Source organism: Dendropsophus ebraccatus, chromosome 4 (assembly GCF_027789765.1).
Source record: "Dendropsophus ebraccatus isolate aDenEbr1 chromosome 4, aDenEbr1.pat, whole genome shotgun sequence".
Taxonomy (NCBI): Eukaryota; Metazoa; Chordata; class Amphibia; order Anura; family Hylidae; genus Dendropsophus; species Dendropsophus ebraccatus.
The window spans coordinates 89,885,593-89,957,681 of record NC_091457.1 but is presented as its reverse complement, the minus strand read 5'-3'; positions in this window follow the sequence as shown (position 1 = coordinate 89,957,681).

The following is a 72,089-nucleotide window of genomic DNA, read 5'->3' as shown; positions in this document are numbered from 1 at the left end:
CAAGTACACACATACAAGCATATACTACACACCATAGAGAGGGGTCTGATTAGAGACAACTAATTTGTTATGCACTACAGCAAATCAGCCGTGATTCATACGACAAATAAGTAAAAAAAAAAATTAACAGCTGTCATGATGTGATGTGTTAATTTCCTGACAGTCTCTGTGCTGAACCCAATTACTGATTTAAGGGCAGAGAGAGCCCTGCTCATGCTTTTAATTAGGCTTCTTACAGACTAAAAGGATAAAAAGGAGAAACTCAGAAAGACTGAGAGAGAGAGAGGATGGAGCAGGTAGACAGTGCTTTAGAAAGCATGTAAGCTTTTAACGCCCCAGTTAAATAGCTGAGAGCACCAGTGTGTCTGAACATTTAATCCATTTCATCAGTGACCCGATCTTGTAGTATTTTGTGTGGTAATTGGGACAAAGCAATTCCTGAGGTTTTAAAAGCTGGCCCACAGTCGATATCCAGACCTCCAGACCATCTGTAATCATCTTCTTGGAACTGTATGAGAATGTAAAGGTTTTTGTTTTTTTTAACCTTACAACAGAGACTACAAATGAAGGAATAGAGCATACTAATTGTACCCAAGCAATATCATAAGCTAAACTCAATATTAAAATATAGACCAGGTATAGATTGGAATAAACCTTAATTTATTTCAAATTCTTTTAAAATAAACAAATTAATAAAAACCTATAAATAGCTTAAATTCATTTGACTGTAGAATAAAAAAAATAATATACAAACATCAACAGTTTAGCTTTTCCAGCTCAGACCATACATTCAACCATGTCATGAACAAATAAATATATATATATATATATATATATATATATATATATATATATATATATATATATGAGAGCCCTTTTCTTAATTACAAAGGCTTTACCACACCAGGGGTGGGTCCGCCAGCTACTCTGCCTTCAAGATCAACGTGACAAAAGGCAAATCCGCCAATAGATGGCATAAACTTTGCCAATGCTCTGTTCAGCCATTTCTGAACTTTTCAAAGAAACGCAAATCAGTAGATTGAAGCCACAAAAGGAGAGGGATAATTTCCGAAAACGTGCCTTCGGGAACATTCCCTGAATGACTACCAAAGTGCGTTTCATTAAGAACAAAAGATCTATGGGGCCCAGCTTACCCACATCATTGCCGCCTAGATGTATCACGATTACATCAGAATCAGGAGCCTTTACAGACATGAGGAGTAGATGATTGAGCAATCCATCCCACCGTTGTCCTCCAACTTCCATCCAGTAAACCGAAGCCTCTGGCGATAGGTTCCTTGTATAACAATGACTGGCGGCTCTGCATTCGGCCCAATAGATGAACGAATGGCCAACGATCCAAGCCACCAGACCTGCAAAAAACAGAAGGTCATATCAGACATATCTCTCATAACAAGAGTCCCATCTCCCTAATTTCTTAACTGATGCAGCTGGAAGGCCTACAGAAAAAGCCGCTGTCGCTGCCTCAGTTCTGAATGAGTGTGATTAAAATGGGCGGCCCCCAAACCCAATTCTTGTAAACATTTTCTAAGCACAGCCCGAACCTGAAATTAGGTCAAAGGCCGTAAATCCTTATGCACCAAAAATGTCAAACCACCAGAAGGACGAACTGCCAAATACCTCTGACGAAAAGAAACTGGACAAAGCCTTGCCCGGCAAAGCACCAACCCACAGCCAAACTCCTTTTCCAGCCTGATCCACTTTTGATTGGGCCACAAACACTAAAAGACAATTCAAACGCACAACTAAGTGATTTAAGCGTAAACCTCCGCTTGCAGCCCTGCCTGGGGAAAGTAGGTCCCCTACAAGCAAGGCAGCAAAGAACAAATGCACACAAAAACAGTGACACTTCCTAAGGAGAAAAACAACATTTATGAGAAACTATTCACAACTTCATCAGAAGTTCAGGAGAGATCGGACAGCGCCCATCCAGATGCTTGTTTGCTTCCCCATAACCCTTCAAAAGCTGCTTAACGCAACGGACACTCACCTGGCAGCTTTAAGAAAAAAGATACACCAGCAACAATCTTACACAAGGAGCCATGAGACACTTCAAACTCCATGAGATGAAACAAGAAAATCAAGGCAGCCTGTTCAGAAAACCAAAAAGAAGATAGACCTACTGCAGACACAACCCCATCCCAAGTTCTCCAGGCCCCCACATAACTACACCACGTACCTGGAGCCATATATCGCTGCACTAGAGCCCACATCAAGACCAGATTAGATCCCACAGGAACGCCGGGCAGTTCTCCACTTCCTGCTCTGCCCCTGATGGAAACTTCTGGAATCTGCGGAACTGGAAGCAAGACAAGACATCAGCGATATTGTTACAGCAACTGGGAATGGATTTTACCTTTATCCAGAGATTCAAACGCAAACACAACAGTAATAAATAAGGTACCAAACGAACTACCAAAGGACAGGAGGATGACAAACAATTTACTGCATACATCACTCCTTTATTATCAGAGTTAAAAAAGATCCTCTTATTCACAAAGTGATTACCCCATAAACAGAGGGCAAACACAACGGGAAATAACTCTAGTACCACAATTTTGTTAGTTACAGCTCTATGCAGGATTGTGGCCTTTTAGCCGCGCACCAACGTCCTGCAAAATAAACTCCAAAGCCGACAGAGTCGGTGGCATCACTAAACAAATCAAGCTGAACTGCAGATAAGAAACCAGACTGCCAAAACGACCGCCCATTATAGCTCTGTAGGAAACCCAACCAAATAGAGAAATCCTCCTTCATTTCCTGATCCACTGGTATGTGCAAAACAGGATTACGTAGACAAGCAATCTGCTGGGCTGCTTTTCTACAAAAGATGTGCCCCATGGGCATTACTCTAGAGGCAAAGGCCAATAAACCGAGAAGTGACTGCAATTCTTTTACTGAAGCAGAGTTCCTTGCTAACATTCTATGTAGCCATTCGCAAATCTTTTCCACCTTCGCAATGTGCAACCGACATTCTGCTCTAGCAGTATCTATGGTAATTCCCAGATAATCTAAACAAGTAGTAGTCAACACAGTTCTATCCTGCGCTAACGGTACACCGAATTCCAAACACGTTTAGTATTGAAAACACTGTAACACTTCCTAACAGGCAGAACTGTCACCAGGGCTCATAAATAAAAAATCATCCAACCCACATCCAGCCACAACCCACTCTAAAAGCTAGAAAAACACTCAAAATAAAAACATCCCATGGGCAAGCATTTATCCACAAAAAAAAAAAATCCATCAAATTGAAAACCCAACAAGCTAAAACTACCTGGATAAGTAGGTAAAAGCCGAAATCGATTCAATATCGGCCTTTGATAAGAAACAACCTAAGCCAAACCCCTTAACCAGGTCAAAGGCCTGATCAAAGGTGGCATATGACACCGAACACAAATCCCTTGATATACAATCATTTAAAGAATTCCCTGAAGGAAAAGACAGATAATGTACCATCCTATATGACCCTGTTTCCTTTTTGAGATATGTTTCCTCAATAGCACAATCTGTCAGAAAAAGATATTGATGATTGTAGACCTCCCAATTGTCCCAAATCCAGCAGGACAGTCCTCAATTTCAGATATTTCCCTGCTATTTCAGGAGGTCTGTCTTATGTCCCCCCATGGGGCCTGTGGGTTGGTGGTGAAAGGCCCTACCCCCATCTCTGCACATCACTTGCGACTAGGAAGAACACTTTCAATTGTATCTGTGTCCTTTTGATGCAAATTTAGCTGAAAACTGTGGCAGAGCAGAGAGCCATCTGCTTTCTGTCCCTACACTTGTTGTTGTAAGCTGTGGACTGCTTTACGGCAACAGCTAAGGACGTAGCTTCTGCATACAGGCAGCACATCACTGCTTCCTGCCATGTATGTTTGGTTGCATTTTCCAGGAAGGAGAAAAAGCTATGAACCAGTGTAGGAATGGTGGAAGGAAATAATTTTTTTATTTGTGAGCCCACAAATGGGGCACAGAACATGCATGGGGGCACATGCGGTCTTACTCTAGTGTATATGACTGTAAAAGTAAAAGGCAAATTTTATCTCTGAAAAAAATCTAAAGGAACAGAACTCATTGATACTTTTAAATCCGATTCATTTCAAGAATAACAGAATTGTTAGAAATAACTGACAAAGAAAGTCACATTTACAATCAAGTGCATGTTCACTTTAAACCAAGTTGGAGTTTCAGCCAAGAAATATCTATTCTCCCTGGCTCCTTCTCTGCGGCTGCTTTCTAAATTGGAAGTTATTTCTGAAGAAGTTAAAATAATAAGCAACAATTTTACAGGTGATCAGTTTCCTAAACTAAATTCTGCTCCTGCGATGGTAATTGGTGTAATGATTGGAAGGAATTACTTTGCATATTAAAATGTGCAGGTGTCATAAGTGTTTATTTTATCTTTGGAGCAGAGTAAATATAAAACAATGTAAAATAAACATATGGCCCGATAGAAAACAAAGGCAGCGATGACAAGTGCATCCGATTTACCAGATTAAACCATGTGTTACTGGATCATTGAAAGACCAGCAAGAAGAAAGAAAAAAATAGTATTGAAACTCACAATTGAGGCTTCCAAACAAGATCTGCAGAATCTTTTGCATTAGATCCAGTGTCGGACTGGCCCACCATAGGACCAGAGGATCCTTCGATGGGCCCCCAGCTTTAGAGCCTACACAAACACTGACTGACATGTTGTTTCTAATTGGTTCTTCATTGGAGGGCTCCCAGGATCGCTGGTTCTTCATTGGTGGGCCCCCAGGATCGAATATTAACCGAGTCAATTTTACTGGTGGAAGGCCTCGGTACTCCATTTCAACACTTGACTTAAAGAAAACTGACAGCATGGATATGCATATATCTTTGCTGCCAGTTTCCTGTTATGGATCACACGAGCATGTGCATACATACCATCAGCCCTGATTTGTGATGCGGCATGTTGATGAAAAACATTCTTTATTCCAGGCTGATAGTACCAAAAAAGGCAGGTCTGTGACATGTCAGCCTTCTCCTCGTTCTCTGGCCGCTGCTGTGTCTTCAGGCGACCACCACATCCTCTGGCTACCAATCATTTTGGAGGGCGTGGGGGCAGTCTGAGAGCGGGGTGGGAGCTTACAGTGTGACAGACCCGCCTTTGTGATACTGTCAAGAACATTTTAAGGCAACACACCAGATCAGACAGCAGTGGTGAAGGTATGCACTCATCGTTTGATCAGCAACAGGTAACTGGCAGCACAGATATATGCATATCTGTGCTGTCAGTTTCTCTTAAATGTAATAATGTCAACCCCCCCTTTCCATATAAAGAGTTCTCAGCACCATTCATATACTGTATTACTGTATATAGTATTTCTTGATGGTCTCCCAGCTCAAAAATGCATTGTTGGTGGACAGCGCCATCTGGCCAGGGCTTTATGACCGTTATGCCATAGATCCCTGCTTACATTGGTGCCCTAGCCCCCCCTCCATGACATCTTCAAAATGGACCAACCTGGAAGCCTAGGCCCTGCCCTCTCTGTGATGTAATCGGAACTGGCCGGATCAGAAGGGGCTGAAGGAGATTTCACTGCATGTGGGCTAAACACCACACATGTGCTTAATTCGTTCAAGACCATCTTCTTAATGTGAAGAAGAATAACATTTGTGGTATTTTTCATGTGTAGGCCTCCTCAGGATAGGCCATACAGTTAACCCCTTAATGCAACCATGTGTATAGTTTCTATTGCACATGGCCCATGCAGTTGGAATGTATATATATGCGCCTCTGCACTGACGGGGCTTTTAATGTGTGCGGGGCCTCTCCAATGTGTGCGGTCCCACACACATCAGTGTCGCAGGCTCTGGAAGTAATGACAGGCAGCCAAAGTCACCCTTAAAGAGTCATTGTCGTTAATTTTTTTATTTATTTTTTTTAAATCAATAGTCCAGGCGATCTTAAGAAACTTACTAATTGGGTTTATTAGGCAAATATGCCATTATCTGCATTTAAAAAGGCTTTTCCCAGGTCCCCCCTCCTCTTCTTTCTTTCATCCACTGCTCAGAATCAGGAAATCTCGACTGTTTTACATCAGACGGTCCTGTCTGTGCTATGAAGAGGGGAGGGGGGAGAAGGGAGATTAGTTGCAGCAGAGAGCAGAGAACAAAGAATTACACAGCAGGGAGCTGCTGAAAACCCTATTCAGAGGTTAGAGAGGTCAGTGCTGATGTCAGAAGAGAGAGCCTGATGATGTTGCTGTAAATTAACTCTTTGTTTTCCTTTTTTAGTGCCTCATCTCTCCCCTCTCCATAGAGAACAATGAAGACAGGGGAGATAGCTTCAAACTGCTTTTTCATGATAAAAATGCATTTTTTAGCTAATAAATCCAATTACAAAGTTTCTTAAAATCACCTGTACTATTGATTTCTGAATTTTTTTTTAATGACAGTGACACTTCAAACTCTGCAATCTATAGCGATCACTGCATTTAAGGTAGTTACTGACAGGATAAATACCTGTCACTGAATGATCGCTGACACTGACAGGCGGATGAGATCTCCTTACCTCCATCCTGTCGGATCGGCCATTTTTGATAGGGTGTGCCCTCAGGCAGGCTCTATGAGAAGGTCGCTGATAGTGCTGATCAATGCTATGCAATGGCATACCATTAATCAGTATATGTAATCTGATGATTGCATGTTTAACAGTAAAAAAAGTGTTAAAAAACACCAGGATTGCTGATTTTTTTTTAAATTATATATCAGAAGTAAATTAATAAAAGGTGATAATTTTTTTTTTTTTTAAGTGGAAAAAATAAAAGTGTTATTGCTCTTAGAACGCAAAGGAAGAGAGCGCTGCTTCATTGTGACCTGGACATCTGTGCATCAATGACCTTTGGTCATGAAGGGGTTAATGCCCAGAAAACTCTAGGATATTATCTCTCCCAATTGTTTAAAAAAAGGAAGAATTACACTAAAAACATGATATTAAAATAATTAAAAAAAACAACTATTTGCCCTTTGACAGTGTTGATGTTCCGAGACACTCTTTGCATAGGCTACATATTATAAATGGTTATTGAAGCAGTGCAGCATGGTTAAAGCTTCTATACAAAATGCACAAATGCATCATAAGGAATAATTAAAAGCGTTGTCCAGCATAAACCTTTTTCTTTCAAATAAATCAAGTCAGAAAGTTATATAGATTTGTAATTTACTTATATTTAGAAATCTCTAGTCTTCCCATACTTATAAGCTAATATATATCCTGCAGGAAGTGTTGTTTTATTTACATTCAGAAACAGTGCTCTCTGCTGCCGCCACTGTCCATGTCAGGAACTGTCCAGAGCAGCAGCGAATTCCCATAGAAAACCTGCTCAGGTCAGTTCCTGTCTCGGCCAGAGATGTCAGCAGAGAGCACTGTTTCTGAATGTAAATAACACCTTCTGCAGGATATATAGTAGCTTATAAGTATGTATATATATCCTCATTGATTATAATAATTGCTCTTGGTCACTGCTGCTAATGTTGTCACCATGATCTTGGGGACCACAGTTGCAAGGGCTCATTGCTTACATACTGTGTATCTAAATGACCCCCCAACACTGCTCCCATAAACACGCAGGGACTTAATTTTGAGAATGAGTATAATAAAAATGCTACAGCATATGAAGAGCTCAATTATAAAGGGCTACTAGTATATTCTTAATAAGCTGTACATAAAAAGTTACTGTTTGATATACTAAAGACACATTTCAGCTTATTTCCTGACTTCTTATAATACGGGTCTATGAGGAGCGGCTTGTCAGAAGACAATTATAGGTTTAGTCTGAAGGGTGTGATTTGGCTCTGTACAATCTACCATATCTGTAAATACATTTAGCCAGTCTGGGAAATATGCATTTCTTCTAACAAGCAAGACTATGCGGCTCATGTGCGGTCAAATTAGTTTAATGTTTCTTTCAACCTCTGTTCATAAAACTTGTCAAGGTTCTTTTGTGTGGAGGAACCAGCTATTTCTGAGTGGAGCATTAATGAGATGATGACAGGAAATAAGACGTTTGCTCCTTCCTCTAAGCAATCACTTTAGAGATGCCAATCCCACAGTGTCAATATCATGCCGGGTCTCGTCTCTTCACTACAGTGTTTGTTGAAAGAAAAATCAACAATTTCCATTCTACCTGGCTAATGGTTGACTAGATGAGTCCAAATAGCCAAGAAAATCCTACTGAGCCAAGATGAAAATCTATGAGCATTAAAGTGCATTAGTCTAAAGGAGCTCTGATAAGAAAAACATATTTTGTCTACGGCTTTTAGTGTGAAGGTCCACCTAGGAGCTATTTACAGTTGGTTACATGTGCACAAAGACCTATTATTGAGTGCCACAACTATTCTCACTACAATGACCACAGATATTCAAGTTACAGGTTGATATATACATCACTTATACATTTATTGGTAGGCAATCCCTAAACTCCCATCAATCTGATGTCAGTGGGGTTCACCACTCTAGAGAAGATATTGCAGTCCATTCTGTATTGTAAAGAAAATCTATATTCTTTTGTATGCTGAGAGTAGCATTTATTGTTAGGGACGTTCACACTCTCAATTCTTTGAGTGGAGGCGAACAAGAAATCCCATTGATACAATGGGACAGGCAGGGACAGGCTCCGCTTGAGATTTCACCTGCTTTTGAGTGAATGGCCCCTTAGGGTGCCTTCACAAATAACGGATCCGCAGCGGATTTCACGCTGCAAATTTACTGCGAATATGTAAGTTAACCCCCCGCCGGCCGGAGCATACAATACCTGCTCCGCGCTCCTCCTTGCTTCGGGGGCTCTCGGTGTCTGCACGCCCACTCAGCCAATCAGTGGCTGCGGCGGGGCAGCGCACTGATTGGCTGAGTGGGAAGTCCAGCTGTGAACCCTCAAAGCAAACCGGAGTGTGGAGCAAGTACAGTATGCTCCGGCCGGCGGGGGGGTTAACTTAGGGTGGTATTACACGGGCCGAGCAGGGCCCGATAATACCTGTAAACAAGCAGCGATCTGCTAGATCGTTGCTCGTTTACTGAGCCTATTACACGGCCCGATAGTCATTTGACGATTACCTGTCGTCCGCTTCTCCCGGGATCCCGCGCGCGCTCTAGCTTCACAGAGGCCTGTCAGCTGGTAGGCCGCTCAGCCAATCACAGGCCGGGACCGCCGCGGCCTGTGATTGGCTGAGCGGCCTATCAGCTGACAGGCCTCTGTGAAGCTAGAGCGCGCGCGGAACCCTGGGAGAAGCGGACGGCAGGAGCAGCCCTGGAACGTGGATGGGTAATGTATATTGTTAGTCGCGGCCACGCACCACTATTACACGCAGCGGTGCGCGGTCGGCGCCCGTCGAAAATAGGGTCTAACCTATATCAACGATCAGCCGATGATCGTTGTCATCGGCTGATTGTTGCATTTATTACACGGAGCGATAATCGGCCGAATCGGGCCAATTCGGCCGATTATCGTTCCGTGTAATAGTAACCTTACATACTCGCAGTGAGAGGAATCCTGCTTCGAGTATGTATTCTCAAAAAAAATACAAGGCAATGGATCCACAGCGGATTTCGCTACGAATTCGCAGCGTGATATCTTCTGCGGATGCATTATGTGTGAAGGCACCCTTAAGTAGTAAATAGGTTGTGGGCAAGGACCTTTAACCCCTTACTGCTGCAGCTAGTTTGGGCTTTCATGACCAAGCTAAATTTTCTAAATCTGACCTGTCTCCCTTTATGCAGTTATAGTGCAGTAATGCATTAATGTATGCTAGCGATTCTGAGATTGTTTTTTCGTGACATATTGCACTTTATATTAGCGGCAAAATTTGGTCACTACCTTGTGTGTTTTTTGTTAAAAACATCAAAATATCATGAAAAATTTGAAAAATGATCATAAATTTTTCCCATTTTTTAAATATCAAACATGCGCTATTATGCATGCAGTAAAAATAACATATTGTATTTTCTGGGTCACTACGGTTATGTCGATACCAAATTTGCATAGTTTTTTTTTTTATTATTATTATGACCACTTTGGCACAATAGAAACTATCTTACTGAAAAAAAAGATAAAAACTGTCGCCACACTGCAAGATCCATAGCGTTCTTATCTTTCGCGCAATAGAGCTGGCTTTGGGCTAATTTTTTGCGGAAAGATGTGTAGTTTTTATTGATACCAAGTATTACATATATATGACATTTTGATCTCTTTTATGACATATTTTCAGAAGCGGATTGATAAAATACACAATTCAGCGCTTTTTTTTCTATTTTTATTTTACAGCGTGTGTCATGCAATATAATTCATAAAAGAGTTTTATAGATTGGGTCTTTACAGACGTGGCGATACCAAACATATATAGGTTTTATGTTTTTTAGGTGGTTGTTTGCAGAGGTGTAGTTAGGCTCTGCTGCAGCCAGGGCAAAGATTCAATTTGGCGCCCCCCTTCCTCTCGTGTGCGACCTAAACACAGGGGGGCCCATATCGCCCCTTACTGCTGGTATATAAAAATATATATATATATTTTAATAAAGTTATATTATATTAACATAATTTCATAAACGCAATCTATTCACAAAAAAAGAACAAAAAAAAACAAACTGTCTTCTCTGGAGTAACCCTTTAACCTTTGGTCCTCATAACAGCAGCTATGTATTGGTGATACAGCTATTGTTACACCCATGCATATGTGTTAATTGTTTTGTTCTTTTACATTATGTTATGAGGAAAGGGATAGCTTATATGCCAAGTAGGGTTTATGCAGGCCTGGGAGGTCAGACAATCTATGCAGGTGGACGGGCCAGGGGGTCCAGGTACAAGAGTAGGAGACTGGACTGTAGAAAGGCTTTACAGCAGCGTGAACTTAAAGGGGTATTCCCCCCAAAATTATTTTTGCATTAATACATTGCCCACCCATAGCTTTCCATCTTTCCAATATAAAGTTATTATGGATTCTGCACAGTTTTGTTGTTATCTAGATGCATTCACCCCCACCAAATGCATAGAATCATCAACTCTCAGTCCAACCCGACACGCTGCCTGCTCCTGGCCCTCACCCTCTGAGGCGGCATCACGTGTCCTCAGTCTCTTCAATGGGCTGGCTGATCACTGTCTCCCACTCTGAAAGCAGCCCCCCCAGTGTGTAACCCCATTCCCCCCCTGGAACTCACCTGGCATCGGAGACGGCCGCCAGCGGCAGTCCCCGCGTCACTCCTGATGGTGACCGGCATCTGCACGAACCCGCTGCATCTCATCTGACATCTCCGGTAACCGGCACCCGACCGGATCCCATCTGACAGTGGCCTCCCCCAGAGACCCCCCCCGCATCACGGACGGCCGCCAGCAACTCCCCCAACCCCCCGCCCCCTCATCTCACCGGGTGATGGCAAGCCCCCATGCCCAGACCCCCCCGCCAAGTTCCCATCTGACTGTGGCCTCCCCCGACATCTTTTCTGTGACCGCCAGCAGCACCCGTGGCAATAACCCCCCCGCATCACGGACGGCCGCCAGCGGCACCCCCAACCCCCCGCCCCCTTGTCTTACCTGGTGATGGCAAGCCCCCATGCCCCCCCCTCCAGATCGCATCTGACAGTGGCCTCCCCCGAAGCTCACCGGCATCTCTTCAGCGCCCGCCAGCGCCCGAGGCAATACCCCCCCCCACATCTGACAGTGGCCTCCCCCGAAGCTCCTGACGATGGTGACCAGCAGTGGCCCGCTACCCCCCCACCTCTCATGGTGACCAGCACAACCCCCCGCCCCCGGATCACTCCCGATGGTGACCGGCAGCGGCCTGCTCCCCCCGCATCTCATCTGACATCTTGTGACTGAAACCCGCTGCAAACCCCCGCACCGGATCCCATCTGACAGTGGCCTCCCCCAGCATCTCTTCGGTGATCTTGGCATTCCCCCCCCCCCGCCCCGCACAACACTCCCTACCGGTAGCTGGCCCTCACCCTCTGAGGCGGCATCACGTGTCCTCAGTCTCTTCAATGGGCTGGCTGATCACTGTCTCCCACTCTGAAAGCAGCCCCCCCAGTGTGTAACCCCATTCCCCCCCTGGAATTCACCTGGCATCGGAGACGGCCGCCAGCGGCAGTCCCCGCGTCACTCCTGATGGTGACCGGCATCGGCACGAACCCGCTGCATCTCATCTGACATCTCCGGTAACCGGCACCCGACCGGATCCCATCTGACAGTGGCCTCCCCCAGAGACCCCCCCCGCATCACGGACGGCCGCCAGCAACTCCCCCAACCCCCCGCCCCCTCATCTCACCGGGTGATGGCAAGCCCCCATGCCCAGACCCCCCTGCCAAGTTCCCATCTGACTGTGGCCTCCCCCGGCATCTTTTCTGTGACCGCCAGCAGCACCCGTGGCAATAACCCCCCCGCATCACGGACGGCCGCCAGCGGCACCCCCAACCCCCCGCCCCCTTGTCTTACCTGGTGATGGCAAGCCCCCATGGCCCCCCCTCCAGATCGCATCTGACAGTGGCCTCCCCCGAAGCTCACCAGCATCTCTTCAGCGCCCGCCAGCGCCCGAGGCAATACCCCCCCCCCACATCTGACAGTGGCCTCCCCCGAAGCTCCTGACGATGGTGACCAGCAGTGGCCCGCTACCCCCCCACCTCTCATGGTGACCAGCACAACCCCCCGCCCCCGGATCACTCCCGATGGTGACCGGCAGCGGCCTGCTCCCCCCGCATCTCATCTGACATCTTGTGACTGAAACCCGCTGCAAACCCCCGCACCGGATCCCATCTGACAGTGGCCTCCCCCAGCATCTCTTCGGTGATCTTGGCATCCCCCCCCCCGCCCCGCACAACACTCCCTCTACCGGTAGCGGTCGACTCTGCTATTTTCACTCTCAACTCTGCTATGCAGCACTCAACTCTGCTATGTAACACACTCGACTCTGCTATGCAACACTCTCGACTCTGCTATGCAACACTCTCGACTCTGCTATGCAACACTCTCGACTCTGCTATGCAACACTCTCGACTCTGCTATGCAACACTCTCGACTCTGCTATGCAACACTCTCGACTCTGCTATGCAACACTCTCGACTCTGCTATGCAACACTCTCGACTCTGCTATGCAACACTCTCGACTCTGCTATGCAACACTCTCGACTCTGCTATGCAACACTCTCGACTCTGCTATGCAACACTCTCGACTCTGCTATGCAACACTCTCGACTCTGCTATGCAACACTCTCGACTCTGCTATGCAACACTCTCGACTCTGCTATGCAACACTCTCGACTCTGCTATGCAACACTCTCGACTCTGCTATGCAACACTCTCGACTCTGCTATGCAACACTCTCGACTCTGCTATGCAACACTCTCGACTCTGCTATGCAACACTCTCGACTCTGCTATGCAACACTCTCGACTCTGCTATGCAACACTCTCGACTCTGCTATGCAACACTCTCGACTCTGCTATGCAACACTCTCGACTCTGCTATGCAACACTCTCGACTCTGCTATGCAACACTCTCGACTCTGCTATGCAACACTCTCGACTCTGCTATGCAACACTCTCGACTCTGCTATGCAACACTCTCGACTCTGCTATGCAACACTCTCGACTCTGCTATGCAACACTCTCGACTCTGCTATGCAACACTCTCGACTCTGCTATGCAACACTCTCGACTCTGCTATGCAACACTCTCGACTCTGCTATGCAACACTCTCGACTCTGCTATGCAACACTCTCGACTCTGCTATGCAACACTCTCGACTCTGCTATGCAACGCTCTCGACTCTGCTATGCAACGCACTCGACTCTGCTATGCAACGCACTCGACTCTGCTATGCAACGCACTCGACTCTGCTATGCAACGCACTCGACTCTGCTATGCAACGCACTCGACTCTGCTATGCAACGCACTCGACTCTGCCATGCAGCACTCAACTCTGCTATTTTCACGCTCAACTCTGCTATGCAACACTGAACTCTGCTATGCAACACTCTCGACTCTGCTATGCAACACTCAACTCTGCTATGCAACACTTAACTCTGCTATTTTCACTCTCAACTCTGCTATGCAATAGTCAACTCTGCTATGCAACACTCTCGACTCTGCTACGCAACACTCTCAATACTGCTATGTCACTCTGCTATATCTTGTGGATATCAGCTCTTTTACATCATGGACCAATCAGACATAAGCATTGCATGATGGGAGATGTAGTTTTCTGGCTGGTGCCATGTTGGATATAGTGCGGCTTTCTAAAAAACTCATAACTATGGAACGGAAACAGCTAGAAATACGGGAGACGGCTCAAAATTCTCAGGGGGACAAGCTAGGCTTGGGAGCAGTGGCGTAGCTACCGCGGTCACGGCAGTCGCCGCCGCGACCCGCCCGCCACAAAGGTGGGGCCCGCGGGGCCCTCAGGGCCCCGCAAGGCCCTCCCGATCAATCAAGGCCCTCCCGATCAAGCATTGTTTTGCTTGCGGTCACAAGAGTCCGGCTCCGTCTCCCCCCCAGGCTGCTGCGCGGCTGCCGGGGGTGTCGCGTCTTATCTCTGGCAGCACGCGCATCCCGGAGCTCCCTGGGCGCTTTGGGCCCTGACTTCCAGTTCCGGCGCACAAGGAGCTCTGGGATGCGCGCGCTGACGGGGATAAGACGCGACACACCCAGCATCCGCGCAGCCGGGGACAGACCAGGAGGAGAGAGGATCAACGTGGGAGCGCGTTGTCAGGTGAGTTTTTTTTTTTTTAATCAGCCTGCACGGGGGTGGGGGGAAAGAGGGGGCCATCTATGAGGGTGGGGCGGAAAGAGGGGGGCATCTATGAGGGTGGGGGGAAAGAGGGGGCCATCTATGAGGGTGGGGGGAAAGAGGGGGGCATTTATGAGGGTGGGGGGAAAGAGGGGGGCATCTGAGGGTGGGGGGAAAGAGGGGGCCATCTATGAGAATGGGCAAAAGAGTGGGGCATCTATGAGGGTGGGGGGAAAGAGGGGGGCATCTATGAGGGTGGGGGGAAAGGGGGGCATCTATGAGGGTGGGGGGAAAGAGGGGGCTATTTATGAGGGTGGGGGGAAAGAGGGGGCCATCTATAAGGGTGGGAGGAAAGAGGGGGGCATCTATGAGGGTGGGGGGAAAGAGGGGTGCATCTATGAGGGTGGGGGGAAAGGGGACCATCTATAAGGGAGGGGGGGTGAAGGGGACCATCTATAAGGGAGGGGGGAAAGGGGACCATCTATAAGGGAGGGGGTGAGGGGGCCATCTATAAGGGAGGGTGGGGGGAGAGGAGGCCATCTATAAGGGAGGGTGGGGGGAGAGGGGGCCATCTATAAAGGAGGGGGAGAGGGGGCCATCCATAAGGGAGGGTGGGGGGAGAGGGGGCCATCTATAAAGGAGGGGGGAGAGGGGTCCATCCATAAGGGAGGGTGAGGAGAGAGGGGGCCATCTATAAGGGAGGGGGTAGAGGGGGCCATCTATAAGGAGGGGGGAGAGGAGGCCATCTATAAGGGAGGGGGAAGAGGGGGCCATCTATATGGAGGGGGGAGAGGAGGCCATCTATAAGGGAGGGTGGGGGAGAGGGGGCCATCTATAAGGAGGGCAACATGAGGGGAGAGGGGCCATCTATTTTGGGGGGAAACATAGGGGGAGAGGGAATACACAGAGGGGGCATATATTATTAGGGGGTCACATAGAGTCAGGGCTACCCACAAAATGAGGGTGTAAAGGGGCCAATACAGATGTGCAGTGTGTATAGAGATGAGGATGGTGCCAGAGTGAGGAGACTAATATGTCTGTCTGGCAGATTTCGTGGATTCGTGGCTCAAAGAGGTTCTCATAACGGCCCAGGACGGATGGAGAAGAAGATGAAAAGGAAAGAACTCCGATCAGAAAAGACGTCTCCTGTGAGTCACCTGATATAACTGCACTGTAATGTATATGGTGTATAGAACCTCTGTAGAGCTGGGGCCACCTCTATATGACTGGATGAGGTGATTTAGTATACTGGATTTGGCCAGTAACAATATGGTGGTGATGGTAGTGGTTGTGGTGTGGCGGTAATGTTTCCTTCTATATACTGGTATTACTAGTAATATTGGTCTCAGTATACAGGATTTGGTAGGTAACAGTATGGAGGTAATATGTACGGTGATAATACTTTCTCTTCCAATATGCTGGTGTTATTGGTAATATCTGTCTTGGTGTGTGTGTGTATATATATATATATATATATATACATATATATACACCAATAGCATCACTTGGTCGTGAAAGGAGGGGGGGGGGAGTTGGCCTCTCACACCAGGGCCCAGGAGACATTAGCTACGCCCCTGCTAAAGCTTTGGTTGTCCAGGCATAATGGGAGTTGTAGTTTTTCAACAGCTGGAGAGCCAAGCTTTAGCTTTGGCTTTCCAGGCATGATGGGAGTTGTAGTTTTGCAACAGCTATAGAGCCAGTAGTAGTAGGTAAGGTTTATAAAAATGTGATATATATATTTATTTGGAGAGGGCAGTAATTGAGGGATTAAGTATAGGATAATGTACAACCAGACCCCTAAATAGACACTGGACCCCAGACTGGTCTCCCTGTACCCCCTGCCCCTCTCCACGCTAGACTGGTCCCCCTGTAGCCCCTGTCCCCCTCCACACTAGACTGGTCACCCTGTACAACCTGCCCCCTCTCCACACTAGACTGGTCACCCTGTACCCCCTGCCCCCTCTCCACACCAGACTGGACACCCTGTACCTCCTTCCCAGACTGGCACTCTCCTTCCCAGACTGGGCACCCTTCACCCTCCTCCCCAGACTGGATACCCTTCACCCTGCTCCCCAGACTGGGCACCCTGTACCTCCTCCCCAGACTGGACACCCTGTACCTCCTCACCAGGCTGGGCACCCTCTACCTCCTCCCTAGACTGGGCACCCCTGATTGTCCTCCCCTTCCAACACGCCTGTATCTTCTTTCATCCTCCTCCATAGTGCAGTGTACATACAGGACCTGCCGTGACATTATAGTCACATGTAAAGGTCCTTTAACTTCTACAGTAACAGCCAGGAGACAGTAACTTACTGTCTCCTGGCTGCTGTTTAGCCCTGGTTTGAGCAAAATCACGGTAAAAATGCAGAGATTTTGCGATAGCTAAACAGCAGCCAGGAGACAGTACAGTATGATAAGTACCTCTGCCGATCAGCTTAACATCCTCCCTGCCTCCCCAGACTGACAGAGGGCAGGACTGCCTGCAGGCTGCCTCATCCACTGCCATCCTGCTCGTTGTGCTGGCACCCCCTGGCCTCTGCACCCAGGGCAGCTGCCCCCCCAGGGATTTTTGTGTGTTTTGTTGCAAACTTTCCCCCCCCCCCACTTTTACACTAGTGTATATTACTGTACACTAGTGTATACTAAGCAGTGATCTTTTGTTCACTGTTACAAGACACTGCACTACTACTGTAGTGCAGTGTATTGCCTATGTCAGCAATGAGCTGTGTTGAGGCTTTACCCTGGCAATCATGGGAGCCTTCAGAAGCCCCCCGAGATAGTCATGGCGACGATTGGAGGCCCAGACCACGCCGTGGGACTTCCAATCAGGTGAGTATAGTACCGTCCCTGACCGGAACCTGTTACATGCCTCTGCCATGACTTGACAGCAGCATATAACTGGTTAAAACTACCGCTCCGGGTAGTTGCAGCAGGAGATCAGCTGTCAGCTGATCTCCTGAGCACCGGTACCATTTATTCCCCCACCGTAAAAAGTTGACGGGGACAGAATAAAGACCAGTAGTGACCGCCGTAAAAAAGCCGTAAAGGGGTTAAAGCGAATTTACCAGCATTACATTCGCTTTAAGCTTTTCATATGGATAGAACAGCACCACTGCGTTTTTTTGAACCGCGGCCCGGTTCCCGCATACGGCACCGTTCTATTCTGGGGCAGCGGCCAAGGCTAAAGCACTGGAGTCAGGCTAGCCCGCCCCCACCGCTCTATGACACGGCTCCATTAGAATCAATGGGTGATGAAAGACTGAGCCTGATTTTTTTAAATAAATGTTTTCTTATTGAAAGGCAAAAATAGACCATGTATTTCTGGAAGAGACTTCTCCCTTCTTCGACTATGTTCAACGACTCTTATTTTATACTCAAAATTATGTCCATTGTTTTGAGTACCAAATAACGGCCGTGTTTAACATAATTTGGTGGCCGTTATTGCAATGATGGCCGTTGCTACATTATTTAAGTTTAGGCTAAATGATGGCCAGTTTCGACACCTTTTGGGTGTGGCAATTATTTAAGGTTCATTGAATTTCTTTAATAAGACAGAAAAAGGACGATCAAAAAAAATCTGTGTGTGAACATAGAATGACAGAATGACGTCATTGCCGAAAAGGCGTCTGCGGTTAAAGGACATGAACATTATTTGACAGCCACATCAAACGATGCATGTTTTTCAATACACTGTGTGTATTGGGCATCTGTCATTCCATTGACTTCAATGCAGATAATCCTAATTTGAAATAACAGACGTTAGTTTAAAAAAAAATAAACTAAAGTCTTGCTGTACTAAACAGTTGCTGTCCTACAGGAAGTGGTTTATTCTTTCTTGTCAGTGTCATACAGTGGTCTCTGTTGCCACCACAGACTTGGTCAGGAGTAGAGATGAGCAAACCGGGTTCGGGTTCGAGTCGATCCGAACCCGATCATTCGGCATTTGATTAGCGGGGGCTGCTGAACTTGGATAAAGCTCTAAGGTTGTCTGGAAAACATGGATACAGCCAATGACTATATCCGTGATTTCCACATAGCCTTAGGGCTTTATCCAAGTTCAGCAGCCACCGCTAATAAAATGCCGAAAGTTCGGGTTCGGATGGACTCGAGCATGCTCCAGGTTTGCTCATCTCTAGTCAGGAGCTATCTGGAGCTGCAGCAAATCTCCATAGCAGACCCCTCCTGCTCTGGACAGTTCCTGTCATGGACAGAGGTGGCAGCAGAGAGCACTGTGTCAGACTGGAAAGAATAAGGCAATAAAGGACATACAGCAGCTGATAAGTACTGGAATGCTTTTAAAAATTTCTTTTTTAAATAGAAGTCATTTACAAATCGGTTTAATATTATGAAAGGAGTTGATTTAAAAACGTTTCTTTCCCTCTGGAGTATCCCTTTAAAGTCCCATGGTGTGTCATTCCTGTTATTCCTCTTATAAATGTCTGAATGAATAGACATCTGAGTGTTATGAGTTATGGTTTTACAATGTCCAATTTGTGTTTTGTCTATATAAAGACACACAAGGTAACAGCACAACAAAGAGTTCTAAGCAAGGAAGTTCCGGAATTGTTACATATACAGTAGTGATATAATAAGATTTTTTTAAAGTCCTTTCTGTAGACTGGTGCCCAGCAGTAAGTATCATACTCTGGATCAGCCTCGGACTGGGCCACCGGGGAGCCAGGGAAACCCCCAGCGGGCCTCTTCCCCTTCCTCCCTGTTGGTGGGCCCCTGCAGAGCCGGCATCCAGGCAGAGCTGTGACAGCCTGTAGTAACACTGGCATTACACAAGGTACAGTCAGTGTGTGCAGCTGTGGCATGGGCCCTGGATGGTCTCTCCCAGTCAGATGACAGCCAGTGCCGGGGCCCCCTGCAACAGGCAAACTCCCTGGGCAGCTGTGCTTGAGCCTTCAGTGGACCCCAGCACGCTGGTCCTGCTGTCAGGATGTGCAGAAGGAGCAGGACGCTCAGGCCCGGACTGGTAATCTGGCAAGGCGGGCAAATGCCCGCTGGGCTGGCCAGATTACCAGCCCGGGGGCCGCACAATGGAAAAAAAAATAAATTAAAAAATCACCGCTGCGGCCCGCTCCTGACGTGCTCCTCCAATCCAATCAATGTGGGGCCGATGCGGCCGGCCGCATCGGCCCCTCGTTGATTGCAGGAGCACGTCAGGAGCGGGCCAGCCGGGTCGAGGTGAGCGGGCTGTGGTTGCGGGAGGGGGCTGCAGTGGCGTGTCTCCGCCGCGCCTGATCCCCCCCCCACCAAGTGCCGAGGGCCGCAGACGTGCCGCGCGCAGGCACGTCTGCAGCCACCTCCACCAGGCCCCCAGCGGTGACGTCACTTCCCTGACGCGCCGCTGAGGACCTGGAGAAGAGAGAGGAGAGCCCCCCGCCGCCGTGGACCGAAGATCCAGCCGAGGAAGAAGCTGCTGGGGTTCGAGGTGAGGTGAGAATGTTTGTTTGTTTTTTAACCCCTTCATATGTGGCCATATGGGGGGGGGGGCTATTCTATATGGGAGGGGGATGCAGGGGGGCTATTCTATATGGGAGGGGGATGCAGGGGGGCTATTCTATATAGGAGGGGGATGCAGGGGGCTATTCTATATAGGAGGGGGATGCAGGGGGGCTATTCTATATAGGAGGGGGATGCAGGGGGCTATTCTATATAGGAGGGGGATGCAGGGGGCTATTCTATATAGGAGGGGATGCAGGGGGCTATTCTATATGGGAGGGGGATGCAGGGGGGCTATTCTATATGGGAGGGGGATGCAGGGGGGCTATTCTATATGGGAGGGGGATGCAGGGGGCTATTCTATATGGGGGGATGCAGGGGGGGGCTATTCTATATAGGAGGGGGATGCAGGGGGCTATTCTATATGGGGGGATGCAGGGGGGGCTATTCTATATAGGAGGGGGATGCAGGGGGCTATTCTATATGGGGGGATGCAGGGGGGGGCTATTCTATATAGGAGGGGGATGCAGGGGGGGCTATTCTATATAGGAGGGGGATGCAGGGGGGGGCTATTCTATATAGGAGGGGGATGCAGGGGGCTATTCTATATAGGAGGGGGATGCAGGGGGCTATTCTATATAGGAGGAGGATGCAGGGGGCTATTCTATATAGGAGGAGGATGCAGGGGGGCTATTCTATATTGGAGGATGCAGGGGGCTATTCTATATAGGAGGGGGATGCAGGGGGCTATTCTATATAGGAGGGGGATGCAGGGGGCTATTCTATATAGGAGGGGGATGCAGGGGGCTATTCTATATAGGAGGGGGATGCAGGGGGCTATTCTATATAGGAGGGGGATGCAGGGGGCTATTCTATATAGGAGGGGGATGCAGGGGGGCTATTCTATATTGGGGGATGCAGGGGGCTATTCTATATAGGAGGGGGATGCAGGGGGCTATTCTATATAGGAGGGGGATGCAGGGGGCTATTCTATATAGGAGGGGGATGCAGGGGGCTATTCTATATAGGAGGGGGATGCAGGGGGCTATTCTATATGGGAGGAGAATGCAGGGGGCTATTCTATATTGGGGGGATGCAGGGGGGCTATTCTATATTGGGGGGATGCAGGGGGGCTATTCTATATGGGAGGAGGATGCAGGGGGCTATTCTATATTGGGGGGATGCAGGGGGGCTATTCTATATGGGAGGAGGATGCAGGGGGCTATTCTATATTGGGGGGATGCAGGGGGCTATTCTATATAGGGGGATGCAGGGGGGGCTATTCTATATGGCGTGATGCACGGGGGGGGCTATTCTATATGGGGGAATGTACAGGGGGTGCTATTTTATATGGGGGGATGTACAGGAGGGGGCTATTCTATATGAGGGGATGCGGGGGGGGGCTATTCTATATGGCGGGATGCAGGGGGGCTATTCTATATGGCGGGATGCAGGGGGGGGCTATTCTATATGGTGGGATGCAGGGGGGGGCTATTCTATATGGGGGATGCAGGGGGGGCTATTCTATATGGGGGATGCAGGGGGGGCTATTCTATATGGGGGAATGTACAGGGTAGGCTATTTTATATGGGGGGATGTACAGGAGGGGGGGCTATTCTATATGAGAGGATGCAGGGGGCTATTCTTTATGAGGGGATGCAGGGGGGCTATTCTTTATTAGGGGATGCAGGGGGGCTATTCTATATGGGGGATGTACAGCAGGGGGGCTATTCTATATGGAGGGATGTACAGCAGGGGGGGGTATTCTATTTGGAGGGATGTATAGATGAGGATGTTGCTGGAGTAAGAAGCCTAAAATGTCTGTCTGACAGATCCCGTGGAGAGGAGTCCTGGCCAGAGAAGCCTTCATGATGGCCGGAGCCAGATGGAGAAGAAAAGGAAAAGTGGACGTCTCTTCATGCAGAGAAGACGCCTACTGTGAGTGACAGGATGTAATTGCACTATATCACTAAAGGTCCGTTTACACAGAAAGATTATCTGACAGATTATTTGCCAAAGATTTGAAGCCAAAGCCAGGAATGGATTTAAAAAGAGGAAAAATCTCAGGCTTTCCTTTATGACCTGATGTCTGTTTATAGTCTGTTTCTGGCTTTGGCTTCAAATCTTTGGCAGATAATCTTTCTGTTTAAATAGACCCTTATAAGGTCTTCAGAACCTTTATACAGCTGGGATCTACCTCAGTATCAGGGGTGTCAAACCTGTCCCTCCAGGTGTTGCAAAACTACAATTCCCATCATGCTTTAGCTGTCTAGGCATGATGGGATCTGTAGTTTTGTAACAGCTGGAGGGCCGGAGTGTGACACCTGTGTTCTATGGTCACTGTTCTGGGAGAATATTGGTCTTTATATAGTGGCTGTTATTTGGTGCCAGTATAGTGGTATTATCCAGTCACCGTATGCTGCGGGTAGAGGGCATGGTGTGATGGTATTACTCGTATTATTGGTAATATTAGTGTTTTATATAGTGGATTGTATTCAGTCACAGTATAGCGGTATTAGTCATTATGTGGTGGTAATGGCAATGCTCATGGTGTGGTGATAATGGGCGTGCTCATGGTGTGGTGATAATGGCCGTGCTCATGGTGTGGTGATAATGGCCGTGCTCATGGTGTGGTGATAATGGCCGTGCTCATGGTGTGGTGATAATGGCCGTGCTCATGGTGTGGTGATATTATTTGTTACTTATATACTGGTAGTATTGGAATATTGGTGGGTTTGCTTAATAACAGTATAGCAGTAAGGTGTATAGTGTGGTGATAATATTTGCTTCCTGGTGTTATTAACTATGACAGTATTATCATGCACAGAAAATTCTTACCTACATTACCATTATATATACTAAAATTTGTCCTGGGGCCCTACTTATACGATAGATAGATAGATAGATATCCAGTAGGAAATATCTATCTAGCAGCTTATTATGTAGCTTTGATTACACATGAGATCACAACCATTAAAACCTTACTACTTATACCGCCATTATATGATGTGCAGACATAGTCAGGATAAAAGGGATTTTAAAAATATAGTAACTTTTCTCCAAAAACAGCACCACCCTGTCCTCAGACTGTGTATGGTTATTACAACTTGGCTTCATTCACTTCAATGAAACTGAGCTGCAATACCTCACACAAACTGAAGAAGAGTGTGGCGCTGTTTCTGGGAGAAGGTGGCCATGTTTTTCTCCTTTAAAGAGAATCTAGGTCTAGGGCTGTAGATCTCAGCAGACAGGTGTGAGGGAGATATCACTGACAGGATCTTTAGTCCAGTGTAAACTTATATAATTGTCCTTTTCATTTCCAACTAAAGTTTCACAACAGCAGCTGCAGCAGCACTAACCTATATGTCCATCAGTCAGAGCAGGCAGGTGCGGGGCAGAAGGTGCTGCTGTGGCTCCACCTCTGTGACACTACAGCTGGTAATGAAAAGAATGATTATAGAGGTTTACACTGGACTAAAGGTCCAGTCCCTGATCTGTACGCTGGGATCTACAGCTGTGTACCTGGTATAGACACCACAGGTTCCCTTTAAGGGAACATTCATACCTAATCCAATGCGGATTTGATGCTTCTGATTTAATCAGTTGAAATGATTGCATAAATATGCTGCATCAAATCCACAGCAGATTATGTTATATCATTACTTTTAGGTGCTGATGGTGGGTTCACATGTTTAAGGGAGTAGTGGGGGACACGGCAAAATGAAGCAGAATTTGCTACAGCGCATATTTTACACGGCTATCCATGATATAGTATGTGGGCTGCTGGGGTTTGACTGCGAGGGCTGATTTTAAGTCCCAGTCCGGCCCTGAGGACGCTGCACAGGTCACATCACAGGAGCTGCCCCTGCTCACCTCCTCACCCTGCTCTGATGAAGTTGCAGTCACCTCCAGTGCTGATAAGACGAGTGGCTGCCCCTGAACAATCGTCCAGCAGAGGTCAGCTTCCTATTAGCCACCCTCCTTCCCTCCCTCCTCTGCTGTCCAAGGAGTGTCAGGAGGAAGAAACTCCAAGTATACAGCCAGGTATAGTGGGTTAATATAAAGCAGCGCTTCTGAATTCCAGTCCTCAGGCCGCACCAACAGGTCATGTTTTGAGGATTTCCTTAGTATTTCACAGGTGATATAGTTATACATCAGGTATTCTCACAGCTGCTCTTTGTATGGGATATCCTCAAAACATGACCTGTTGGTGAGGTCTGAGAACTGGAATTGAGAAGCACTGATATAGAGGGAGGTCTGACAGGTGACTAGGTGCAGGCTGTATACAGTGTATGTGTATATCTGTGCATGAATCTGCTGTGTGTTTATATAAATATTTTGTGTGGGGGTGTAGTGTAGATACTATATACATGTATGTATGTGTATTTGTGCAAATGAATCTGGTGTGTATACAGATATAGTGAGGGGGGGGCAGGAGTATATACACGTATTAGTGTGACTAAATCTGCTGTGTATATAGATATAGTGTGGGGCTGCAGGAGTATATACATGTATTTGTGTAACTGAATCTGCTGTGTATATAGATATAGTGTGGGGGTGCAGGAGTATATACACGTATTAGTGTGACTGAATCTGCTTTGTATATAGATATAGTGTGGGGGTGCAGGAGTATTTACATGTATTAGTGTGACTGAATTTGCTTTATATATAGATATAGTGTGGGGGTGCAGGGTGTGTGTATATATATATATAAATATATATATATATATATATATATATATATGTGTATATATATATATATTTGTAAATAAATCTGCTGCACATGAAGATAAATTAGAGAGAAATTAAAGGGGTACATGGGGTGAGGGGTATTTTTACTGTATGGCTGGGGAGGGGGTGGATATAGACGCGCTGTTCACTTACCTCCCCGGTTCCAGCAATGGGTCCCAGATTGCACTGCCCCGGCTGCCACTTCCTGGTCTGAGCTGCGGCTTGAGACGTGACATCTCAAGGCAGCTCAGCCATTCAGCCCAGCCAACATGCACCTACCTCCCCGGCTCCAGCACTGGGCTCAGCTGTCCCCTACACCGGTTCCTGATCCCCCGTCCGCTTCTTGGTCTGAGTGAAGGACAGTGGACCCCGGCGCGGGAGTTGGGGAGGTAGGTGCATGGTATGTTCAGCCACCTGCTCCCCAGCTCTTGTGTAAAAAATGTCCGACACCGGACTTCTCCTTTAAGCCCCCTGAGTTTTGTGTATCACCGCAATGACAGGGGTACAGATGGTCTGGCTATGGTGTCCTCTATCTGATGGACAATCCAGCTGTATGGAATAAGGGCTGCTCTCAGCTGACCAGAGTTCTGCAAATGGTATGCTCCATGGTACAGGGGACCATGGTAGTTATAGCAAAGAGACAATTAACAAAAATAGGGGGCACTCCATAGGGGTCAGCGCTGCCAAAGAAGTGACTTATTCAGAATGCACAGAAAATGCGTTTCTAGAGACGGCTCCCATTCTTAGTGGTCGTGCACTATAGTTTGCTGAAACGTGTTTTTGCTCTGCATTCTATGTAAATCACATTCTTTTTGTTTTATATATTTGATCTCCGGACATTCTTCTTGGGCAGCGCTGACTTTTGGGGAAGACCTCCTATTTTTTGTTTATTTTCTCTTTCTTGTAACTACTATATGGACACACAGAGGACACCTATACTATATGAGCGAGAAGACTAAAATGTTTGGCAGATGACGAGTTGTGGCTGGGAGAAGTCTACATGATGGCCGAGGTGAGATGGAGAAGAAAAGGAAAAGTGACCAACCCGCATCAGAGAAGACGCCTGTCAGGATGGTATCTTTGCGGAGCGTCATGCGTTCCTCTGCTCATGCTGTGCGGCCGAGAAGGTGCTGATTTTCTTGCATTCTGTTTCTGTGTTTTGTTTTGTAGTGTGTGAACACTGGTTTTGCTCACCTTGAGAGACACACCCGACTTTACCTGCTGAGTTCTGTCTGGCCATGTCAAGGTTAATCTGTGTTTTGGTTCTGCTGTGACTGACAGGTCTTCCTGCCAGTGGATCTGTTTTGTTCTCAGGTGTCTGTGCTTGGAGATCAGGGGGATGGTCCAATTATGTTCTGGATCAGAACCCTGGCCTCCTATATAACTACCTCAGTCTGGGATATCTTTGCCGGATTTTGAGCTTGTCTCTGCCTGGTTCTGTGTTTGCTATTCTTGCTCTGTTTATTCTGACTCTGCTTTGTATTTCTGACCTTTCCTGCTTGCTGCCTGCCCCTGACCATACTGCCTGTTTTTTGACCTTGCCTTTGGATTGTGATTTTGTACTTTTGCTGCCCGATTGTTGTGACCCGGACTGTCGACCATTCTTTATTGTGTTTTGTCTGTCTGTCTTGTCCTTGTGTCCCACCTAGCCAGTGCAGGGACTGACGCCCAGTTGCTCGCCGCCATCTTAGGGCGGATTGTGGCAAATAGGTAGAGGACAGTGGGCGGGGCTGAGCTTAGGGCTCACTGTGTTGTCTTGTCCTGCTGTCCGGTTCCTGACAACGCCCCTGTGAGTCACTGTATGTAGTTGCACTGTAATCATTTATATGGGGTGGAGAGTCTGTGTACAGCTGGTATCTACTTCAGTACGGGTCAGTGTATGTGGGATACTGGTCTTTATATACTGGATGTTAGTTAGTAATGTTATTAGTTACTATGTGGTGGTAATGGTAGTGGGGTGACACAAAATATAGTGGAGTTTATTGACAATAAGGACTAATACTTGTCTTCAAAGTCTCAGCAGGACATCCTCTGTATTTACTAGTGCCTGCTGCCGGATTAGTGAAGTGATAGAGGGTCTCCCAATTACGTCCACATCTTCCTGGCTTCCAAGTCAGTGTGTCCATGCGTCTTTCTCCTACATGATAGTGAGCGTCAACAGCGTCAAGTCTCTTCAGTAACTTCAAGTACCTATTCACACGTACCTTATAAAGGCGGAAAGCTATAAAGTCTCTGGAACAGGTCTGTCTCTTTGAAATCCTATTTATCCACCAAGTCTAAGCTATAGTAACCAAGGTAACCCTCCCCCTGAAGCTATGGACTCTGATCAAGCCAACAGTTTGCCATCATCAGATGCCCCTGTATTGGATTGTATATAGTTATCCTTCAAGTAAAGTCTTGATATACTTTCACTGCTATTGTGTGAAGACTTTTATAAAAAATGATATGTCCCTGCGTGTATGCTGAAGAAGACAAGGGCCCCAGCACCCTCGGACCCCACCGTGACAGGAAGGTTTCAGAAGGTGAGCCCTAAGGTTGCACTACACCACCCAGCAACACAATACCCTCAGCACATTGCAATAATACTACCAAAGGGACATGATAATTTTTCTTGGCGTCACGCATAGGACAATATATATGTGTGTGTATATATATATATATATATATATATATATATATATATATATATATATAGGCTCTATTCCCTATTAGTGCTGTTCTGGGGTCACTTACACACCCTGAGTCCCCACACTTCTTTGTATTTTAATCTCCCACAAAGCCTCCAGTGTACACATAGGATCCTCCAACTACAACAACTGTAAATACTACAACTCCCAGCATTAACTGACATCACACAGTCCTCAGGATATGATGGGAGTTGTAGTACATCTGAACGGACAATCCTCTGATAATTGCTGGTGCTGTAAAGGGATTTATTAGTGGCTCTTCAGGGCTGATGATTGTGACAGACTGCAGCCTCCAGAAGCCTCTACACAACCATCACTTATTAAAGGATTGTCCAATTAGGAACTACAACTTCCATTATACCCTGACAGCTTCATAAGTGTCGGACATTCTGATTCTGTGAGTTGTAGTTCGAGTGAAAACTTTAAAACAGATCAATCCAGTAGGGATGGTCCGAACCTGGTTCAGACGGGGTTCGTGCGAACCCGAACCCTCCAACGATTACCGCTGTCGGTTCGGACCATCCCTACAATCCAGCATAGAATCGGGTCAGCATGTCGCTTCTCAGCGGTTCTTCATTGGTGGGCCCCCAGGATAATTTCCCCTGGTGGGCCCCAGGTCGCCCAGTCCGACACTGCTCTTGATGAGACTGCGCCAAAGATTTATAAAGAAGTAATATTATGTCCCTGTCCTGTGAGTCCATGTCTGTTGTATAGATAGAACTGTCTGTCCCCTTTAGATGAATGTCAAACTTTACTGAGCATACTCTGTGACCTTTGAAGAGATCATTCCACAGGGAACTGCTATTGTCTACTGGTCTATTGATACTATATATCTACTGGTGTCACATGTTGTTGTAATGCTGTACATGTCACTTTAAAGCAGACTCCTCTTTTCACCACAGACACATCAGGAAGTCTCAGCTTAGTATTAGCCCCAGTGGTGAGAATAAAAATTTCAAGATTGTAACTGCAATATAGATATTAAAATGGAAAATAGGGGGGGAAATAATTTCCTTTAATATCCTGCTGGCCTTAGAAGCAGCTGATTGATATTGCATGCTGTTCTGTAGTTTATTATCTACTAGAAAATGTACCCGGCGCTGCCCGGGTATAAAGTGTCAGTGTGTTAATTAGATTTGTTCTAAGGTGCCCAGGAGGCCAAGCTAATGGTATTGTTTCATCTGAGTTAATCAGTGGAATTAGTGTATACCTGTAGTGCATAGGTGGAGGGGTTCTGTATACCCACAATGTATAGTTTTTAGGGGTCTTGCATATCTGTAGTGCATAGTTGAGGGGGCTGTATACCTATAGTGTATAGTTGGGGGGATCCTGTATACCTGTAGTGTGTAGTTGAGGGGGGCTGTATACCTGTAGTGTATAGTTGAGGGAGGTCCTGTATACCTGCAGTGTACAGTTGGTGAAGGTCCTGTATACCTGTACTGTATAGTTCGGGGGTCCTGTATACCTGTAGTATATAGTTGGTGCTGTATACCTGTAATGTATAGTTGGTGGAGGTCTTGTATACCTGTAGTTTACAGTTTGAGGGTCCTGGATACTTGTAGTGTATAATTGGTGGAGGTCTTGTATACCTGTAGTATATAGTTCGGGGGTCCTGTATACCTGTAGTGAATAGTTTGAGGGTCCTATATAACTATAGTATAGAGTTGGTGAAGGTGCTGTATACCTGTATTATAGAGTTGGTGTAGGTCCTGTATACCTGTAGTGTATAGTTTTGAGGTCCTGTATACCTGTAGTGTATAGTTTGGGGTCCTATATACCTGTAGTTTATAGTTGGTGGAGTTCCTGTATACCTGTAGTGTATAGTTTTGGGGTCCTGTATACCTGTAGTGTATAGTTTGGGGTCCTGTATACCTGTAGTATATAGTTGGTGGAGGTCCTGTATACCTGACGTATATAGTTGGTGGAGGTCCTGTATACCTGTAGTGTATAGTTTTGGGGTCCTGTATACCTGTAGTATATAGTTTTGTGGAGGTCCCGTGCACCTGTAGTGTATAGTTTTGGGGTCCTGTATACCTGTAGTGTCCTGTATACCTGCAGGGTTGTATTTACCCGTATGGCAGTGTTATTCAGTCACAGTGTGTCGGTATTGGTCATTTCTGGTATGGCGGTGTTATCCAGTCACAGTATGGCGGTATTGGTCAGGTCTGGTGTGGCAGTGTTATCCAGTCACAGTATGGCGGTATTGGTCAGGTCTGGTGTGGCGGTGTTATCCAGTCACAGTATGGCAGTATTGGTCAGGTCTGATAGGATGGTGTTATCCAGTCACAGTATGGCGGTATTGGTCAGGTCTGGTGTGGCGGTGTTACCCAGTCACAGTTTGCCGGTATTGGTGAGGTCTGGCATGGCAGTGTTATCCAGTCACAGTATGGCGGTATTGGTCAGGTCTGGTATGACAGTGTTATCCAGCACAGTATGGCGGTATTGGTCAGGTCTGGTATGGCAGTGTTATCCAGTCACAGTATGGCGGTATTGGTCAGGTCTGATATGACAGTGTTATCCAGCACAGTATAGCGGTATTGGTCAGGTCTGGTGTGGCGGTGTTATCCATTCACAGTATGGCGGTATTGGTCATGTCTGGTATGGCGGTGTTATCCAGTCACAGTATGGCGGTATTGGTCAGGTCTGGTATGACAGTGTTATGCAGTCACAGTATGGTGGTATTGGTCAGGTCTGGTATAGCGGTGTTATCCAATCACTGTATGGCAGTATTGGTCAGGTCTGATATGATGGTGTTATCCAGTCACAGTGTGGCGGTATTGGTCAGGTCTGGTGTGGCGGTGTTACCCAGTCACAGTTTGCCGGTATTGGTCAGGTCTGGTATGGCGGTGTTATCCAGTCACAGTATTGCGGTATTGGTCAGGTCTGGTATGACAGTGTTACCCAGTCACAGTTTGGTATACCTGTAGTGCCCTGTATATACATGTACTGTATAGATGGAGTAGGGGGTCCTGTATATACATGTACTGTATGGATGGAGTAGGGGGTCCTGTATATACATGTACTGTATGGATGGAGTAGGGGGTCCTGTATACATATACTGTATATATGGAGTAGGGGCTCCTGTATATACATGTACTGTACAGATGGAGTAGGGGGCCCCTTAATTACATGTACTGTATAGATGGAGTAGGGGGTCCTGTATATACATGTACTTTACAGATGGAGTAGGGGGTCCTGTATATACATGTACTGTATAGATGGAGTAGGGAGCCCTGTATATACATGTACTGTATAGATGGAGTAGGGGGTCCTGTATATACATGTACTGTATAGATGGAGTAGGGGGTCCTGTATATACTTGTACTGTATAGATGGAGTAGGAGGTCCTGTATATACATGTACTGTATAGATGGAGTAGGGGGTCCTGTATACATGTACTGTATAGATGGAGTAGGGGGCCCTGTATATACATGTACTGTATAGATGGAGTAGGGGGCCCTGTATATACATGTACTGTATAGATGGAGTAGGGGGTCCTGTAAATACATGTACTGTATAGATGGAGTAGGGGGCCCTGTATATACATGTACTGTATAGATGGAGTAGGGGGTCCTGTATACATGTACTGTATAGATGGAGTAGGGGGCCCTGTATATACATGTACTGTATAGATGGAGTAGGGGGTCCTGTATATACATGTACTGTATAGATGGAGTAGGGGGTCCTGTATATACATGTACTGTATAGATGGAGTAGGGGGTCTACCAGTTATTACTGTGGATGTTGTGAGGCAGCTTCCCTAGCAACCATTGCTCCCTGTGAAAATGAAAGCAGTAATCCTATCGGTTGCTAAGGCTCCAACTGCCGTGTCTGCTGCAGCTAATTATATCACCTGTGTTTGCAGTGAGGAGATTTTCCCATTCATCTCTATGGGGCGCTCTTCCCCCTCCCCCTCCCCTCCTGTACATCTGGCGGGGACGGGACCTTCGCAATAACCTTCCTGGGTACCCAATGTATCTGTGTGCCAAATTTGGGGTCAAACGGTTCAGGCGTTTGGAAGTCTATAGAGGACAGACAGAAGGACAGACAGACAGACAGACAGACTTTGATTTTTATGATATAGAAAAGTACAGCCAGATTCTCTTCTCCAACTGACTTTCATAGTTGCACTCCCCCCTAGGACATGTGGGTTACTAGAACCCAGGTGCATAACTTTACATTTATCCACATAAAACTTAATGCCCCTATTCCACGGGTCGTCAGAGGAGCAAACGAGCGCTCTCAGCGCTTGTTTGCTCCTCGTTCCCCGCTCGCTGCCGCCGCTATTCAGCGCGGCAGCAGCGAGCGGGTGAGTGCGAAAGGGGCGGCGGGGGGGGCTGCGGGGGGGCTGCCCGGGGGATCGCTAGATTGTCCGGGCAGCCCATAGGATATAGCAGCGTCTGCTACCGACGCTCCTATTCAATGGAGCGACGGCAGCAGATCGCTGCTATATCAGTCGCTTGTTTTTCAACATGTTGAAAAACAAGCGACTGCAACGATCAGCCGACATGAACGATGTCGGCTGATCGTTGCACTCTATTCCACGGGACGATTATCGTTCGTAGCAGCTGATATCGGCCAAATATGGAGGATAATCGTTCCGTGGAATAGGGCCTTAATTTGCCAAGTAGATGCATTGTGTCCAAGTTAGCTTGTGACTTATGCAAACTGTACTGTCCTACAAAGCTTGGTGTCATGCTTCATATCATTAATAAATAGCTTAAATAGGATGTACCATCAGGTACATCCCCTTTAATATGACCCACGGATAAAACGGCGCCGTCACGAGGAAGCCAGTGCCGCAGTCCGTTTTTTGAAGCACAGGAGGCGGCCCGGCCCGCTCCCAGTGGGAGGGCATTCCCCACCCCCTCTTTCAGAATCAATGGAGCGCATCATAGAGGGGTGGGGGTTTCCTTCCACTGGGGGCGGGCTGGCCCACCTCCAGTGCTTCAGCCCCGGCCCGGAACAAATGGTTCATGGTTCAAAAAACGGACCATGGCACCAGCTTACCCGTGACGGCGCTGTTCTATCCGTGGGTCATATTAACGAGGATGTACCTGATGGTACATCCTCTTTAAGCAAAAGGAGAATCAGTACTAAACCTTGGGGTATTAAACCTATAAATGGGGATCATTGAGATGTTTTCAATCCAGTTATTAACTTCATTTTCTATACCGAAAGATCTTAATTTACACATCAGACAATGTCAATAAGGGACAGTGTTAAATTCAGTATCCACGGCCACATCTTTGTCCCAGCTTCTACTCACCTCTTTAAACAGATCCGGGTGGTTTGATAAATTTGGGGCAGATGCATCATCTGCTCACTTTTTTTTTTTTTAAAAAAGGTAGTACTTTTTATAGGTTGCGAAAAGGTTACGGTTGTTGCACCAAAATTAACACTGGGTGAAAGTGCCTCGATAAATCGTGTGCATATTTTTGCTAAATATTTTGGCTAAAACAGCTTTACCTAAAAACTATGTTAGGGTAGAAATGCAGTACTGCTGGGCCATGTTTTGTGCAAAAAAACTGAAAAATTGCACATGATTAATCTTACTCTTAACATAAAAAAAAATTAAAAAAGGCCCCACCATGGCAAAAGTAACGCAAAGGCCTTTATAAGCCCAGTGCAATTTTGTACGTCGTACATGTAATACACAGTATTATCCAAATGATAGGGCAAACCCACTGAAGCATGGCTATCATTAATAAGACTATTGCCTGCTACAAATTCTTGATATTTCATATAAATAAAAATGTATATTTAGATTGACATACCAGGGGAGACAACAGGTCTATTGCACTCTTTTTTTTCTTCAATGTAACACTTCTGACCTGAATAGTAATAATAATTGTCACCTGTTTCTCTGTGGTTTCTAATATGCAAACCAATTGGTGCGTTTACACGAAACGATAATTGGCCCGATCGCATGATTAATGATGTCGGAGTAACGATTTTTTTTTCGTAACGATCAGCGTTTAGACGGTACGATATACCGCGTGCCCGCAGCCCGGCCCGCCCGCAGCCCGACCCCCCCCCGCTGGCAGCCCGGCCCCCCGCTCATCCGCAGCCAAACCCCGATCGCTACCCCTGCCGCCCCGATCGGCACCCCCGCCGCCGCTCCGATCGCCGCCACTCCGACCGCCCCCGTTTGAAATTCCCGGCTCCCCTCTTCAGCCAATCAGTGCACTGAAGAGGGGAGCCGGGGATGTCGGAAGACCTGCTACGTGGAGCAGGTAACGTATGCTCGCGGCGGGGGCGATCGGAGTGGCGGCGGCGGGGTTGGTGATCAAACCGGCGCAGGGGGCTGCGGATAACCGGGGGGCTGGGCGGCTGGACTATCGCGCGACGACTGTTTACACAGAACGATCGGCGAATTTTTTGCGAATGACGATTTGATGACATGATGAAAGATCAAAATGAACGATTTCTCGTTCGTCGTTTGATCGTTTGCTGCGTTTACACGTACGATTATCGTTCGAATTCGATCGTTATAGCGCAAATTCGCACGATAATCGTTACGTAAACGCACCTAATGACTGACAACTTTCAAATAATAGCGTTAACAAAATGGCTGCCTCCATTGCACAGTCTTTTAAAAACAGAATGGGACACGCACTTAGGAATATTAATGTCATACACTGCTTCTTCTTCTAACCCTGTAAACTAAAGATATATTCTGCCAAGCTGCAAATCCAATCCATGCTGTGTGTTATTATGATAAATTCATAGGACACCAGCAATATTTATCCATTCTGAAAATCCTCTTTCTGTTGTGATTTCAAAACTCGGTCCCCAAAAACACTACTAATTCTTTCACATATCCCTGTCATAGAGTGATAGCCAAAAATGAACTCTATCAGTAATACATTAAATTCTAATCATACCCCTTACCACGGCAAGTTACCGGAATGAAGAACATGGTCATGGGTTAGTGAACATTAGATTTATAGGATGTGAGAGAGGAATACTGTACGTTATAATATTGCTCCCGATCATGAAGGCTCTATGTAGCCCTGGACTTACTCAATAAAGAAGAAATAAAAAGAGCCCTCTGTGTTTTATGGATAAATATAAAGAAAAATCATTGATATCACTGCTGCAATATTTATTTTATTGCATCTTGATGTGCAGTACCATGGTGCGCATGTCATTGTGCATTGTGTATTTACATTAGCTACAGAGGGAGTTTACTGCATGATACAATGTTTTTATTTCAATATTAAATGCAAATTAATGATAACTTTCACATACTGGGGGGGGGTGCTTTCTTCTTAAACAGCACACTGAAGCCCATCATCCTCCACTATTACCAGGTGAATATATATAAAACAAAACACACAGATAATTTAATTCCTCAACCTTCCTTACGCATCTACTTGCATCCAGTTGAAGACAGCGGATCATCGCATGATTAATAGTACTGACCGCTGCCTGCATCTCTCAAGCTAATGACACATACACTAAAGCCATTGATTTGTATGAATAGCCTCCGCTCTCCATTTATCACAATTTAATGTTAGAGTTTGTAATGCAGAAAAAAATATTCGCACAGGAAGAGAAGACCCACAGGCCTTTCTGCTAAGCTGCCATGAATCATTTGTTACCTTTAAATATATGGAGTGTTTTTTCTTTTTCCTTTTTTTTTCTTCTACCGGACGCTTTCGAAGGTCACAGTGTTTTGCAGTTCATTATGACAATTAGAAATATCCCTGATGGAATGCTAGGAAGGCCTGTTGTTCACTTAAAAGCGTGTTTGTTTTGTCCAGTCCCACCAAAGGAAAAAAAATGACCTTGCTCATCCTAGTGTATAAGAACTAATAATTCATCTAAAAAGGCAGAAATGAGGTATGGTCTGTCTGTACTACATGAAGTCATTTCATTGTCTATCTGATAGTATTTAGGATCTTCAGCATTTGTCAACAGGTCAGCACAGTTTGCATTGTGTTTTTTTCCAGTATTCTTAATACCAAGCTTTGTGGCTGTTTATTAACTCCTTTCTGTACCATGACGTACAATTACATCATAGTGTTGTTTAGGAGTTATAGAGAGGGTTTAGGGTTGGACCCTTTCTATAGCCAGTGGCACCCGGCTGCTATCAGCAGCAGAGGGCAGTGGTTAATGGCTGACCGGAGCATTTCAGGCTCTTTTAACCGTTTTAGGCTGCTCTTAATTTTGACAGTAGCATTTAAACATTAAACATACACTTCACTGGTAGTACGATGCACAGATTGACTCCCCTTCTTGAGATTGCAGGGAGACAATCTTTTGCCATGGCAGCCCAAGGCCTCTGCTAGGCCTCCATGATTGCCATGACTCAGCTATTAATACAGCCTATTTACATCAGGCTTTTCTAATAAAGTGAAATTTAATGAATCAACGTAGTACATATGTACTGCATTGGTTGGTATGAGCAATTAAATAATTGCTCATATAAAACCAATTGCTGATGTTTGGTCACATGAATTAGGTATTGCTGTTATCCTATAAATCCTATCCTATCCTATAAAATAAAGTTGGTATTACAAAGTACATGTAGACAATGGTCTAAACTGTCCACAGCAAAAAAACGTAGCTTAGTTTTCAGCTCCGGTAAAAGCGTGAAGTGTGATTGTTATGGGCAATCTAAACCGGGGTCTTGGAAGCTGTTCCCCGCGGTGGGAAGAAACAAGGGCCAAGGGCGACGCGACAATTTTAGATAGCCACCTGCTCCTGCCTCTCTCTCTGTCTCCAATTTATTGTAAAGGAGCGGGGATTCCCCTCATATTGAGGGGTATCCTTGCTCCTTTACAGTAAGTTATGGTGCAAGATGCACTGCTACTTACTGAGAGTCTTTACACTCTGTCGGACGGGTGCTCTGCGCCTGACCCATGGAGTATAAAAGCAATTAAACACATTTACATTGTTCCCTATGGAAACACACTGCGCAGTTCTCGAACTGCTCAGTTCTGGAACAGCCTTCCAGAACTGATTAAGTTTGAGAACAGAGGTACCACTGTATATGGAAAGTAGCTGAACTGTAGCTGTTAATGGGGCCTTTAGGTGTAATATTTGGGTGGTGCTGGGGATGTAATATAGGAAGGGTAAAGAAGAGAATCAACTGCTGCAGGACTGCTTTACTGCTCATGCAAGATTCAACATGAAGCAGGTGTTAACTACATACTCTGCTGGCGAGACATACACATTCATAGATCAGCCGGCTAAATGTCGGGCATCTCTAGGAGTTGCCAGGGTCTGCGAAACCCAGTATGGTTTTTCTCAGTTAAAGGGGTTATTCATGATTATAAATAATACAGATGTTCAGTATGGTTAATATATATCCAAGTATGGAGATAAAACTGGCAGCAGACTAGTAGGTGCTGGGTAACTGGAAACAAGGATTTTCTGGATATTTTCTGTACTATCAGTAACCTTACCAGAAAATCTTAATTACCACAAAGGCCCCACTAACAATATGAATCCAATAAAGTGCATATACATAAAAAAAAGGCTGCTGTAAAAATCGCATGCCTTTGTTCCTTATTTTTAGATGAATTCCAGCTCAAGTTTGCCGCTCCAATGATTTCAGATGGTCATTTTCCCCAATAGACTTAAGAGTTACATTCATGTAAACAAGTACAATACTGTGCTATAATACTGTACTATAATATATGCATTAACTCATTCCTTACCATGCATCCCTGTTATGTGCAGATGCCTGAAAAAGGCTAGATTCTCCTTTAGCAAATAAGGGGTTAAAGAGCTAATCTTTGTCAGTTTTAATTGGAGGTTTTAGCAAAGGAAAAATTGAATAGTTGTGTAAATCCGAGTTTATTTGCATATTGGACAGGCAGAATACCATTATTACATGTCGTATCTTCTTGACAAGTTAATTTATTACATGGCTATTTCGAAGACAATGACTTCACAACACTGCAACACAGCACTTTGAAAAAGTTTACATATGTAATTACTCATTTATTAGCGGAAACAATAACTCAAGCTGTATAAGTTGACTTTCAGGGTGTGTAACTGATGCACCATATAAATGCCCTTTAACATGGGCTCCTAAAGGGTCTTTTTAATAAATGGAAATTCCTACCTGAATAATCAGTTGCTTCTAATGGTAAATGAGCAGCCTTTGTGCTTTGCAGATTGTTATTTCTATTTAACCATTTTGGTCAATAAAGCAAATGGTAGTATACTTATAGAAGACAAAGTTATTTAAAAATCCATGATCTAATAAGAATGAATAGTGTATTGCAATTTAAAGAGTTGAGACATAAAATAACTTCCACTGAGCTGCTTGCTTTTTAGGGAACATGGTGCAAACTGAACAGTGCCAGTCTATACCTAGTGATATGAAATGTCATGAAAGTTTTACATGTTAACTTTGTTTTCACTATAAAATAACAATAGGGGAGGAGGGTGGATTGGTTTTGGGGGAGACCCCCTCAATAAAGGTGGTGCATGTGAGGCTGCTTAGCCGCTATACATTTCAACTATAAGTTCCAGGAGTAAATTATAGGGCATAGGAGGAGTCAAGGCTCTGCTCCATACCATGTTATTGCCCATGCCCGCCTACTTTGTTGAAGAATGGTCATGCTTGGAACTACCAGCTAGTAGACAAGAAAACCACTGTAATAGATAGCCATGTATGTCCCTAATGCAACACGCTTCCCAATATGTATGTACAGTAGATTAAAACTATTCACTAGTGGTCAATTACAATATAACTAATTAATACAGCAGAACAGAGGCACATTTTTCCCAACAGAAACATCTCATACTCAGGGGTCTTTTTAATAATAAGGCTCTGTTCACGCTACATTTTACTGCACATTTGGTGTAAGCGCTAGTAAAGTTCTTGCCACAAACATTAAAGGGGTTGTCCGGCGATAAAAAATTATTCACAGAATAACACACATTACAAAGTTATACAACTTTGTAATGTATGTTATGTCTGTGAATGGCCCCCTTCCCCGTGTTTCCCCCCACCCACGCTAGACCCGGAAGTGTGGTGCATTATAGTCACCACCGCATCTCGTGTCGTCCACGGTCTCCGATCCTCAGCAGTGACGTCTTCTTCGGGAGGCCGGCGGATCTTCCCGAGTGCCGGCCGCCCTCTGCAGCGTCATCCGAAGCTCAGCCGCGATTGGCTGAGCATAACTGTGCTCAGCCAATCGCGGCTGAGCAGCTGATGACGTGACCGCGTCATCAGCCGCTCAGCCGTGATTGGCTGAGCACAGTTATGCTCAGCCAATCGCCTCTGCAGCTTCGGATGACGCTGCAGAGGGCGGCCGGCACTCGGGAAGATCCGCCGGCCTCCCGAAGAAGACGTCACTGCTGAGGATCGGAGACCGTGGTCGGCACGTGACAGGTAATGTATAGCGCACCACACTTCCGGGTACACGGGTGGGGGGGGGGGGGGACACGGGGAAGGGGGCCATTCACAGACATAACATACATTACAAAGTTGTATAACTTTGTAATGTGTGTTATTCTGTGAATAATTTTTTATCGCCGGACAATCCCTTTAAGTGGAATCATGAGTTCCAATTTACCTGATAAGACAAAAACACTGTCCTTTTGACTTTTAGTGAAACCCTATGTGGAGGTGAACAAACCTGATGAAATTAGTTGCAGCAGGTTTTCCATGAATCGACTCTCAAATTTAAATTCGATTCAATGGGTTGGATTCAGATATGGCCCTACTCTCACTGGGCCAGGTGCAGAGAGTGTACTTGTGTGTATAGAGCATCACTGCTTATCTCTGGACCAGGATACAGAAGCAGAGATTCCTGTAAAAGACCCCTGTAGTAAAATATATTTACTGGGCAGTTGATCATAACAAAGGAGACTCCTGTCTGGAGTCCCTAACAGACAGGAAAGGGAAATCATTGGTAAGTGTCCCTGCTCCTGCATGCAATTTGCCGGAAGTGAATCACAAAAAAATTGGATTCAAAGTAATCACATTTCATACAAAATTCAAATGAATCCAATTTGGTCCCAAATAATTTGCACATCTCTAGGGACATTCATTAGCATATCTTTACTGAATAAAGATACATATATTTACTGAATAGTCAAGAGCAGTCTGCTGCTCTTTGTGCCCCCAGCCCCCCCCCCCCCTAAAAAAACAAACAAAAAAAAAAAACCTGTACAGTCATGGCCAAAAGTTTTGAGAATGACACAAATATTATATTTTCACATGATCTGCTGCCCTTTGGTTTTTATGTGTGTTAGATGTTTTTATCACATACAGAAATATAATTGCAGTCATATTATGAGTAACAAAAGCTTATATTGACAGAATGAGTTAATGCAGCAAGTCAATATTTGCAGTGTTGACCCTTCTTCTTCAGGACCTCTGCAATTCTCCCTGGCATGCTTTGAATCAACTTCTGGACCAAATCCTGACTGATAACAGTCCATTCTTGTACAATCAATGCCTGCATTTTGTCACAATTTGTTGTTTTTTGTTTGTCTCTTGATTGACCATAAGTTCTCAATGCGATTAAGATCTGGGGAGTTTCCAGGCCATGGACCCAAAATCTCTATGTTTTGTTCCCTGGGCCATTTAGTTATCACCTGCTTTATGGCAAGGTGCTCCATCATGCTGGAAAAGACATTGTTGATCGCCAAACTGCTCTTGGACGGTTGGGAGAAGTTGCTCTTGGAGGACATTCTGGTATTATTCTTTATTTATGGCTGTGTAATTAGGCAAGACTGTGAGAGAGACGATTCCCTTGGCTGAGAAGCAACCCCTCACATGAATGGTTTCAGGATGCTTTACAGTTGGCATGAGACAAGACTGGTGGTAGCGCTCACCTCGTCTTCTCCAAATAAGCTGTTTTCCAGATGTCCCAAACAATCGGAAAGGAGAAAATGACTTTACCCCAAGCCTCAGCAGTCCACTCCCTGTACCTTTTGCAGAATATCAGTCTGTCCCTGATGTCTTTTCTGGAGAGAAGTGGCTTCTTTGCTGCCCTCCTTGAGACCAGGCCTTGCTCCAAGAGTCTCTGCCTCACTGAGCAAGCTCTGCACTGCTGGTAGCCCGATCCCGCAGCTGAAACACTTTTAAGAGACGGTCCTGGCGCTTGCTGGTCTTTCTTGGGTGCCCTGGAGCATTTTTGACAACGATGGAACCTCCCTCCTTGAAGTTCTTGATGATGCGATAGATTGTTGACTGAGGTGCAATATTTCTAGCTGCGATACTCTTCCCTGTTAGGCCATTTTTTTGCAGTGCAATGATGACTGCACATGTTTCTTTAGAGAGAACCATGGTTGACAGAAGAGAAACAATGATGCCAAGCACCAGCCTCCTTTTAAAGTGTTCAGTGGTGTCATTCTTACTTAATCATGACAGATTGATCTCCAGCCCTGTCCTCATCAACACCCACACCTGTGTTAATGGAGCAATCACGGAAACGATGTTAGCGGGTCCTTTTAAGGCAGGGCTGCAATGATGTTGAAATGTGTTTTGGGGGATAAAGTTCATTTTCTAGGCAAATATTGACTTTGCAAGTAAGGCTAGGTTCACACTGCGTTTTCAGCATCCGTTTAACGGATCCATTTTTTTTAACGTCCAGAAAAATAGGGTCAGCAACGTTTTTTGGTCCGTTTTGGTCCGCCAAAAAAAACGGATCAGTTTTTTTTAATAATGGAAGTCAATGGAAAAACGGATGCACACAAATGAATCCGTTTTTTGCAATCCATTTTTCATGCGTTTTTTGCAAAAAACGGATGCGTTAAACGGATGCTGAAAACGCAGTGTGAACCTAGCCTAAGCTGTTAAGCAGATCACTCTTTATAACATTCTGGAGTATATGCAAATTGCCATTTTAGAAACTAAAGCAGTAGACTTTGTAAAAATTTATATTTTTATCATTCTCAAAACTTTTGGCCATGACTGTATATAGACAACATTTGTAACGGATATAGTGCTGGACGTTAGGAGATTTCCTGTTGTAGAAGCCAAAAGTAAAGAATCTTAAAGGAGAAGTCCGGCGAAAATTTTTATTAACCTCTTAAGAACGGAGCCAATTTTCGTTTTTACGGTTTCATTTTTACCTCCTTGTGTTTAAAAGGCCATAGCACTTGCATTTTTCCACCTAGAAACCCACATGAGACCTTTTTTTTTTTTTGCGTCACTAATTGTTCTTTGCAATGACAGGCTGAATTTTTGCATAAAGTACACTGCGAAACCAGGAAAAAATTCAATGTGTGGTGAAATTGAACAAAAAAACACATTTTATTTTATTTGGGGGGTATTTGTTTTTACGCCATTCGCCCTGGGGTAAAACTGACTTGTTATATATGTTCCTCAAGTTGTTACGATTACAATGATTTATAACATGCATAACTTTTCTTTTATCTGATGGCTTGTAAAAAATTTAAACCATTGTTAACAAATATATGTTCCTTAAAATCGCTCCATTCCCATACTTATAGCACTTTTATCCTTTGGTCTATGGGGCTGTGTGAGGTGTCTTTTTTTGCACCATGATGTTTACTTTCTATCGGTACCTTAATTGCGCATATATGACTTTTTGATCGCTTTTTAGTACATTTTTTCTGGATCTGATGCGACCAAAAATGCACAATTTTGCACTTTGGGATTTTTTTTCGCTTACACTATTTACTGTGCGAGATCAGTAATGTGATTAATAGTTCGGGCGATTATGGACGTGGCGATACCAAACATGTATGTTTGTTTATTTATTTATTTACTTTTATTTAAAACATGGGAAAGGGGGGGGGATTCAAACTTTTATTACTATTTTTTTACTAATAACAACACTTTTTTTTTGTTTTTTTACAAAAAAGTCCCTGGGGGACTTCTAGTATAAGTGCACTGATCTCTCATGGAGATCTTTGCTGTATACTTATACAGCAAAGATCAATGAGACCGGCACTCGTTTGCTTTCGGCTGCTGCAGCCAAAAGCATCCGAGTGCCGAGCCGGGATCAGTGCCATTTTGGCGAAGACCCCGGCCGGAGCAGGATGTGTAGATCGCTCCTCCGGGACAACCTCCCAGAAGAGCGACCCACGACACTAGACACCAGGGAAGTGCTGCATACAGTAATCGGATGCAGCTGTCAACTTTGACAGCTGCATCCGATTACTGAATTAGCTGGCACAGCGATCAGACCATGCCCGCTAATAGCCCCGGTCCAGGGCTACACGCGGCACCTGGGATCGCGGCGGTTTAGAGCTCTGAACACCTCTTGCGGAGGTTAAGAGGTTAAAGTATTGTATTGCCCCCCAAAAGTTATACAAATCCCTAATATACACTTATTATGAGAAATGCTTATAAAGAGCTTTTTTCCCTGCACTTACTACTGCATCAAGGCTTCACTTCCTGGATAAAATTGTGACGTCACGACCTGACTTCCAGAGCTGTGTGGGCTGTGGCTGCTGGAGAGGATGATGGCAGGGGGACATTGAGGGGCACAGGGCACTGGAGGGACACTGAGCATCCCTGTGCCATCATCCTCTCCAGCAGCCACAGCTCTGAGAGTCGAGTTGTGACATCACCATTTTTTCTAGGAAGTGAAGCCTTGATGCAGTAGTAAGTGCAGGGGAAAAAAACACTTTATAAGCATTTCCCCTAATAAGTGTATATTGGTGCTTTCTATAACTTTTGGGGGGAAATACAATACTTTACTATACAATACTTATTTTCGCTGGATTTCTCCTTTAAAGAAGCATTCCACATTTTGTTTTTATTTGTCCCCTTTCAGAAGGCTGGTGCATACACTTACCAATGATAATCGTTGTCCCATTGCCCGGTTTCATTCAGGTTCTATGGTGCTGGTCAAATCCCATGCACAGTGATGTCACACCTCTTTTTTCTCCAAAGCTATTCAAGGCCAGAAGTCGTGGTCTCCAATGCATCTCTATTAGAGCACTCTCATAGAGATGCATTAGACACCCTGACGTTCGGCCTCCTTAGCTGTAGGCCAGTCGGTAGAGAGGCTATGTGGGCACCAATGGGGAATTCTTCTTTAAGAAAGTTGCGTTTTAATAGGACCAATCTTTAGTGATATATTTCATGTACAGAAAAAAAAACTGAATTAATAACGATGAAAGCCTAATTTAAAAACAGAAAAAGAAGAAAAAGAGAAGTGAAGAGCTGTTATTGCACCCCCTGTCTCTGGGTATTCAGATTTCTTGTTCTGATCAGAGACAACAGACAAAAGTTCAGGTGGTCAGTTACACAAGAGGATTTTCTTTTCTTTCTTTTTTTTTTTTTGCTTTATTCATTTCACCGCAGTTATATTCAGTAACTAGGAATATGAACATCATCTCAATTAACAGAGTACCTTCAGGGCCCTTTGTAGCCAACTATCCTAGCACGCTCGTCCATACTGTCATCAGCACCTAATCAACTAATGATGGCTGAAAATGAGGAAGGCCAATCCCAATAAATCCGAGGGATAGTAATTTTTCTCTTTTAATGTCTTTCTCCCTCCTTCCTTCTTCTTCCTACGGCACATTGCAGTAAATTAATGTCACTGTGGCTATAACAGTAGCGCTCCTATGGCAAGTATTCAAGCAACGATCCTCGAATATTTTATCTGAGCATTTATTTGTTCATAAAATAAAATGGGATTTATAACAGCACTCTCTGTTTTTTGAGGGCTGCTTGGTTCGCAGTTCTAGCTCCTTATCTTCAGCATCTAGATATAAGGATCTTTCCAAGAGGCAGGAGAAACATATATATTAAAACAACAGAAGACGACTGGGGAAAAAAACACTGTGTAAAGTACCCAATGAAAAATATCAAAAGGATGTACAATGTGTAGTGAACTGAAATGTGAAGAACTTGTTTACATGATATAAAGGTCACAGAAAGAGGTGGTCTGAATGCATTCTAGTCGCTTTCTGCACAGTATATATTTGTATATTTGTTAGTTGTTGATTCAGTTCTATGTAGGCATATGTAAAGGTTGAGATGTACAAGTGATAACGAATTGTAAAATGCAAAATGTTTAATGACAAGCGGCGTTTGCTCCATCCATAATGATGCACGCTGAGCATTCTGGGGCGCCAACCTCTGCAAATGAAATGCTACATTATAATTCATCAATTCTAAAGCCAATCATTTGATATTTTGACTGCAAGCTTAGGAATATTCATACTTCCAACTGCATGTAAATTTCAGTGAGCCATTAAAATCTCCGAGCTCTATAATTAGGCAGCTTCTGATAGATATGGATGTGGCTTGTGAAGATTACGATTGAGGAAACATCTCTGGGGACAGGTTCTGGACCAGCTTTCAGGGCCCTCCCCGCTTCTCCTAGAGATGTTGCTCTGCGGAGTTTGACAGTGCCTTGTGAGTGAACGGAAAAGTGCAAAAGGGCACATGTATTCAGACAGAGCTAAAAAAGAAGACTGAAAGTATGCTGGCTGATGGACTACTAAGGCCCCTAATTGTAATGTTCTTAGAAGAAAGTAATACACATGACATTCCTGTGCAAATGGAATAAAAATATTAATAGACCTTTGTCTCCAAACACTAATTCTGACAGCTCAGTCGCTAATCTTTTATAAAAACATCTGAAAGAGTTGATTCTTGAGGCCAACATCTTTTTAAACTAAAGCGGTATTCTCCTTATCAAAAGTTGTTCTCTATCTAGAGGATCACTGAGCTTGACAATGTACAATGCCCTTCACTTGAAGGCTATTTATCCTCCATTCTCAAGAACGGTGGTGGTCCTAATGGTTGGTCCACCTCAACGCACTAGTTATACCTTATCTTGTAGATAGGGCATAACTCTTGATATCACACTATGTAACTGTGCGGCTGTATTTTTTATGCGGCTGTAAATGTGCGGATGAAACTCCGGCCGTGGGAAAAAATAGACATGCGGCTCAAAACATACGGTCATTTACTTTGAAATCTGGTTCAACTAAAAATAACAAATAAAATCTTAAGAAAGTGATGCAAACACCTCTGGATGCATCTGGGAAAGCAGGGAACACAGTTTACATGAATTGCTATTACCGGGGTTTGCGATCCTCTGCACTAATGCCAATGTCTCTCATGGTTAATCTATTAAAATAATAAAACACATTTTCGTTGTAATAAAGTGCCTTTCGTTGTTCAATAATTTAATTTAAACTAATCCATCATTTTGCAATTAAATATACTATTAAAATAAATAGATATATAAATAAATGTATATTTATATATATATTTATTTTTTGACAGTATATTTAATTGCACAATGATGGATTCGTTAGAATTAAATTATTGACCAACGAAACTGAATTTATTTCATCGAAAATGTGTTTTATTAATTAAATATTAATTAGTACAGGAAGCTCCATTAAGCTGTTAATTCATATTGCCGGCAATAGAGCTTTCTGTACTAATCATCACTTTACTTTAATGAAAACATCAAATGTTTCTTCTAATTATGTTATCACAATAGCATTATTAGAAGAAACATTTAGAATTATATGTGCGCTCAGCTGATTGGCTGATCGGCTCAGCGCACATATAATGAGCCGGTCCGCAGCACAGTGACTTCATTGTGCTGCGGACCAGCGAAGAGGACACATCGGGGTGAGTATAGAGCTCTCCCCACCCCCTCCCCAGCACTGCACCCCTCCCAGCAAGGAAGGGGGGATCAGTTAACCCCTTCCTTGCTGGGATGGGTGCAGTCTGACATCAGTCTGACCCCCAAGGGGTTAAGGGGGATGCAATACATCCTCCCTTAACCCCTTGGGGGCCAGACTGTAAGCAGCGATCTGTAAAGATGCTGCATACTGTAAGGAGCACACCGCTCACAATGATGGGTGTTGTGCTCCTGTTTGTGTGTTTTTTGTGTGTTTCTCCCTTTTTGTTTTTCAGATATCGGTATCCTGTGGATTACGTTGGATTCCGTGGACTACGTCGATGACCAGCGTTTTTTTAATGTTTTTTTTTTAATAAAATGGTCAATGAGGGGTGTGGGGGTGTTTTTATTTGAATAAATTTTTTTTTTAACTTGAGTCTTGTCTTTATTTCTTTACTTTATAGACTTAGTAGTGGAAGCCGTCTAATAGACGGACTCCATTACTAAGTTGGGGCCTAGTGTTAGCCGGTATAAAATGGCTAACACTAACCCCCTATTATTACCCCAGTACCCAATGCCACCAGGGGTACTGGGAAGAGCCGGGTGCCAGTGGTCCCGGAGCGTCAAAATTGGTGCTCCTGGACCGGGCGGCAGCAGGCTGGTAAGATTTAGGCTGGGGAGGGCCTAAAACAATGGCTCTTCCCACCCTGGTGTTACCAGGCTGCTGTCGTTTGGTTTTTAACCCGGCTGGTTATAAAAATAGGGGGGACCCTATGCGTTTTTTTTTTTTTATAAATAAATAATTAAAAAAAAAAACGCATAGGGTCCCCCCTATTTTTATAACCAGCCTGGTAACACCAGGGTGGGAAGAGCCATTGGTTTAGGCCCTCCCCAGCCTAAATCCTACCAGCCTGCTGCCGTCCGGTCCAGGAGCGCCAATTTTGACGCTCCGGGACCACTGGCACCCGGCTCTTCCCAGTACCCCTGGTGGCATTGGGTACTGGGGTAATAATAGGGGGTTAGTGTTAGCCATTTTATACCGGCTAACACTAGGCCCCAACTTAGTAATGGATTCCGTCTATTAGACGGCTTCCACTACTAAGTCTATAAAGTAAAGAAATAAAGACAAGACACAAGTAAAAAAAAAAATTTATTCAAATAAAAACACCCCCACACCCCTCATTGACCATTTTATTAAAAAAAAACATTTAAAAAACGCTGGTCATCGACGTAGTCCACGGAATCCGACGTAATCCACAGGATACCGATATCTGAAAAACAAAAAGGGAGAAACACACAAAAAACACACAAACAGGAGCACAACACCCATCATTGTGAGCGGTGTTGTGCTCCTTACAGTATGCAGCATCTTTACAGATCGCTGCTTACAGTCTGGCCCCCAAGGGGTTAAGGGAGGATGTATTGTATCCCCCTTAACCCCTTGGGGGCCAGACTGATGTCAGACTGCACCCATCCCAGCAAGGAAGGGGTTAACTGACCCCCCCCCCCCCCTTCCTTGCTGGGAGGGGTGCAGTGCTGGGGAGGGGGTGGGGAGAGCTCTATACTCACCCCGATGTGTCCTCTTCGCTGGTCCGCAGCACTATGAAGTCACTGTACTGCGGACCGGCTCATTATATGTGCGCTGAGCCGATCAGCCAATCAGCTGAGCGCACATATAATTCTAAATGTTTCTTCTAATAATGTTATTGTGATAACATAATTAGAAGAAACATTTGATGTTTTCATTAAAGTAAAGTGATGATTAGTACAGAAAGCTCTATTGCCGGCATATGAATTAACGGCTTATGGAGCTTCCTGTACTAATTAATATTTAATTAATAAAACACATTTTCGTTGAAATAAATTCAGTTTCGTTGGTCAATAATTTAATTCTAACGAATCCATCATTGTGCAATTAAATATACTGTCAAAAAATAAATATATATATAAATATACATTTATTTATATATCTATTTATTTTAACAGTATATTTAATTGCAAAATGATGGATTCGTTCAAATTAAATTATTGACCAACGAAAGGGACTTTATTACAAAGAGAATGTGTTTTATTAATTTAATATATTAACTATTAGAGGCATCGGCATTCGGCATCATTGCCGGCTATTTTTGAAGTACTCCTTACGGACCGCCTGTCAATCCTCGGCCGCATGTCCAGCCGCAAACAATGGTCTTGTTCATTTTTTACGGGTCCGTTTACGATCGGGCCGTAGATTCATACATAGTGTGCACTGTGCAGCCGTATATCCTATACTTTCCAGCGTACGCATGAACCACCAAAAATACCGCCGCACAATTACAGCCGCAAATACAGCCGCACAGTTACATAGTCTGAACCTGGCCTTAAAGCGAATGTACACTCAAGTACTGTACATCGCTTTAATGTTTTTTACATGAATAGATCGACCTGCCAGCCCCCAGTGTGACAAAACCCCCTCTGTGACGTGGCTCCCTTATAATCAATGGAGCTGCGTCACAGAGGGAAGGGGTTTCAGAACAGGGGCGTCGGCGAACCCGCCTCAAGTGCTTCAGGCCAGGCCTGATAATAATACTAAAAATTAAAGAGTACATTGTTACTGTGACTCAAAGTTGCCAGGTAACAAGTGGTCCAAAAAGCGCCATTCAACCCAAAGGCAGCTATTCAACAACATGGACACTTATGCACATCAGAGAGCACTGACTATATGAATAAGGTACCATCATTTATATCACTGCCGCTGAATCGATGCAAGGGGGACAGAATGTAGTATTATGTTATTATGATAAGTAGGATAACAGGATATATGCAGATATTTGTTCAGTTTGTAAACTGAAAGAATTATTGTATTGTAAGGCTATGTTCACACAACGTAAGTTATGTACTAATCACGGCCGTTGCTGCAACAGTCGTTATTGGTACGGAACCTACGTTGTGCTGCAGGCCGAGGGAATCCCGGCCGAAGTGTATACACAGGGTATACACAAACTGACATGTTCAGTGAATAGCGGCCTCAGAAAACCCTGTCAGTGCACACTATGGAGAGAGCAGCTCTGGACGCATGCTCCATAGTGTGCACTGGGGAGTTCTGATGTGCGCCCGCATCAGAACTCCGCAGCGCTAGAGATCATCCGGCCGGTACTGCAGTACCTATAAAGCTAGGGAAATGTGCTGATACATCACTCAGCACACTTCCCATACATGTCCCTAGTCCCTGCGTTCCTGCACAGTAAAACTTATAAACTTTCTTTTACAAATTGGAGCGCCGTATGTTAATCACACCCAAGTAGTCATCTAGGCGGTGGGCTGTAGTCACCGTCCCCTGGTTGGTCCTACAATGTAATCACGCCTCTCTGGGTGTGAGGGGCGCCGTTTAAACAGCAGTGAAGCCGTGCTGTAGCGCACAGCGGCACACCGACGATGTGCAGCGTGATAAGAATGCCCCACACATCCACAGGGGTGTGATTACATCGCAGGACCACCCAGGGGACGATGACTACCTGCAAACCGCCCACCACCCAGATGACTACATGGGGGTGATTAACATACAGCGCACCATTTGTAAAAAGGGGATAGGGACATTTATGAAAATGGGCTCTGTACCCACTCAGGATAAATTTAACCACCAACTCCTCTGTACGAAACATCAATACATGTAAACTGACCAAAATGGGCTTTTTACCCACTCAGGAAAAATTTGACCACCAACTCCTATGTACCAAATATTGATTCATCTACCAGACTATCATATTCCAGACTATCGGACTGATATTAAATACTACATGATTAATATTCCAGACTACAGGACTGATATTCCAGACTATCAGACTGATATTACGGACTACAGTACTGATATTCCAGACTATTGGACTGATATTCCAGAGTACAGGAGTGATATTCCAGACTGTCGGAGTTATATTACAGAATATAGGACTGATATTTCAGACTATCGGACTGATATTTCAGACTACTGGACTGATATTACAGACTATCGAACTGACAACATATGTCAGCTGATAGGAATACAGCTGTAATCACTCAAAAAACCCACGTACACAAATCAGATGTACGATTAATTACTGGGTATAACAGATGTGAGCAGACCAAAATACACTTTTTGGCACTATGTATACATTGGAAAATCCAATATGCAGCCTGCAATACCACAGCTAAGTATTGCTGTTCCTGCAATGCTGTCTATGGACAGGAAAATGCTGTTGCAAAAATGCTAGTCTAACCTTGCTAAACACCCCACTGATCTCACTAATCTCACTACCTATCTCAGTAATCTCACTAATCTCACTTCCTATCTGTCTAATCGAAATGCCAGCATGCAGGGAAACAATGATACACTGAGAGAGCACTCTATCCAGCACAGTGAGTGAGCTGAAAATGGCGTCCAGGACGCAGCACAGTGACTTTTATATAAGATGGTCATGTGATTTTAGCAGCCAATGAGACCCCTACACCTCAGCAATGACGTTTCTGACACTTCTATGTGCTCGGCATTGATTGGCTGGCAGAAAGTTGCTCGAACGCTAACTCGAACAAACAGTAAAATGTTCGGTTCGAATTGGAGAACATCGAGATGTTAGACTCAAACCTAACTTTTCTCGAACAGTTCGATCAACACTACTTGTTACTTCTGGAATAGTGCAAAGACTGTAGAATTCTACACAGTGGATTTTTTCAATCTATCAGAAGTCGAAAATACTTACGTGTATGATGCATGCACCAACAACTTTAACAGTGTATGCATAGTGTGAAAACAACCTCACGCCAAGGCTCCATTGCAAAATGTAGAATAAAAGTCATGTTATTGGCAAATGCACCTATGCTATATATGTGACATGGATATAAACTACACTAATGAATAGATGCTCCTATATTTCATGGTAGGTGTGTGTTCAGGGACCAGTCATAGCAGAATTATAATTGTGATCTAAAATAAAGTATATATATTTCATTATCTCCTATGTGATGCTTACCTGCTGTATACTTTCATTTTAATTGCTTTTTAGATCAGTTTCCTGGATGCACATTATAATTAGTACACTTGAAGGGAAGGGGGATTTATTATCCCTGTGTCCGGCATAGATCAGCAAAAATGTGTAATTTACCCCACTGGTTTGCACAAAAATGTGTGACTTTTTGTCAATGTGCACCCTGCTCACCTAATGGGTGGGCAGGGGATGTGGCAAAGCAAAGAGGAGTTGTGGCCTCCTCTAGCACTCAATTTACCATGATATATGCCTGGAGAAAGGTATAAATCATTGTGAAAATCTGCAGATGGGTGGCAAACTTCTAAGAATCAGGGTACTAATCCTGCACATCTGCATCAAACCAAGGTCTTCAAATGCAAAGGCATAGCAAAAGTCTGAAGGTTTTGCCAAAAAAAAAAAAAAAAAAACCTATTTAAAATTTACTGTGAGAACATTGGGGGAATTTTTTTTTTACTGCATCCACAGTGGATTTAACGCTGCAAGATCCACAGTTTATTTACCTACGATCTCTGCATTCTCGCAGCAGATTTTCACGGCAAAATTTTCATGCACAGCAGTGAGGCCTGTCTGCTCTGCCTCCTGCCTCTTTAGGCCCCACCCCCTCTGCTCACAGTGCAGGAACTTGCTGCCAGGGGGGAGAAGAAAACTTAGGGAAGGGGAAAAAAATGACAATTGGCCATACTCAAAGTTGCCTGCACTGCCCCCAAAAAACAGTGGGAAGTCCAGGATGTAAAAATGAATTTTATGTAAAATAATGCACACAGGTATTACAGGTGTTTCAGGAATACTTTCCCTTACTCAGATACAGTGCATATAGTGTAGGGTACAGAACAAGTTTACACAAAAAAGCCCCAACACCGCCCCGTTTCTGGCGGTGGTGGGGGTGGGGGTGGGGGGGTGCAGAAGTAAGGTAAGTATACAAGCACAATGATTACATAATAATACAAATATAGGTTCAACAAATAGATTAATGCAAACATTGGAGATTACTGCAAGAGGAAAACGAGAAAAAAGGATAGGAATTTATTTTGGTGAATGCCCATAGTGCTGTAGTGTTGTACAAAATGGGCAGGATGAAGTTCAAAGATTAGTGGTCACGTGACTGGAAGAGATAATTGTTGAGGGTGTGTAGAGACTTGGCCAATCGAGAAACAGAGAGGATGTCCTAGCAGTGAATGCTGTCAGTGAGGCCAGGTATTGCAGGGGAAGAAACAAGTAGGCAAAATACTATTGAGATTGGGGTAAATACCTGAATAAAGAATCTGCTTATTAGACATATAACAATGCTAATGCATATACAATAATGATAGGGGTAATAAATAGACAATTAATAAATACATATTAGACAAATATTATTGCTAAAGGTAAAGGAACACTTATATAATGACATATGGCAAAAAAGATGTGACATCATTATATATAATATGCGACAGGTCACCACAAAACCATATCTTAATAACTTGGATAAAGGAGTGTACATACATGGGCCATGAATAAGAATCAGTGAAACCAAGTAGAGAGGATATATTCAGAAATATAGAAAATTCACAATTAATTCATTGAGCCTCTGTGGATTGAAAGTCTTGAGTTTGTAAATCCAATTATTTTCTCTCTTGCCAAAAGTCTGAAACCCCTGTCCACTGTTGCTGTCCTAGTTTTATGTAACCCATCCATCCTGGCTGTATGTAACCCTTCCACTGCTGTACTGGCTGTATATAACCCCTCCACTGCTGTCCTGGTTGTATGTAACCCCTCCACTGCTGCCTTGGCTGTATGTAACTCCTCCACAGCTTCTCTGGATGTATGTAACTCCTCCACTACCATCCTGGCTGTATGTAACCTTTCCACTGCTGTACTGGCTGTATATAACCCCTCCACTGCTGTTCTGGTTTATGTAACCCCTCCATTGCTGCCTTGGCTGTATGTAACTCCTCCACAGCTTCTCTGGATGTATGTAACTCCTCCACTACCATCCTGGCTAAATGTAACCACTTAACTGCTGTCCTGGCTGTATGTAACCCCTAAACCGCTTTAATGGCTGTATGTAACCCCTCCACTGGTAGCTCTTCCACCACCATCCTGGCTGAATGTAACCTCTCCCCTGCTTACCTGGGTGAATGTAATTCCTCTACTGCTGTCCTGGATTAATGTAACCCCTCCACTGCTGTCCTGGCTGTATGTAACAGCTCCACTGGTAACCTATCCATTGCCGTCCTGGCTTAATGTAACCCCTCCACTGCCATCCTGGCTTAATGTAACCCCTCAACTGCCATCCTGGGTGAATGTAACCCCCTCCACTGCCCTTCTGGGCAAATGTAACTCCTATACTGCCATCCTGGATGTGATACCTCCACTTCTGTCCTGGCTGTATGGAACCCCTCCAATGCTGTCCTGGCTGTAGGGAACCCCTCCACTGCTGTCCTGGCTATTTGGAACCCCTCCACTGCTGTCCTGGCTGTAGGGAACCCCTCCACTGCTGTCCTGGCTGTAGGGAACCCCTCCACTGCTGTCCTGGCTATAGGGAACCCCTCCACTGCTGTACTGGCTCTATGTAACAACAACAAAAAAGCTACAGTAAATCTAAGTATTGAATAGGGTAGTCTACTATGGCATACCACAAAAATAAAAAGGTATACTAGTGTTTAACTACAGAGACCAAAAGTATGTCCATTTCGCCTCAGTCAGCTGAAGGAAATGATTTCATACTTGCCTTTATTGCTGAATTAAACCTTATTCTCAATTCTGCTTGAAATACAGAGCAAATTACTAACATGAAACTTGGACGATTAAATAATCTGTATTTAGCATTCTATTTATGTCAGGTTTTTTATCCCAAATATGCAAGTGTAAATACAGTCTTGCAGATATTTAGCATACATCTTTTGGTATAGGAGTTGTTTTTAAGCTAATAAGAATGTAAAAATACAGTAAATTGCATGATCTTTATGTTAATAGTGTTGGTGTGAACATGCACAGATTTGCAACATAATTTGCGTCATTTTTAAGTATTTAGAAATTATCACTTTTTCAGAACATGTCTGACCATACCTCCTCTTCTTTTATTATTATTATTATTATTATTTATTTATTTATTTATTTATAGAGCTCCCTTAATTGCAGAGTGCTATACAAGAGATAGGGGGTAACAAGCTGGAACAATACCAGATCAAAAACACATTATATGAAGGCAAATGGCAGACTGGTACATGGGGGAAGAGGACCTTGCCCACGAGGGCTTACAATCTATAAGGTTGACACTTTTCGAAAAGTAGCAAATTATAGCACAAATATGAAATCGACTATAATTTGTAATAATTCTATGCCAAAATACTGGCTCAAATTAAATCTCTTCAGTGTGTGCATTAAAGGGGTAGCTCAGAAAAACTAAAATACTTTCAAATCTGGTGTCAGAATGTTCCAGACATTTGTAATGTACTCCTATAAAAATCTTAAGTCTTTCAGCTGCTGTATGTCCTGCAGGAAGTGGTGTATTCTTTCCAGTCTGACACAGTGTTCTCTGCTGCCACCTCAGTGTCCAGAGCAGTAGCAAATCCCCATAGAAAACTTCTCCTGCTTGCCACACTGGAGGGAATACTCCACTTCCTGGAGGAGGTACAGAAGCTGCTAAGTACTGGAAGACTTAAGATTTTTTTTTTAATAGAAGTAAATTACAAATCTCTGTCACTTTCTGGCACCAATTGATTTAAAAGTTTTTTCTTTTTTTGCTAAACTACACCTTTAAAATCTATGGCCTCCATGTTGAGAGGCCGCGTTGCACAACTAAGAAAGAAGATAAGCACATTAGAGTCTCTAGTTTGAGAAACAGTCGCCTCACAGGTCCCCAACTGGCATCTTCATTAAATAGTACCTGAAAAACACCAGTGTCAACATCTACAGTGAAGAGGCGGCGGCGGGATTTTGTGCTTTAGGGCAGAGTGGCAAAGAAAAAGCCATATCTGAGACTGGCCAATAAAAGAAAAAGATTAATATGGGCAAAAGAACACAGACATTGGACAGAGGAAGACTGGAAAAAAGTGTTGTGGACGGATGAATCCAAGTTTGAGGTGTTTGGATCACAAAGAAGAACGTTTGTGAGACGCAAAACAAATGAAAAGATGCTGGAAGAATGGCTGACGCCATCTGTTAAGCATGGTGGAGGTAATGTGATGGTCTGGGGTTGCTTTGGTGCTTGTAAGGTGGGAGATTTGTACAGGGTAAAAGGGATTCTGAATAAGGAAGGCTATCACTCAATTTTGCAACGCCATGCCATACCCAGTGGACAGCGCTTGATTGGAGCCAATTTCATCCTACAACAGGACAATGACACTAAACACACCTCCAAATTGTGCACAAACTATTTACAGCAGAAGCAGGCAGCTGGTATTCTATCAGTAATGGAGTGGCCAGTGCAGTCACCAGATCTGAACCCCATTGAGCTGTTGTGGGAGCAGCTTGACCGTATGGTACGCCAGAAGTGCCCATCCAACCAATCCAACTTGTGGGAGCTGCTTCTAGAAGCGTGGGGTGCAATTTCTCCAGCTTACCTCAGCAGATTAATAGCTAGAATGCCAAAGGTGTGCAATGATGTAATTGCTGCAAAAGGTGGATTCTTTGACGAAAGCAAAGTGTGATGTAAAAACTATTTCAAATACAAATCATTATTTCTAGCCTTGTCAATGTCTTGACTCTATTTTCTATTCATTTCACAACGTATGGTGGTGAATAAGTGTGACTTTTCATGGAAAACACAAAATTGTTTGGGTGACCCCAAACTTTTGAACGGTAGTCTATAATCAAAGATTATTGATCCATTCTGAGATTCCGTTATGCGCCACAAGTAACAAATCCTGTCTTTTCCTCTTGTAAACACCTGCAGTATTTAGCTCCATGTTTTTAAGATGTAGTGACTGTGTCTTATCTGTGATGCATTCCCTTTACCATAAGAGGCAGATCATTTCTTAGACATTGTAGCAGACGCAGCATAAACAACAATTTGAACAAAGCAAATTGTACTCTCACAGATAAATCTGCAGAAGGCAAGGTGTCCATTTATTATACAAAAGGGAGTGAAAACTTAGTTTTTGCTGCACTGTAGTCAGTTTCTCCCTGGTAAATTAATTAATTGTGTGCAGGATTTTCCAATAAAAAAAAAAACTTTAAAACTTTAACAACGCACATATTTATGCAACTACTTTATATACATAAACCATTGCAAATGAAGCAGTAGTTGACAGATTAGTTGTACAGGTTGGAGTCGTTGAGATTCACACTCTTTGCTGGCCATGTCATCAAGTTTTTAAGCCTTTGTAAGGGCCCATTTACACAGAAGGATTATCTGACAGATTATCTGACAAAGATTTGAAACCAAAGCCAGGAATGGATTTGAAAAGAGGAGAAATCTAAGGATTTCCTTTATGACCTGATCTCTGTTTATAGTCTTGCTTTGGCTTCAAATCTTTGGCAGATAATCTGTCAGATAATCTTTCTGTGTAAATGGACCCTAAAGAAAAGCGATATACTGATCACACTTTTGCAAATGCCTATATACATTTATGAATTGACATAATGGTTGCCCCCCTTTACCTGACATGTCACACCATATCATAAATGAGTGAATAAATGGTTTTCTTAAGCATCATCTTCATGTTACTAGTCACTTGAAGTTACAGTGCCGGCACTACAGGTGCATAAAAAGAGTGGGACTGTGTGAGGCTAACAGGTGTGTATATATATATATATATATATATATATATATATATATATTTATATATCTTGATGCTGTTCCCTTTAGATATAGTCCAACAAATATAATATCCAATAGAAAATATAGACATGGCACTCACCCGTACGAAGTCTTCATGATTTCTTTATTTGGTCAAACAAACAACATCTTAGTGATCAGGTCTGAGAGAGGACGCTGTTAGTGCTCAGGGCGTCCTCTCTCAGACCTGATCACCAAGATGTTGTTTGTTTGACCAAATAAAGAAATCATGAAGACTTTGTAAGGGTGAGTGCCATGTCTATATTTTCTATTGGATATTATATTTGACTGGACTGTTTCTACACCACCCCGAAAAAGTTTACAATTTTTTATATGCCTATCACAAGTGTGCATGTAGTCCTCCTTTGGATGGTGTGTAGTGCCGTATTCAGACCCTCTTGTATACTGCACTTTGAATATAGTCCAACAATCTTGTAACAATATATAAAAAGAAAAATAGGGTGTGCACTCACCCGTTAAAATCTTGTCTTTATTTCTTGAAAACATAAAATCCATCAGCTCGGCTTGTGGATGGAGGGAACTCCAAACACCTAGAAGTCACAGGCATGACAGCTGCTTTGCAGCTTGCTGGCGCTTCTCAGAAATAAAGACAAGATGTTAACGGGTAAGAGCACCCCCTATTTTTCTTTTTATATATCTTTATGTTAAAGTGTCACTGTTGTTATAACTTTTAAAATCTAAAACAACAGTAGATGTGATATAAGCAAGTTTGCAATATACATTAATTTTTTTGTTGTTGTCATGGTGTAAAACAAAGCTGAACTTACCAGAAATCCAGGTCCAGTCTCCTGAAGGCAGATTTTCTGACTTGTGCTGGTTAAAAAAAGAGACTAAACACAGGAATTCTGGCCAGTACAGAGAGTGTTTAGTTAGGAAGGGATAATGGAAGGAAATCATGGAGCCCTCTCCCTCAAACTCCTTAGATACTATGATTTGTATTAACCACACTATCTAAGGAGTTGGTGGCTATATAACACACCTAGTACTCGCAACTGATGAAGCAAGCACAACTTCTCAGTCCGTGCCATCCCTATAATGTACCAACACATTAGTTTAAGAGAACTGTATAGTTCTTATAACATACTGTGATAGTATGTCAAGAGGCAGAGGGATGTTAAAGCTTGTGAATATCCTTGACTTGGAGAACATCAATCTAATATTTGCTAGTGGTTACAATTTTCAGTCTGCAATCTTAATTCCTTTATATACTTTCAGACCACCTGTCATGACAAGGAGAAGGAGTGAGTCCTGATCTCATCAATAGCCTCTGTCGCAGCCTTCTTGACGATCTTGACGGTAGGCCGCATGTGACAACTGGGCGACAAACCCTACACTATATGGCTATGTTCACACAACGTATGAGACCGGCCGTTCTGTGAACCCGGCTTAAGTACCGGCCAGGTAATCTTTCCGGCCGCAGATCTCTGATGCAGGCGCATCAGCGAGCGCCCACATCAGAGCTTACCATAGCCCACAGTGAAGGGAGCGGCTGGAGCCGCTCGCTTCACTGTGTGTACTGACAGGGCTTTCTATGGCCGGAATTCACTGAATTCCGGCCGCAGAAAACTGACCTGTCAGTTTTTGCCGGCGCCGTGCGGGATCCCGGACGGAGCGTATACGATGTGTGTACGCTCCGACCGGGATACCATTGCACATAAGTCTTTGTTACGTACCGCAAAACTACGGCCATAGTTCTGCGGTGAGAACTACGGCCGTAGTTTTACGTTGTGTGAACATAGCCTATAAGTGCACAGCAAAGATTGAGAGCGAACAACACTAAACACAAACAAGACAGAAATGGGAAGAACTAGAAGAGGGCAGCAAGGTATAAAATCAACAGGCAAGAGAATAGTCAGAAGTGCATGCAAAAGAGCAGAGAAAACAAGAAGTGCAATATACAGAAGGAACACTAGTGAGTCTGTGTATGACAATCATAGGCATAGCAGACAGATACAAGCACTTCTAAGGTGGTCTCACACGTAACAGATGCGCAGCAGATTTCACGCTGCGAGTTCGCAGTGAAATTGGCTGTGGATCCTTAACTGTCACTTTCATTAAGATTACATAATTGCTGCAGGATTGTCAACCCGCTGTGAGTATGTAAAAGGCATCCCCCTCAACCCACCACGGCCTAGTACATCTCCCTACAGTCTGCTACACATACATTACCAGGGCCGCACTTCGGCTTGCTTCGGGGGCTCCCTGCATCTAGACGTCACGCTCAGCCAATCAGTGCGCAGGGAAGGATGAACAGCAGATTTCACTGCAAACTTGCAGTGAGAATTCCGCTGTGGATCCGTTACGTGTGAACCCACCCTTGGATGCAAAAACTTTTAAAAATGTGCTGCCCTTAAGACATCTTATTCTTACTTGTCCTCTTTCCCCTGTCCTCCTGCAGTGCCTCTGGGTCTGAACTCATCTTGGCAGTGACGGACCGCTCAGTCAATCACTGGCCACAGTGCAGTGCTGTCTTAGTGAGTAATTGGCTGAGTGCGTTTTCGCTGCCAAGACATGGGGGAACCAGAGACAGCACAGGAATTCCTGTGGGAGCATGGAAAGATAAGAATGAGATGATTATTATTTTTTACATAATGAAAGAACAAGTTTTTAAATGCTGGAGTACCCCTTTAAATTGTCCCTGATAGACTGTGTGGTCTGGTCTTTCAGTGTTCAATGCCATGTGGGTGTGTCAGATGCAACATTTGTCATGTCACTCACATACACACATGAGCACATGAGTGGCATGAGCGGGGGAGGGGGGATTAAAACGGTAACCTTTTTAATCGAGAGAGGGTTGAGAGCACATTGATGCAGCTAGATTATGTGGACCTGCTTTATTTAACTCAGACAGTGATGTAATTAAAATCACAGGCCAGATCGCACTGCCCCTTCAGAGACTCAGGAATCAGTAATGTGAGGCAAGATGCTCATTTTACCTTATGGTAGAGGCAGCTTTGAAAACAGCATTGCTTGTCTGCCCCAGGTCGGAAACTACCAAAAATCTATTTGCTCTCTCTCTCTCACTCTCTCTCTCTCTTTTCCTATCTCTGAGCGAGTACTGCTCGATATTCCTTGCGACATGGAGAAAAGGGAGCTACTGCAAATCACACCTATGGCTGACACTAATGCCACTCGGCTAATTTTAAAAACCAATGCCAGGATGTCGGTATATAATTTGATCAAAACATACTGCCCCGTGTACCACGTGCAGGTCTCCTGGTTTACGCGGGTCCCTACACTAACTCCACACTGTGTCAGTCAGCGACTGCCAACCCCGCAAAGCGTGCACGTGCAGGGAAGGGAGGCCATGGAATGGCCCTGCAACCCCAATGTTACAGGACCAAACCCAAAATGCCCCACCAATTCCCAGCCGTCACCACCGGCGGGGAAGGCTGCCCCCAAACAACACAAGTATGAATATGGTATTACACTCACCACCACTGCTGCAGACAAAATGGGAAAAACATGGAGGTACTGACATGTAAGCACAGGTATATCGTGCTAATTTGGGTCACATGGGTCTTATAAAGGGGAGGGCCAGGCGCTCAGAAAAGGGAGAAAAACATAAAATGCGACATGGAGAAAAGGGAGCTACTGCACATCACACCAATGGCTGATACTAATGCCACTCGGCTAATTTTAAAAACCAACGCAAAGATGTCGGTATATAATTTGATCAAACCATACTGCTCCCTGTACCACGTGCAGGTCTCCTGGTTCACACGGGTCCCTACGCTAACTCTACACTGTGTCGGTCAGCGACTAACAACCACGCAAAGCGTGCACGTGCAGGGAAGGGAGGCCATGGAATGGCCCTGCAACCCCAATGTCACAGGACCAAGGCCTCCCTTCTCTGCATGTGCACGCTTTGCGGGGTTGGCGGTCGCTGACCGACACAGTGTAGAGTTGGCGTAGGGACCCGCGTAAACCAGGAGACCTGCACGTGGTACATGGGGCAATATGGTTTGATCAAATTAAATACCGACATCCTGGCGTTGGTTTTTATAATAGGCCTAGCGGCATTATTGTCAGCCACAGGTGGGATGTGCAGCCGCTCCTTTCTCTCCATGTCTTATTTTATAGTTCTCCCTTTTCTGAGCAGCTGGCACTCCCCCTCATAAGACCCACATGACCCAAATTGGCAGGATATACCTGTGCTCACATGTCAGTACCTTATGTCTTTCCCATTCTGTCTGCAGCAGCAGTGGTGAGTGCAATACCATATTCATACTTGTGTTGTTTGGGGGCAGCCTTCCCCGCCGGTGGTGCTGGCTGGGTTTTGGTGGGGCATTTTGGGTTTGGTCCTGTAACATTGGGGTTGCAGGGCCATTCCATGGCCTCCCTTCCCTGCATGTGCACGCTTTTCATCTGCATTCATTTGCTGGCTAAACCATTTGACCTTCACAGTAATAGAATAGTGGATTTCAGATGATACTTTGTAGCTAGACAAGGAGACAGTGTGTACACCTGTTGCCTGAAGGCATTTCTTAAAATTCATATATCAGGTATACGGCTGTATACTGAGAGTATGCCAAATATATTTATAATTTCAATTATAATAATTTTTATAATAATTATATTGCTGACAGGCTGATGCTTATCAAAATGAAGAGTCATTGGATTGACCCAGAGTTTGCTTCTCTACTGGTGGAAAACAGCATAAGATAAAGTGCCATGTCTGTTGAAGCTTCTTTCCTCCTCCTTTTCAAACACGCACACACATACACACACACACACACACACAATGACAGTTAGCGGTGGGTGCTGTTTGATTTCCCCCTTGCCTATGCCATCTGTCGTTGTCATAGGCAACGTGATTTAATAAATTAAGAAATTTTTTTTTTTTGCTTTAAATTTGGCTTTCTGTCAATGCTAAGGTAGAGGAAAGAAGGTTTTCTGGTGTTTTTTTTCCACTTAACATAGAGGTTATATTGTGTTTGGAGTGTATAGTTGATAGTTGATAGTGGCGTAATGCTGCGACTTTGGTGTGTTAGATGCACCCAGGCATGCTTCCCCTGCTGTCCCAGTTGCATTCCAGAGGTGTTTGCATTATTATCTTAGGTGTCTTAGTGGACTTGGAAACCTGAATTCGAGGACTTGGAGATCACCAAGTCACTAGCATTTTTTTCTATAGACTTTAATGGGATTCAAAATTTGATCAATTAGTAGAGCATCGCGGTCTCCATCATCTCTACTACTGATATAAACAATGACAGACCTAAAGAGAAGAAATGTTATATCTTTCAAATCTGCGTGTAAGAAAAAGTTAAAATGTGTCTGGTCAGGAAGCAGGGAAGTGGTACAGCGAGGTAGTTAATTAATGGTTTGATCAATACTTTCATAAAAACGGTAAACTCATAATTTTCCATGTAAGTTAATTTACAATTTCAAGCTGTTTGTCTTTCAATGACAGTTTTTAGTGGCTTTATTCTGATGCTTTGAGGTCTTACTTAGCACAACGTACGGTACATGTGGATTTCTCCCTGACATTAGCTGCTTTCAGGTGAATGCCAAACTCACAGAGAACTGTAAAATCAAGGACTAATGTGCACTCTTATTATTATAAGGGCACAGAAAATGGGATCTCATGATTTTCATACAAGAGCCCTGTAAAACATATTTGTACATCGTCTTCTGGCACACACAAATGTCATATGTTAACAATTGTTAGGCTAAGAACACAGTGATGTATTATTTTTCAGCCTCTGGGGAACTATTCACAAAAAAGAAAGAGGAGAGATGTAAGCTGCAAGCAGATAAATCAGAGTCGGAGTCGCAGAGCATGTGTCTCATGTTTATACAAGGACATGGAGAAAGCGCTACTAGAAGATCAGTGTAAATGGAGGTCTCCCCAGCTAACAGCAATGTGACTGGACTTGTTGCTTACTTGCATGACTTGTTATAAGAGTATACCTTTGCCTGCTACCTATGGATTGCAACCCATTAATGGGAATATTTGATTTTCTTGGTTGTCTCACCATCTACATTGCAGGCCACGGCTCTCGGACTGCATTGCATGAGGCCATTGTGTTATAGGCATATCACTTTGTACAGTACCTGTTTGCAGATGGATGTGACCTGTTGGCTCAGGTGAATACAGTTTATCTAAAACCCTCATTTTAGAAACCATTGTTTTGATCAGGGGGGAAAAAGGGGCTAACAGTTTTCAAAATTAAGAACAAAAACCCCAGTTGACACATTCTGTCTTTTAGTTTAGGAGTACCTATCATAAATAAAAATGATATTAAAAGAGTACCTGTCATCAAAAATAAATTTTGACGTGTCAAAAGTTATCGATCAAAGAGGAGATTCACCATGATTAGGAGATATGGCCAGGGAGGGAGCACGTCAGTAGTGTGATCCACTCTCTGGCTAAGAGCACCTGGACCGACAAGTCCTGTGGGATCCACACCTCATTCATTTTTATGAACCACATTATCCACGTTGAATTAATTACCCATGCATTCTGCAGCTAAAACTTGACTATTGCCTGCTGCTGCTCAAAGAATCTTTGCAGCATATGTAAGGTAGAGTTCCAGAGTGTGGGTACGTCACAAATGAGGCGGTGGGTTGGAAGGCCAAAGTCCTGCTGCAGTGCTGACAAGCGAGCCACTGTAGAGTCATAATGACTAAAATGCGCACACAGGGCGGGAATTTCTGGAGGCATACCAAAGTATTGTGCCAGGAAGCTCTCCACCACCAAGTTAAGAGCAAGGGATTTGTGGTAAAGAGGCTCAGCCCAGAACTGCTACCAGATTTCACCCATTGTCGCACACAACCTTTTTCATCTGTCTACTGTTCTATTGCGGTTTCGTATCAGACCTACCCACTACTTCATCAACCCATTGGGATGTTGTGGAGATGTAACGACTCTGATAATAACTAGTGGTAATCGGTGGCAATGTGGACCTTAGCACTGATGGCGTGGAACAGTTCAAATCTTATCTTCTCCCCAGGCCCGGACTGGTAATCTGGCAAGCCGGGCAAATGCCCGCTGGGCTGGCCAGATTACCAGTCCGTGGGCCGCCCGGGCTGCATCAAAAAAAAAAAAACACCGCCGCGGCCCATTTCTCTTTCCGGTCCGCTTCTGCCCGCTCTGGTCACTGCAGCCCGCTCGGCCCACCTCCTGTCACCGGATCACAGCCTCTGCCCGCTCCAGTCACTGCAGCCCGCTCGGCCCGCCCCTGACGTGCTCCGCTAATCCAATCAACTTGGAGCAGCGTGTGGCCGCTGCGGCCGGCCGTGGAACGCGCGTTACGTGCACCGCAGCGGCCCCACGCTGCTCCACGTTGATTGGATTAGTGCACGTCAGGGGCAAGCCGAGCGGGCTGCAGTGACCGGAGCGGGCAGAGGCTGTGATCCGGTGACAGGAGGCGGACCGAGCGGGCAGCGGTGACTGGAGCGGGCAGAGGCGGGCTGCGGTGACCGGAGGGGGCAGAGGCGGGCTCCGGTGACAGGAGGCCACAGGAGCGAGCTGCGGTGATAGGAGGTAACAGGAGCGGGCTGCAGTGACCGGGGGCCATCTGTAAAGGAGGGGGGAGAAGAGAGAGGGGGCCATCTATAAAGGAGGGGGGAGAAGAGAGAGGGGGGACATCTATAAAGGAGGGGGGAGAAGAGAGAGGGGGGACATCTATAACAGAGGGGGGCATCTATAAGGGAGGGGGGCCATCTATAAAGGGGGGGGGAGAAGAGAGAGGGGGGCCATCTATAAAGGAGGGGGGAGAAGAGAGGGGGCCATCTATAAAGGAGGGGGGAGAAGAGAGAGGGGGGCAATCTATAAAGGAGGGGGGAGAAGAGAGAGGGGGCCATCTATAAAGGAGGGGGGAGAAGAGAGAGGGGGGACATCTATAAAGGAGGGGGGAGAAGAGAGAGGGGGGACATCTATAAAGGAGGGGGGAGAAGAGAGAGGGGGCACATCTATAAAGGAGGGGGAGAAGAGAGAGGGGGGACATCTATAAAGGAGGGGGAGAAGAGAGAGGGGGGACATCTATAAAGGAGCGGGGAGAAGAGAGAGGGGGGACATCTATAAAGGAGGGGGGAGAAGAGAGAGGGGGGACATCTATAAAGGAGGGGGGAGAAGAGAGAGGGGGCACATTTATAAAGGAGGGGGAGAAGAGAGAGGGGGGACATCTATAAAGGAGGGGGAGAAGAGAAAGGGGGGACATCTATAAAGGAGCGGGGAGAAGAGAGAGGGGGGACATCTATAAAGGAGGGGGGAGAAGAGAGAGGGGGCACATCTATAAAGGAGGGGGAGAAGAGAGAGGGGGGACATCTATAAAGGAGGGGGAGAAGAGAGAGGGGGGACATCTATAAAGGAGCGGGGAGAAGAGAGAGGGGGGACATCTATAAAGGAGGGGGGAGAAGAGAGAGGGGGGACATCTATAAAGGAGGGGGAGAAGAGAGAGGGGGGACATCTATAAAGGAGGGGGGAGAAGAGAGAGGGGGGACATCTATAAAGGAGGGGGAGAAGAGAGAGGGGGACATCTATAAAGGAGGGGGGAGAAGAGAGAGGGGGACATCTATAAAGGAGGGGGGAGAAGAGAGAGGGGGGAAATCTATAAAGGAGGGGGGAGAAGAGAGAGGGGGCACATCTATAAAGGAGGGGGGAGAAGAGAGAGGGGGGACATCTATAAAGGAGGGGGGAGAAGAGAGAGAGGGGGCACATCTATAAAGGAGGGGGGAGAAGAGAGAGGGGGGACATCTATAAAGGAGGGGGAAGAAGAGAAAGGGGGGACATCTATAAAGGAGGGGGGAGAAGAGAGAGGGGGCACATCTATAAAGGAGGGGGGAGAAGAGAGAGGGAGGACATGATGTCCCCCCTCTCTCTTCTCCCCCCTCCTTTATAGATGTTCCCCCTCTCTCTTCTCCCCCTTCATTTATAGATGTCCCCCCTCTCTCTTCTCCCCCCTCCTTTATAGATGTCCCCCCTCCTTTATAGATGTCTCGGACATCTATAAAGGAGGGGGGACATCTATAAAGGAGGGGGGAGAAGAGAGAGAGGGGGCCATCTATAAAGGAGGGGGGAGAAGAGAGAGGGGGGACATCTATAAAGGAGGGGGAAGAAGAGAAAGGGGGGACATCTATAAAGAGGGGGAGAAGAGAGAGGGGGCCATCTATAAAGGAGGGGGGAGAAGAGAGAGGGGGGCCATCGATAAAAAAGGGGGGAGAAGAGAGAGGGGGCACATCTATAAAGGAGAGGGGAGAAGAGAGAGGGGGGACATCTATAAAGGAGGGGGGAGAAGAGAGAGGGGGACATCTATAAAGGAGGGGGGAGAAGAGAGAGGGGGGACATCTATAAAGGAGGGGGGAGAAGAGAGAGGGGGGACATCTATAAAGGAGGGGGGAGAAGAGAGAGGGGGCACATCTATAAAGGAGGGGGGAGAAGAGAGAGGGGGGACATGATGTCCCCCCTCTCTTTTCTCCCCCCTCCTTTATAGATGTCCCCCCTCCTTTATAGATGTCCCGGACATCTATAAAGGAGGGGGGGCATCTATAAAGGAGGGGGGAGAAGAGAGAGAGGGGGCCATCTATAAAGGAGGGGGGAGAAGAGAGAGGGGGGACATCTATAAAGGAGGTGGGAGAAGACATAGGGGGGACATCTATAAAGGAGGGGGGAGAAGAGAGAGGGGGGACATCTATAAAGGAGGGGGGAGAAGAGAGAGGGGGGACATCTATAAAGGAGGGGGGAGAAGAGAGAGGGGGGACATCTATAAAGGAGGGGGGAGAAGAGAGAGGGGGCCATCTATAAAGGAGGGGGGAGAAGAGAGAGGGGGGACATCTATAAAGGAGGGGGGAGAAGAGAGAGGGGGGACATCTATAAAGGAGGGGAGAGAAGACATCCTCTCATAACCTATCACCGCACGGCGAGTGGGCCTGTGTGCTCTGAAATGCCAGGGCTGATTTTTAGTCCCAGTCCGGCCCTGCTTCTCCCTAACCTCTTGGCGCAGGGCAGGAATGGCCCGCCTAGAAAACTAGTGGCAGCTGGGAATGATGTACTGTGGGACAGCTGCCATTAGTTTCTTGAAACATTCTGTCTCCTCCAGCCTGAATGGGAGCATTTCCACAGCAATTTTGAAATGCTCCAGTTTAGATATGAGCGAACATACTCATTTGAGCTTACTATTCACTCCATGTTGGCTGCTGGCATAGCAGTAATTGTCCAGCTGCATCAGGTGACCGGGGTGTATATATACCCAGGTCTCCTGATGCTTGATTCACTCGCAATATGTTATCTGACAGGGAGAGCTGCTGGTGGAGGGAAAGAGGTAGTCTAGGTCTTAGTATGGTTATTCAGATATGCGATTGGGTTCAGCAAATACCCAACAGTTCTTTTAGGAATAGTTGTCCTAGAAAGAACTCACAGATGTACTGGCCCCACAGCTCCTAACTTACGGATGTACTGGCCCCACAGTTTCTAGATCACAGATATATTGGCCCCACGGCTCCCAACACCCAGATTTACTGGCCCCATGGCAACTTTCTGCCCTGCCTGTTTGACCCTGCTCACTGTAGCAGCATCCTATCCGTATTTTGATCAGTAGCAGAATGGCAGTGGGACACATTACCGTCGATATTATACAGCGGGGTCACATTTCCCTTCTGTCCAATCACAGCCATGCCCATCCATTGGGTGTGCCCGCAAAACAATTAACCATTCACTACAATATAAAGTCCAGTCACCAATCGTACTTTACATTGTGTGAACAGCTATTGCTACTGGATGCTGTTCAGTGGACAGCGTCCAGAAATAATAGGCATGCTCAATATTTTTACTCATGTTCTACCGAACAGACGTTAAAATAACAATGCCGGAACACAGAGACATTCAACAGAGACAGACAACTCAATGCAATGCCGCCTTTGCAGAAGAAAATGGACGCTGGTTTCATTTCAAACATCGGCCATCCTTTAAAAAAAAAAAATGTGAACATAGTCTTACAGAGAACACTGCCATTAATAATTTTATGATAAATAATTGTATAATAAAAGGTGCCTAAATTCTATTTAAAAAATGGCAGTAACTTGACTGGTGGGGGTCTGGGTGCTGAGACCCCCACTGATTACTTAAATGAATAGACAGCAGCGCTTAGCGGAGTTTTGTGCTTCTTTATGGAGATTGCTGAGAGCCAGGGAATGAAATGTTCTACTGGTTTGTTCTCCTGATAAGCCAGGGTCTGAACACCTGTGATGTCTATTATCAAAAGTGACAGTAACCTTTTAGGCTATGTTCACACTACGTATATTTCCGGCCGGACATATACGTGTAAAACTCTGGCCGGGATTTACGCAAGTTGTGGCTGGCTACGTATGGTCCACGAACTTACGCCCGTAATCTACTTACGCTTCCCGAGTGGTGTATGTAGCGATCTGACAGCGGTATTTTACTAGGATATCTTCGGCTAGCCCCGGACACCCCACAGAACCTTTTGGATCGGCAAATCAAAGTGTAAAAAAGAAGAAGTCACCACTCCGTATGGGACCGCATGTTACGCTACGGGCGTAAGTTACAGCATTTCCGTTCCGAAACAATGGTCTGGTTCATTTTTTACGCGCTGCATACCATCCGGGCGTAAGTTCTTACGTACTGTAGTGTGAACTGTGCAGCCTTAGATCCTATACTTTCCATTGTATGCAAACTACGTAAATCTCCGGCCGCTTATTCATGGAGCGCGCTACGGCCAGAAACTTACGTAGTGTGAACCTTGCCTTAGGGTGCGTTTACACGTAACGGATTCGCAGCGGATTTCTCGCCCTGTCCCATCTTATACATCACCTGCTGCTTGTTTCGGAAGCCCTGAAGCAAGCCAGAGCGGAGAGCAGGTAAAGTATACGCTTCGGAAGCGGGCAGGGCTAAATGGGCGGGCTGCAGACATACTCACAGACACAGAGTTTGTCTGCCCATAGAGTGTACAGGGCAGGGATCCGCAGCGGATCTCGCTGCAAATTCACAGCAAGAAATCCGCTGCGGATCGGTTACGTGTAAACCCACCCTTTGGCTATGTTTACACGCTGTAGAAACAACAGCCATTCCGCGTGAACAACCGTTTGTACTGAAAACCTAGCCTTAAAGTGCTATACAACTTCAAAACTTTTTCACCAGATATCTTAGGGAATTGTCTAAAAAGAAAATTCCTTATAAAATGCTTGCTTCAGAATCCTTTTTTCATAGATTCCTGATGTACAGCCCGATATGTGTGGCTGAAAACTTGATGTAAGCCTAGCTTAAGCTTTATTTGTAGAAAACTTTTTAAGGTAACTAGGCTTTGCAAAAAACGTTTGACATGTTATAGTGACATATTATAACAATTGCAATAGCATAGTGAATTATGATAATTGCTTTGATTATATGGCATTGACATATTCCACAACATTTTAGGTTTCCATGAGTTTGTACACTATTTCTTGCATCCACAAAGAGAGCCAATTACAGCTTACAGGGCAGAGCACTTAGATGAACCTTCCTGACTCTAAAGGCTCTATTACACCTTTAAATACTTTACAGAAGCTAGTTACGACCTACACGCACCTATTAAAGTAAGCAACAGTCTACTGCTGCTGCTTCTATTACACCGAGTAACACACTTTGGACCCTCATTGATCTTTCCTCACGTTGAAAGACCATGATCGTTACTGATCGTTGCCTTTTAACATGTGCTATAACACTGAATGATTATCATCCCAAACCATTCAATGTAATAAGGCTTCTAGTTACATTGATAAGTTGGGGTACTGGATTCCCAACAATCACAACTTATCACTATGATGTGTCAGAATTTTTTTAAGCCTTCATTAACCTTTAAAAGACTATTTTGAATATTTGGCAGAAAATATAGCTGGTAGAAAATATAACTCTCCCACCCTCATCATCATTACCTTGGAGCCTGATTCTCCTGTGCAGCACATCCTGGGATCAGAGTGAGGAATTGTACTGTTAGCCAATCACTGCCCACAGCAGTGTCCCACCTCAGTCAGTGATTGGCTGACCAGGCAATTCTTAATGCCATCTCCGACCCATGAAGTACTGCACATTGGGACCAGGCTCTTTTTATTTTATTATAAATTTCTTATCATCTTCAAGGTCTCTGCAAGCTGTTTTCCCTCCACTATTTATTTTAAGGGACAGGTACTGTCTGATCAATAGCAGGAGAGATTGTCATCCTTCATTCAATTACAGCAATCAGACATTGTGAAAATAAAGACATTCACGCAAAATACATAAAAAAAACTTAACTTTATTTTTATTATTCATTGCTTATGTGGTATTTACTGAATTTGGAATACCCCCTTAGGTAATAATAAAGCACTTCCCTACTACTATGGGGCCAAACCAATAAAGAGAGTTATTCTCTGCAGCTTTTCTACAATACGCATCTTTTTTTTGTGTCCAGCCTTTTAAACTGAGGTTTTTCTGCCTTTTTTCCCCCTGACAAGCCCACAATTTTCAGAAAAGAAAGCTCGCATTAATTAAGACAGTGCCAGCTGTAATTTTCTTGGGAAGTAAATTTCTGCACAACTAAAAGGTTACAGAGACCTTTTCACTGTCAAAATTTACTACAGACTGTGAATGTTAATGTTTCTAATGAAGACATGGTCTCTGTCCCTGAACTTAAAACTACCCTGAACGAAGAGGAAGGGGAAAAAAAACTCCCTTTGACGAATGTATCAGGATCTAGTGCATTAATGTTGGGTTATGGCTGCCATTGCACATTGTAATTATAGTGTTTGGATAGGCTTGTTTTCTAAACATGGCATATTGCTATAAATTGGCTATTTCACATGAAATCACAGTCTCTTTTTACTGCCGGATTCTTTTTTTCCCCATTATTTTTCCAGTGCTAGAATAAGTTTAGTGCAACAACTCCAGCGGCCTAGGTAAAAGGAATTATTGTTTAATTCTGTGTGCATGCATTCTCAAAGAGACTATTCATTTGATTCACTTATACGGTATATAATTATTTTGTCATCACTTACACTATCTTCTTTATTGAATTGTGAGGTCTGAAAAGTTTTTTTTTCAAATTACATATTATGTTATTAGTTAATGTGAAACTGTCATAAAAAAGTTTTTTTGCAGAAATCAAAAGTGATGTCAATAGGTTTTATTACTGTTTCTGTACACAAAAAAAAGCTGTTCTACAGCTCCCCCCCACACACACACACACACACACTTATCTGTTTATTATAAGGCTATTATGAGCACTGTGGAACCTGTTGGCGCTATACAAATAAATATTATTATTATTATTTTTATAAGGCGCAAAGTGAAGAGGGGTTTGCTGAGTCCATTATATTCTATGAAAGCGGGAGGGGCTAAGGGGGATGAGAGCAGGAAGAGGAAAGAACCAGCTCTGTTGTTTGGAGACTGTCTAGCCACACAAAAAAAACCCCGCTGGATTCAAAGGTCAGAAAGGTCAGTGCTTATCTTGAAACTTGGTAAGGTAAGTTCGCAGCATGCTGTATTGTGCAGTGCTGCGTTTTCTCCTCTCCGTGCTCACTTGCCCCATTCGGCCCCTCCCTCTTCCATAGACCATAATGGAGACAGAAATCCTTCTCCCGAAGGGAGGGAGGAGGCAGGAAAACAGCTTTTTGAGTATATAAGGAAACTCTTTTGCTTTATAAAACCTATTACAGAGTTTTTTCTTAAATTGCTTGTATTATTGATACTTGATTTCTAAAAAGTTTTATTTAAATGACAGTTACACTTTAAGAAACAAATATTTCAGTAGGTCTGAGTGAATGAGTTTTGTTACTTCTTTAGGGAGTGGGGAAATCTGCAATGTCCAATTAACCTCATATAACAATTTGGTGGAAAAGCCTTGTGTACCTAAGTGTCCCCCGGCCATCATCCTCTCCAGCAGCCACAGCCCGCACAGCTCTGGGAGTCGGGTTGTGACATCACCATTTTATCCAGGAAGTGAATCCTTGATGCAGTAGTAAGTGCAGGGAAAAAAGCACTTTATAAGCATTTCCCGTAATAAGTGTATATTGGGGATTTGTATAACTTTTGGGGGGAAATACAATACTTTAATATTCTCCTTTAAGAATAGGCTGGTTATGTTATATAAAAAGTTTACTTTGGTCGGAATATCACTTTAAGATGAATTTTGTAAAGGAACATAAACACCAAACAGTAGCCT